At 42.0% G+C, this 71815-nt stretch overlaps 3 protein-coding genes and 1 pseudogene across 3 annotated transcripts; 2 read left to right on the top strand and 2 right to left on the bottom strand.

The window, feature by feature from the left end:
• The first annotated feature begins 15344 nt into the window (after positions 1-15344).
• LOC127220795 (zinc finger protein 58) lies at positions 15345-21123 on the top strand. Its single transcript, XM_051182693.1, has 3 exons — positions 15345-15468; positions 16264-16337; positions 19440-21123. Exons 1-3 carry the CDS (start codon positions 15345-15347, stop codon positions 20193-20195), a joined length of 954 nt encoding a protein of 317 aa, XP_051038650.1. The 3' UTR covers positions 20196-21123.
• A 17236-nt stretch (positions 21124-38359) lies between these two features.
• On the bottom strand, positions 38360-44859 carry LOC127220794 (uncharacterized). Its single transcript, XM_051182692.1, is given in 8 exon segments — positions 38360-38614; positions 39205-39262; positions 39589-40471; positions 40474-41536; positions 41538-41912; positions 41915-42716; positions 42718-43608; positions 44711-44859. Coding segments are annotated over 8 exon segments (4476 nt in total).
• Positions 44860-53392: 8533 nt separating this feature from the next.
• LOC127220702 (zinc finger protein 728-like) lies at positions 53393-55875 on the top strand. Its single transcript, XM_051182630.1, has 2 exons — positions 53393-53483; positions 54610-55875. Exons 1-2 carry the CDS (start codon positions 53450-53452, stop codon positions 55545-55547), a joined length of 972 nt encoding a protein of 323 aa, XP_051038587.1. The 5' UTR covers positions 53393-53449; the 3' UTR covers positions 55548-55875.
• An 11717-nt stretch (positions 55876-67592) lies between these two features.
• On the bottom strand, positions 67593-68415 carry LOC127220792 (eukaryotic initiation factor 4A-III-like; annotated as a pseudogene).
• Between the last annotated feature and the right edge of the window lie 3400 nt (positions 68416-71815).

Below are 71815 nucleotides of genomic sequence, written 5' to 3'. Positions count from 1 at the left end.
TTCAAAACATAACGTATAATTTAACAAAGATTACAGATAATTACCTATGATGGTGAAAGCAGAGATAAATAGGCATTCTTCAAACCTTTCAAAGACCTACAGAATATGGCGTTTAAAATAGTATAGGGTTTTTCTTAACAGTGAGGCATAACTGCTCCTGGCAATATAACCTGTGTCAGAAAGGAAGATGGACATCAGAGAAATGTGTTATGGAGTTTGCCTCTAATATGGCAAAACTAGCCATTTGGACAAGATACTGCTGTTGTCTGGACTGTTTGACTTTATGCTGTACATACTGGACATGCAGTACCCACAGGGAAGTGACTGCTGATACAAGATGGACATTGATACAGGCTTCCTGCTTCATGGAAGAGTTTGCCAGACAGTCTGCAGGACACAGAGAAAAGTGACTAACAAACTGCCAATACAGGTGGACAGTTTAAATTTTCCTGCTCTGCTGAAGAGTCTGCCAGACACACTATGGCCTATGGGCTGAAAATGGAAGATGACAGAAGAATTTTGGGTGGCTGATCAGGTAGCAAGATGTCTCAGTCTTTTCTAGAGTTTATATACTATCCTTCTGTGGTCTTTGATGGAGTTGAAGACACATAGTTATGGTTATAGTTTTCCTTAGGATTAAAGATAAGTTACATATAGGACTTCAGACTCACAAAGATAGGATATTGATGAAATATTTTCTTCAAATCTTGCTAAATGTTAGTGGACTAAATATTGTTAACTATAATTCTTATTTGAAAACTGTTGTGTGATATATTTTTGCTTTGTTAAGGTTAAAACTCTTATTTAGACAGAAAAGGGAAGATGATGGGAGATGTCATTCTGTAAATATGTTTCTCATACTGGTTAATGACAAAGCACTGTTGGCCAATAGGAAAGCAAGATAGGCGGGAGTAGGAGTAAAGGAGGATTTGAGGAAGTAGGAGGGAGGAGTCAGCATGTAGACACTGGAGAGAGGAGAACACTGGCTCCATTCTCCCATAAGATGAGACCATGTGGAAACACTTAGATTAATGGAAATGGGTGAATATTTAAGACAGAGCTAGCTGATAAGAAACTAGTAACTGGTCAACAGGATATATACAGAATATGAGTTAACTTAAAATGTAAGAGATAGTTAGTAATAAGCCTGAGCTATATGCTGAGCTTGTATAATTAATATACTGCCTCTGAGTTGGTTTTATTATGGGGGACAGGGCGTGGGACTGGCTGACAGGAGAGAAACATCTGCCTATATCTCTCCCATTCAGAGACTTTCAAGCCTCCATGAATCATGAGGTCCACTTATCACATTACACCAAGTCCTCTCTTACATCTGAAAATGTACCCAAATTTCTGACTTCACACTCAAAAGGAATTGGATGCAGATTTACTCTCTAGTAGTTTTCACTCTGTAGTGTGGAGTACAGAATTTTGTGGATTCTGCAAAACAGCTTCATACTAACTACAAGATTATTCTGTGTCATTTGGGAGTGTAATGAGGTGATTCTGGTAACAGAAGTCCATATAAGTGAATCCTATTCCACCACAGGCATCCATAGATCCAACAATTAATTCCAAAGGAAAAGAAACTAACATCCTATACACCAATCACACTCACAGGACTCTGGAAAGTAGGAACTTTAGGAACTTCTGTGAGCTTCCTATAATATGGGAGGGTCTAGGTGTCCTAATAAGTGTAGGTGGGGCGAGGTGTCCACTCTTTCTAGAAGTCCTGAGAAATCTGACTACAGCCAAGTGAACGATTATTCTGTGGCTATGTATGCAGGCGTAATAATGTGATGATTCTGGTCACAGTATCAAATAATACAGATTCCTGTTCCATAAACCTAACAATTGATTCCAAATGAAAAGAAACTAACATCCCATACAGCAATAGCCCTCAAGGCACTCTGTTGGAAACCTGCATTCTGCTGACCCCGCCCCCTAATGATGGGCAGGACAGGCATGGCCATGTCACTCATTACCAGGCTGCTTAGGGGACTAAGTTATGGATGGGCAAGTTTCCCTTTTCAAGCAAGAGCAGCACCCCCCCACCCCCCACTCTCTCCTGATTTCGGTTAGCCACCTGCTAACCCCCTTTCTCTTCTCTCCACCAATAAACACATGGGCGCTGAGTCTCATATTCGTGTTTCATTGCAGCAAAGGAACAGCACTCTCTGTTCCTGGAAACTAGGAACTTGCAGAACCTTTGTGAGATCAAACCAATACTACTAGGCCGGCCATAACATACAGCAGGCTCTAGATGTACACGTGTTCTACAAGTCCTAAGAAATGTGACTCCAACCATGACAGCAAGGGTCAGCTAGGGAGAGCATACTTCCCAGTCTAAGCAGGAAAGTGGGTTCTGTTCCCTCTGCAGACAGGAAAGTCACAGACCCTCTCTGCCCTTGCAACCCTGTTCTCTCCCACTTTCTCCAGTCCTTGACTTCTGACCCAGAGCTCCAGTCCCAGGAGCACAGGTGGACTCGGGCAGCAGGGCGTGCTAAGAGACTGGACACCCCCAGCACGTGGCTCTGCCATGGTGCCCTCTCCCCTGTCAAACCTGCACCCAGGTGCAGTGGTTGCAGTGGTCCAGCCTAGGTCAGCACAGCAGCACCTCCAGGTCAGGGTCTCCTGCCTCCCAACCAGCCCGAGTTGGCTCCCTCCACGCCGGACCCGCCACCTTGCACAGTCCCTCAGATCTGCAGGACAGCGCTGCACCCTGCACCAACCTCCATGGCAGAGATCCAAGCGCAGCGCTGAGCAAGACACGCGCCTAACTTTGGGGAGAAGCTAAGTTTGAAAGTGAAGGCAGAAGTTGTTCCGGTATCGAAAGCCCATCCCTGTGACGACATCGTACTCGGGACTACATTTCCCACAAGGCAGAGCGAAATGACTTCCGTAAATGTTGGGGAAGTGTTTTTTTTTTTTTTTTTTTTTTTTAAAGAAAACAGGCTTGACTACAGGGACAGGTTGAGAGCATGAGGGCAGTCCCGGGTGTTTCAATCCTGTGATCTCTTTACCCTTACCCGATGTTTGCCTGAGACCGGAGCCTATCACAGTCATGTTTAGTGCACTTCTAGGCATTTTCGCTGAAAAGTTCTGATGTTGAAGCTCAGCTCTACTTATTTTGGGATCTTAATCTACTGCATGGAAATTCAGATTCATGTGTTTTACTTAAAATAAGTAAGCCGGAAGCTAATGTAGGACTGAGCCTCATCTCTTCAAGATGCTTTCTGAAGACGCCCTTGGTGACCCTGCCTGTCATCCAGTGTCTTAGGTGCTAAAGACAGAAGAACCAGAAAACAAGGCTAACAATGACAATTTATAGATGCATTACATCTAAACACAATGTCGAGAATGGACAGTGGGCTAGCTCAGGGTAAAGCACTTGGTTATAATGAAGAAGGCTTTTGTTTAAAAAATAATCCTTGGTCACCTGTGCTGACAAACAGTGTGAGCCATGCATGGACCAGACTCCACAGGTGGAATGGGGTTTATATGAACCCTGGAATCCACACAGTGAAGGGCATGGGTCAGGTACACAGATGTTTAAAGTCATTGAACAGAGTGGAAACTACAGATCCCTGATGTTTGCTTGCAATGAAATTCCAGAATCCATCTCAGATCTTTCCGTCTGTCTGTAAATTCCTTTCCCACACGTTCACCTAGTAACCTGTGTAATAAATATAAATTCAGGGTCTGCTCTTCCACAAAGACCTCACACACTCCTCCCTGGCTTCTCACTACTCAGGCAAGGAGTCAGCACCAGGTGTTCTCTGAGCACAGGCTTCCCTCCTCTGCACCTCCCCCCCCCAGGAGGAGGGCACAGCTCCTGGGATTGCACTGGAGTGTTCACCAACTCCTGGCCCATCATGCACTGTAGGGTTTCCCTCTGTGTTAGGTTTCATCTTCCTTATTGAACTTCCCCCTCTCCTCTGACCCTGACACTGATTATATTTGACAGTATCTTGAACATCAGTGCTCTCTGCCTTGACCTTCCCTCATTTGTGCTAAGGAGAGCACAGGGATGATTCCTGCTTGCATACAAAGGAGTCAGGGATGTGTTGTTAAGACCATTGACTGAGCTCACTTAGTGAAGAAGCTACATTGGAACCCCCTCTTCTTACGTGTGTTTATTACATGAAGTTCATGCTGAAATAAAAGATATAAAGTCCTTCACAAAGAATAGTTCATGATTCCATGGTGGTTACTGGTTCACAAGGACTGTTTCTGACTGGAGTGTTCAGATTTCATACTCTGTTCTTTTATTGCAGGCTGTGTGCTTTACTCAGTGACTTAGAACAACTTTCTCTATTTATACAAACTAGAAGCAAAAACTAATGCATCCACCTGGACATTTGATTGACAAGTCTGTTGAGAATGAGGTCATGTCTGCTTTGTCCTCCACCTTAGTGCTGAGTGAAGGGCAGTGTCATCCACCTTAGGACTTCGTGATTCTGAGCATGGCTGGACTTTTAAAATGTGTTTGAGAGTGTGTGCACATCTGTGTTTGTGTCTGTAGCCTGGAAATATGACTGGGAAGCTGCTGATTTATATGAGAATTACTGATGATGGGAGACCTGTTCTGCAGTGTTTACTTCTTCCTATTGGGGTTGTCTGTGTCATTCAGGAGGAGGGGGAGCTACCATCATGCAGGTGCAAACTGAAGATTCAGGATCGTAGAGGGACCCCATTCAGCAGGATATTAGTGACCCAGGCATAGTCATTGAAAATTCTAGTGGAAGTGGTGTTCTCAGGTCTAATACATGTGAGTGGACCCTGTTGCCAACTCCATCACCTATAATAAAATTTTTGTGTAATATTCTTGTGCCCAGACTTTGAACCCCAAAAACTAAGAGAGCAGATCCAATGTAAAAGCAAAGGATCTTTTTAATTGAATACAAGCCTAGGCAGCTGGACAATAGCTACAGGAGAAGGCCCCAAGCCTCAATTGCAGGTGGCTTATAAAGGCAAGAACTACAAAGATAAGCAAGAACCATAGAGCTAAGCAAGATTAAGCATGGGTTATGGGGTTACAAGTTATTCATTTGTCTTAAGGAGAATGGGGAAATTCTATAGCCTTGTCTCCAGGGCCAGGTGTGTCCATAAAAGTTGTTCAACTTTTTCAGGTTGGTTGCCTGGAGTCAGGGCCATTTGTTTCCCCTTGCTGCCGGTGGGATAGTGTAAGCCATCTGCACAGACCAGTGGCTCAGGTGCTCACACAGTGCAGTTTCTGACCCTTGTTCTCTAGGATGGCTCTGGTTTGGCCTTTCAGTATCTACTTACATTTTTTTTAGAGTTTAAATTAGAAACAATCTTAGTTTACATACTCATCCCAGTTCCCTCTCCCTCTCATCCTTCCATATCCCTCATTGAACGCCCCCCCAACTCCATTCCATCTCCTTTCTGATCCTCAGAGAGGGTGAAGCTCTCCATCATCATCAAAGTCTGTCACATCTTTAGGGGTAGGGCCTAAGCCATCCACCATGTCTAGTCTGAGAGAGTATCTCTCTATGGGGAGCCTTTCAATATCTTGATCATTTAATTTCCTCCCATTGAAACATCACGCATTAGATGTGATGTTCAGCAACATCACTCTAAACTCTGTGCTTCCAGGCTGGCGGGATGGCTCAGTGTTTACCATTCTTGCAGAGGATGTAAGTTGGTTTTCCAACATGCATGTGGTAGCTCATGAGCACATATAGCAGCAGTTCTAGATGGTTAGAACAGAATCCCTCTCCTGATATCGCTCATGCACTAAATATTTGCACATACAACACTCAAACACACAGTCTCACACTGGTGAAAGAAAATATGTATGATTGTTTTGAAGTGGATGTAGTGGTGCCTGCCTTTAGCACCAGCACTTAAGAGAAAGAGGGAGTTGGGTTTCTCAGTTGGAGGCCAGTCTGGTCTAAAGTACAAATTCCAAGAAACCTTTTCAGGGAAAACAAAACAAAACAAAACAAAACCATTTTGTTCCAAATCTCAGGTTTGAACTTAAGAAGAGGAATTGATGTTTGGAGATAATACTGTTTTCTCACTAATTAAATATACAAACAAACAAAAAAGTTAAGCCCCTGCCAGTGCCCATTTACAAAGCTATATTCTTTCATCAGTGATAAACAGAATTTAAGGGACATAGACACCTTGCTAGTATAGTTCTCAAGCCCCTATATCCACCACACACAGAGCCATTGCCACTGTCCCAGATACATACAGGTTGATTTGTCACTGCACCCCAGTCCATTCCTTCTCTGAAGACATACTCAGCTGGGTCAGGAGGCCATAGAGCAAGTGGAGACTGCAGAAGACTGATCTCTGAACTACATTATATGAGAGGATAGGCAGGGCTGGCAGGCAGAGAGAATAGAAGGGGAAATTTGGGAAGAGGGGATCAAGGAATGAGAGAGTAAGGAGGAGGACTTCAGGAACCAGCCACCCAGCTATACAGCCAGCCACAGAGTAAAAAGAATTGTATATAGAAATAGAGAAAGGTAAAAGTCCAGAGGCATACGGTAGACAGGATAATATAAGAAAAGCTGTCTAGAAACAAGGCAAGCTAAGGCTGGGCATTTGTAAGAAAGAATTGCTTGGGAGGGAAGGGTTTATGTGACTTACACTCATGTCATAGACCCTCATTAAAATAAACCATCCAGGGCTCAAGCATTAAACTGGAGGCAGGAACTTAAGCAGAAACCATGGGAGATTGTGCTTTCAGACTTGTCCTGACCCCAGTGGCTACCTTGGTTTCCCTGTTACACAACCAAGGAATAGTTTCCAGGGACAGTGTAGCATGGAACATAAAAGACCCCGAGAGATTCAAGTTTCAAGCTCAATATCAGAGAAGTAAAGTAGCCAAGCCAGTAGATCTTACCTCTACCCAGCTGAAATGGCAATCCTTTCTCCACAAATCCTCAGAGGAAAAAGGCTCTGAGTTCCTGTCTCCTCCTCCTCTACTCAGCCATTATCACTCCTGTCTCTTAAGTCCCTAGTGCTGGGATTAAAGGAATGTGATCCCAAATGCTGAGATCACCTTTGTATGAGGTATTCAGTGTTGCCTTAACTAACAGAGATCCATCTACCTCTTAATTCTGAGTCCTGGGTTTAAAGGTATGTGCCACCACTTCCTAGCTCAATGGCTGCTGGAATTAAAAGTATGTATCACCACTACCAGACCTGTATAGGTTGAGGCTGGCTTTACTTTCTGAATCCTCAGGCAAGCTTTAATAAATGATAAATAATATATAATCACAGGACAAAAAAGCCAATATTGATTTGAGGCCTACCAAAGCAATCATTATTTATGGACTTGTCTACAGGCTAATCTGGTAAAGGTATCAACCTTTATCCTTGGTCAAGGTTCTTCTTACCCAGATTACCACAGCTGCTGTCAAGTCAACAAATACTTACCAGCATACTCTCAATTTGGCAATCCTGTGGTTAATTTTCAGTAGCCCACATGAGTTTTTATATGCTGGAGAAGGGAAGATATAATTGTTGGGAGAGAACCTTTGGCAAACCTGCATCTTGACTGAATAAAGCCATGAGACAGAGCCATGAAGTCAGCAGACTAATGACTCAATTGACTTTTCTACCTGAGGGAGTAAAACTAAATTCTCTGGGGACAGTGAAAAGGGGAAACACACACACACTCCCACACTCTTTAGGGTCTTTTTGCCATCTCTCTCTCACCTCCTGTACGTCTTTCCTTACCTCTATCCAGATGTATTCCTTCTATTCTTCTTTTCTTACAGTTTATATACCCCCAGCAAAACTTCTCTAGCAGTACAAAAACCACAATGTAGTTATTTCTCTTTTTTAAGTGAATGATTACAATGAATACAAGTAAAAAACCAAACCAAAACAACAACAAAAACAAACATGCTTTCCATATCCCTTACATGCTTAAACATTTTACCTATCGCAGGGGAAATTATCTCCAAGAACCCACATACATTCATATTCAAGCAAGTTGTTTAGATTAACAGAGTGTAAGCGAGCAAGGCATTTGTTTTTCAGCCAGTTCTTTTGCTGGCAGGCTGCATTTGTTGTTACAAAGAAAGGATCAATCACTTTACTATTTATTTAAGAAAGTAATCTTCTTTAAAAAAAAAAAAAAACTTCAAAGAATCACAAATGTAAACCTGTATATCTGAAGAACACTCAGCTCTACTTAAGTCCTCAGGGTGCAAACCCATTTGTCAGTCAATACATATATATATATATATATATATTGACTGACAAATATATATATATAAAGACCCCCACTATGCTTATTGCCTGTTTAAATTGCTCTTGCTAATTTGCCAAGGTCAAGTTATGAGAACAGTACAGGAGGGAACCAGGTGCTGCTCTCATCCAACGCCAACCAGATATCTGTGGTCTGCAGCTTGGACCAAAGCAAGGTCAGCAGGACAGTGTCCAGTATGCTGATATAGTCATAACTGAATTCTTTGTATTCTTTGTGCCCAACCCCAATAACCAACTGTCCTTGGTTAACTACAATCGCTACATTTAGATGAAACAATGAAATCCCTGTAACCATGCTTCTGCTTCTGTAAGCCTGCTTCTTGCCACCCCAACCCTATATAAACTGCCTGAGTTTTAACCTCGGCACGCTCAGTCCCCTGAAAGACTGAAGTGTCCACAGGTACCTGTGTGTAAACAATAAATAACCTCTTGCACTTGCATCCAGTGGTCTGGTCTCGTCTCTTGGGGGCAAGGACCTTCCCCCTGACAGGCTCCAAACTCTTGGGGTCTCTTGGGGGGGTCTTTCTATATATATGCTGTTGTCCTCTTTTTAAAATTGCTGCTGACTTTTTTGAATCAGCAACTCTGTGGTCACCAGCAGCTGTTAAGCCACAAGAGCAGCAGCCCGAGGCTGCCTCTTTCAAAGCCAGGAAGAGAAGTATCTAAATCTGTGTCCCTCTAATGAAGGCAAGGTTCCACTAGGGTGGAGGTAGCATACACCTTTAATCCCAGCACTCCGGAGGCAGAGACAGGCAGATCTCTGTGAGTATGCAGCCATCCTGTTTTACAGAGCCAGTTCCAGGACAAGCTCCAAAGCTACAGAGAAACTCTATTCCCCCCCCCCAATAAAAAACACTCTCCCAAAAAAAACCCTCAAGATTCAAAGGTTGAGGTGGAATTCTGCTCCTCAGGCTGAATAGCAAGCAGCTCACCTCCTTTCCTACTCATGTCTCTCCCCAAAACCCCTTCTTCTTCTTCTCATCCCTACTTAAAAACCCCCCTCCACCTGGCTCCCTACAACTTCCTGTCAGCCTCCTGACCACAGGTGAATTTTACTTAATCAAACATATCTTTGCATCATTTAAAAAAAAAAAAAAGGTTCCAGAGCATATTGAGAAGTTGTACACCTTAAATAATATTCTACAACAGTGTTGGGAGCCGGCCTTGAGTCACATCCTCTTGCAGAATTACTTACACCTTAAAACTCTAATTGAGCCTAATCTTGGTAAAATAGGAAACTGCTCAACAGGTAGTTTGTTTACTTCAGGAACTGAGATGAACCAGACGCCAGGAACTGAGATAAGCAGATCTTTATGGTCTGATGTTTATGGCTGGGACATTACCAGAGCCCCAGAGTCAGCACGGCTACCCCTCCCCGCTTGGCTTTAAAACCCCTCTTTGTGCCTAAAGTTAGACCTTGACAAGCATTGCTTGGTCTCATTCCTTCTTTCTCTCCCATTATTTTCAGGTTCTAGCCCACCTTGACCCACGAATAACTAGGCCCTGCTGGTCAGGGCACAACAGGAAGCTGAGGGCAGAAATGGGCACAAGGAATTAGTCGTCACTTTTGGTCACCAACTCATCCTAGCAAGAATGGTGCATTTGGCAGTAACGGTCATGCTACCATTGTTGTCGTTTTTTGACCTCAGTGAGTCCCTTACTCAACCATGTGCCTTTCTAAACTTTAAATTGTCCCCCAAGGTTTTCTACCTAAAAGCCATTAACAAAACAAAAACCCCAACTTTATTATTTAGAATTTTGTTTCGGCTATGATGCACATTGTAACCCATGAACACATCTCCCAACATTAAGATGAAAAGAACTGGAGTTGGAGAGAGATGACTCAATGGTTAAGAGCACCAGCTGGTCCTCCAAAGGACCGGAGTTCAATCCCAAGCACCCACACAACTGTCTGTAACTCCAGTTCCAGGGGACCCGACACCCTCACATAAACGTACATGCAGGCAAAACACCAATACAAAGAAGATAAATATAAATAAATTATTAAGAAAATCATTAGCCTTTATATATACTAACAACTGACAAGCTGAGAAAGTAACCAGGGAAAAAAGAAGTTCATTTACAAGAGCCTATTAGAAGCAAACCCTGGCAGATTTTTACCTCTCCCTCAGCTCCTCAATCCCAGTGCCCCAGCTTCCTGTCTAGCTCTGCAGCAGGCCATGTGCAGAAGTGCCCCATTCTCCAGGGAACTATACAGACCTTACCTTCCCAACCCACCTTCCAACATACTCACTGCCCACTCCCGGTCGTAAGCCGGCATTTTCCAGGGACCTTCAGGCCACTCCAGCCAGGGAAGCAGGTGGCCTAATAGCAGATCTCCATCTCCCCCCACCCCATTCCTTCCATCCCCCAGTCTCATCCCCAGAACCCTTGCTGCAGCCCGTCCCCCACCTCATTTCTAGTGGCTCACACAGAACGAAAGTTCTGGGAACCCCAAGCCCACTCTTGTTGGGTAATTTAAATACTTGTCCCTTACAGCTCTCTTCCTGCCACCCAGCTTCGGTGCAAACAAGGTTGAGTAAACAAGGTTGTTTTCAGAACTTTGCAGTGTGCAGTGCCCATATCATGACCCCAGGTGTGGGTGGTGCATGATGTAGCCCATTGCCTCCCTGGCTTGGTATTGTAAGGATGGAAAAATACAGCTTAACTCTCCAATGACCTCAGGAAGCTAGAAGTTTAAACCTTAAATTCCAGACCCTGCCCTCAGCCAGTAAATAGGGGAAAGGTCACATTCTTTGCTGTTTACCACAGGGCCTGTGAGTATGCAAGTATGCACAGGGCTACAGAAAACTGATTGGTCTATAAAGTGCTGGCTTAGAGGTTTTAAATGGATTGGTCTGCACCATGCTATGAGATGATTGGTTTACAGTGCACGGGATTTGTAGTAACCCTATAAAAGCTGCCTCAATTCTGTACTCAGGGTCCACTGTCCTCTACCCCTGCATGGCGTATGACTGTGGACCCCAGTGCACTTGGAATATAAAAGACCCCATGCTTTTACATCAAGACCGCTTCTCATGTGTGATTTGGGAGGGCACCTTTCCTGAGTCGGGGCGTGAGGGTCCACGCTTTGAGGGTCTTTCAGTATATAAGCCCATTACTCTCTGTAATAAACGGCAATGCTTCTTCACGTCTCATGGTGGTCTGTTAAGTGTTTCAATCCCGACACCCTCCGCCAAGCTCAGTACTCCGGCTGTGTTGGCACAGCACACTCTGATCAGGGAAGCAGGCTAACTGCAGATCTTCAGTCTCCCTCCAAGTCTAACTTCCCAGTTTTACCCCCAGCTCTTCAGCAAACATTTTGCCCCAGCCTGTTCTCACCCTCTGCCCCCATACCCAGGGGCCTAAGTAAGCAAATCCTGTAGAACACCCTGCTTTCCTCCCTCTTCTGAAGCCTCTCCTCCACCTCCAGCCCTTCCCCGTGACTAAGTCTCAGGTCCTAATAACCAGAAACACATTTTACCTTGAACCCCCAGTGTCCCTACCTATCAGGATCCAAGGTGATCTTCCTACAGGCAATGCACAGCCTCCACACTCCCTTAAGAGCCAGACAGGAGACAGAAACCAGGAAGCAAAACCCCCACTCAACTAGGACAAGACCAGATAGAATTAATCTCCCCAATACCAGATGCCTAGAAGCCACTTCAAAAATACATCAGTAACACATGTCTCCATTATAGCTGCAGCCCTCCCATAACAGGTCCTGGATATTCCAGTAGAGACGAAGTAGAAATGAATGATCTTAAAATAACCTTTACACATATGATAAGGTCTTTAAAGAAGAAGCAAATCCCTTAAAGAAAGAAGAGACAAAAGCCTGGGGGCTTCAAATACCAGGCTGGCTGGCAGGCTGTTCCTCTGCCAGCAGGGCCCCCCTGCCGAGGGACCAGCCCTATAAGTTCAAGGATGAAGACATGTTTACCCTAAAGTTGTGAACCTACCGCATTCATCCTGTTGACCAATTCAACCTGGGAGAGGAAGATTCCTCAAAAATATCCCAAAGCCCTACCCGGGGAGACAGGGGCCAGGCTGCTAAGTTCCCTCAGCTCAGCGGTCCCCCTGTGTGTCTTGCTGTGGTTGTGTTTCCCCAGTCCTAATGAAACCTTTCTGTTCCCGTGGATTCTCTCTGCTCTGGTGGAGATTTTCCCTTATGCTACATGTTGCCCTTAAGGTGTTTTCCTTTTAATTCTTTATCTGGCAGAAAAATAACAACAAACCGAAACAGAGCAACACCCCCCCCCCCCCAGACTGTAACCCTTCAACAGCTCTCCAGACTCTAGCCCCCACAGGAGTTTGTTTGGTCCTGTTGTGTTGCTGTTTTTAGTGTTGTGCACTAAAACTAAGGGCCTGCTGATTTCATGGAACTTCCCCCATCACTCAGCTACCTCCTGTTCCTTTTTGTTCTTTTCATTTCAACACAAGGCTTTCTTTCTCTCTCTCTCTCTCTCTCTCTCTCTCTCTCTCTCTCTCTCTTTCTTTCTTTCTAGACGCAGGGTTTTTCTGTGCAGCCCGGGTGGTCCTGGAACTCGTGATGTAGACCAGGCAGGCCTTGAACTCACAGAGATCCACCAGTCTGCTGGAATTAATGGTGTGCACTCCACCACCTCCGAGAATATCCAGGGCTTTCTTAAATTGCCCAGGCCAGAACTCACTCTGTAGATTAGGAACTTCCTGGAGCTGTGATCCCTGGGCCTCTGCCCCCAGGCCTCTGCTCATAGTACATTTCAAAGGCTTAGCAGTGATTTCCCATGTGAGTTCCTTGTAATCATCTCAAGGTAAAAAGTCTAATGTTTTATTCTGTAGTAAGTTTGTATAATATGCCGACCTGTGTGTAAAATCACAGGAAAGTGACGAAAAATACCTAATAAATGTAATAAGCATTACTGCCAGGTAATCCAAACAGGTTTGAAAACTGAGGATGTTAAGGGTAGCCTGACTCCCTGTCCATCTCCCTCCAGCGGCAGAGGTTGCACATTTCAATCCTTTCCGCACCTTCCCTTGCCTCCAGCGATTCCAGGAGTCCGTTACAAGGCCTTATGGGAAATGTAGTCTTTGCCATTATGACGTCACAAGCAAGGCTCCACGCGGCGCCTTCTGAGTTTCTCCTGCGCATATTCCGCCTCCCACGCCGTTCTCCCTCTGCAGTGTGGACTCAAGATTTTTACGTCGCTGCAGTGGTTCGGATCTCTGAGTGAAGGTTGGTTCAGGATGTAGGGCAGCCCGCCAGGCCCGAGGGATTGTGCAGGGTGAGCCGGCAGGTCCGTGTTGCGAGGAGTGCACACGGGGCACTTGGGAAGCAGTAGGAAGCTCACTTCGGAGGTGCCGTTCGAACCTAGGTTGGACCACTGAGTCAGGGCTTAGGTCGGAGCTCGGGAGAGGGCGATGGGGACGGTGCTGGGTCCGAGGCTGGTCGGTTCCATCCAGCATCTGGCTCCCGGGCAGAGCGAGCCGGCTGTCAGCAGGCACCCGAGGCTGTGCTGGAAGCTCACTTCCCAGCTTTTCTGGGGAAGCGCGCTGGCTGGCACCAGCTGATTCCCTGTTAATGGCTGTGGACAGGTTTCTCAGCGTCTCCAGAGAAAAAAAGTGGAGTTTCGGGTCCCTACTGCACTTTGCAGCCGCGTAGTACTCTTGTTGATCAAGTTTATAAACTCTTATCTCATATTCCAGAACAACGAGGGAGCGAAAAGGATGGGGGGGGGCAGGAACAGTGTGGGGGAGTTGGTCATGTATTGGAGGAGAGCAGTTAGATTTGTCTGGGCGTCTCTCACAAACATCTCTAGAGGCATGTAGAGAGGAGGTGCGGTAGTTCTCATAAAGTTCACTCCTTCCATCCTGTTCTGGGCCTGTGTCTGGTCCCGGCTTCCCTTGGAGTGAATTGCCCCAGGATCTTAGGGATTTCAAACAATTTCTGAAGCTTAATGCAATTGAAGTAGACCTATGGTGGAAATTTATGTCTTTAAGAGTCTATGTTAAAAGAATCATTAAGAACACAAATTACTTCGTGACACAACTCAAGAATTGTGCAAAAGAACCACAAACCCCACACACATCCAGTGACAAAAATGATAGAAATCAGAGTATAAGGAGGTGAAATAGAACCCCACACAACAATAACGACAACCAATGAAACTCAGAGCTGGTTCTTCGGGAAGACGACAAGAGCCCGTTGGCTCTACTGACCAAAGGGAAAGAAAGGATGATCTAATTAAGAAGACCAGGGATAAACAGGGCAACACTATAGCGGACACCAAAGAAACTCAGTCTTACAAGGGAACACTGAGAACCTGTCCTCCATTCCATTGGGAAATGTAAAAGAAATGCTCACGTGTCTAGATTCCTCCATATCATGTACACTAGACTAAGAGGGCTCAGCAGCCCGACGGTACAGACAGGGGACAGAAGCAGTAATTCAAAGTCTTCTCTCTCATACACAAAAACCAACAACCCCTTTCCCAAAGAAAGAAAACAGTCCCAGGTGGATTTACAGAATTGTACCGTGCTTTTAAAAGACAATCTATAGCCAGTACTTCTTAAAACATTGCAAAGTAAGAGAGAGAAACAGAAAGGGGAGTACTTTCAGTGTCACTACCAGACTCTGTGCATACCAGGAGATTCAGACCTCAGACCACAGCATCTGCACAAGAGACTGCATTTTTCATTTCACATTGTCCTGTGTGCTAACTGCTGAGAAGTAATGGCTCACACAGTGTGACTCCCCTAAGAGAAATGTGTACAAAGTATGGTACATAATGCAGGCATATGATTTGCATTCCATACTAGATGTATTCATTTTACGTTTAGTACTCTTAATTGTATAATAACCAGATGCACTTATAGGATGTTTTGCCATTCTCTTTAGATGGGCACTGAGATCATGTGACTACATCCAAAAATAAATTAGTGGCATCGTTTACCCATGTCACAGGCATTGCTAGCTCTGCTTTTACCTGAGGCCAATTTTAGAGTGGTGTTCACAAGCACACAATGCCTATTGGTATTTGTATCACTGTTAATGGCTTTAATTAGTTTAATCAGTGGTATTCATTCATTGATCTTTATTTCAGAACATGCTGTCATTCAGGGACGTGGCCGTTGATTTCTCCACAGAGGAGCATGAATACCTGGGCCCTGCTCAGTGGAATCTGTATAGGGATGTGATGCTGGAGAATTACAGCAACCTCGTGTTCTTGGGTGAGGATCACGTCTTTTGTGAACTTTTAGTTCACTGTCAGCATGTACCTTTCTTTTATAGACCATCTCATGTGAGCTTGCACTTTCTAACGATGTTCATAGAATCCCGCTTGTTTGTGTCTTTTGAGACAGGGCTTCTCTGGCTCTCCTGGAACTCACTCTGTAGACGAGCTAACCTTGAACTCAGAGATGTGCCTCTTTGCCTCCCAAGTGCTCTGGTTAAAGGTGTGAGCCACTATGCTCAGCTCATAGGTCCCCCTTTCAAGAATTGTTGATATAACTAAGACAAATTTGATCTTGTGCTTTTCATCTATTTGTTTCAGTGTGTGTATCCTTCACTGTAGTTATGATGTCAGAAATTAAATGGAACGAGTCATGGAGCATACATGGAAAAGATGTTTTATTCTTTTTCTAATTTTATAGTTTTCCTGGTATGTGACAGAAGTGAAGATTTGTGATTACAAATTTCTCCTAACGAATGCCTATCGATTTGAAAAGCTAATTTTCTACAGTCATCTATTTATTATTTATTGTTTTTAAGATAAAAGTTTGAGATTATTTTTTATGCATGTTGTTCTCTATCTGCACATACACCTGTAGGTCAGAAGAGGGCATCAGATCTCGTTTTAGATGGCTGGGAATTAAACTCAGGACCTCTGGAAGAGCAGGCTGTTTTTAACCAGGGAACCAACTCCCTAGCCATCTCTACAGTCATTGATTGTGCCATTATTCCCCCTTATCCACACAATAGTGACATAAAAAAATGCTAATTCTCTTCTTTGCCCCTTCACACAGGCCTTTCTTCCTCCAAACCATTACTGGTCCGTTTTCTGGAGAAAACCCCAGAGCTTTGGAATGGGAAGAGACAAGTGGCCTCTGTGCACCAAGGTAGGAATGAGGGGTCAGAGGGCAGAGTGGGGATCGGTTCCAATAGAGGGGTCAGAGGGAAATTTTTGAGATTATATAATTTCCCTACTTTCCTTTCATCCTTTTAAACCCTCTCGTATACTCCTCTGTGTTCTCTTTCAAATTTGTGTCCTTCTTATTAAGTAATTGTTGTTGCATGCATATATGTCTATATGCTTATATTTCTAAATAAGCTGCTCAGTCTGTATGTTACTTGTATATATGATTTCAGGACTGAACACTTGGTATTGGATAACCAGTTGGTGTGTTCTTTCCTGAGGAAGACTATTTCTTTTTCTCTCCACATTTCTTGGTTGCCTGTAGTTCTTTGTATAGGGTTGAGGCCTTGTGGCATGTCCATTTGTCATCCCTGTTAGCTCTTGTTTAGCAGTCAAATTGGTGAGACTTGGAATGTAACTTCTGACATTACTAGGAGACACTATCTCACAGTATACTCCCTGATGCTCTGACTCCTAATTCACCCCCAGTTCCACAGTGTTCCAGAGCTTTCCGTGCAGGGGTTGTTTTGGAGATGCATTCACTGTGACTAGGCTCCACAACTCCACATGTTCATTTGTGGTTTTCTGTTTGGTGCAAAAAGAAATGTCCTTGATGAGGGAAAGGTGAGGACTACACTTACCTATGGGTATAAGGACAAACATCTAGAATGTACTATTAGAGATTATGCTGGTTTAGAAGAGTGGTCATTGGAAGGCTTCTCCAAGATCCATGATTTCACTAACCCTGCATAGTTTCCAATGCCAGCCATGATTCTCTCTTGTTGAGTGAGTCCTAAATTGGGGATCTGTTGGTTACCGTAAAAGTGTGCTTGTCAGTACTGTACCCTGTAAGGAGTAAGGTTTTTCCTCCTGCCGCTGGTCTTGTCCCGCCACCTCGCAAGCCCCAAATAATGCACAGAGACTCTGTATTTGATACAGTGCTGTTGGCCAGGTACTAGTTTCTTATGGGCTAGCTTTGTCTTAAGTATTAACCCATTTTTGTTGATCTGTGTATTTTCATGTGGTATCCTCACCGGGGAGTGGGGCAGGTGTCTTGTCTCCCCAGCCTCTCCATGTTGACTCCTCCTTACTCCTTCCTTTTTCCTCCTCATCTCCTAGTCCCGCCTATCTAGCTTTCCTATTGGCCAACAGTGCTTTATTCATTAACCAGTATGAGAAACATATTTGCAGAATGACATCTCCCATCAGTACCCTTAGGGTTGCTCTGCCGTGCTGGTCATTGGTGAGTTCATAAGCATCAGCACTGGGTGGGACTTTTGATTGCTTCCTTTCTCTGGAAGCTCGTGTGGCACCTTCTGTTACCATGGAAACCAGCCCTCAGGGAAGAAGCATTCGGGTCATTTCTAGATCTCTGGTTCCTGTGTCTTAAGGGCACAGTGTCTTCAGCATTAAGAAGTTACCTTCCACCTCTAATGAGCAACTAAAGGCATTAACAATAGTTTATGTTTTGGGAGTCTCTTGGACAATACTGACTGATAACTCAAAAGAGGGTGTCTCATGCCTGGCATTCAGGGTCTTTGCTGACAGCATTTCAGCCCAGAAGAGAAAACTTCATTTAAATTTTACCTACATATTTATACTCAGATTTCATGCACTAAAATACATATGTTTTTAGGTAGATAGTAAACAGTATGAGCCCTTATTAGTTTTTTAAAAACTTACTGTTATTTTACCTTCTCTCTCTTTCCACTGTAGTTAATCTCCCTCCCCTTCTCTGGTTAGAATCCCCACCCTTTTTTTCCTGTCATGTTTCTTTGTTGTTGTTGTTGTTTTGTTCTTTTGGAGACAAGGTTTCTCTGTGTCTTTCTGGCTGGCCTGAATCTTGCTTTGTAGACCAGGCTGGCCCTGAACTTACAGAGATCCACCTGGCTCTGCCTCCTGAGTGCTGGGATTAAAGGAGTGTGCCACCACTGCCTGGCTCTGTCAGAGTTCTTCATGTTAACTACATTGTCTTATCAAAGTGCTGTCTGAATCCTTGTTTTATCTTCATGTGTATCCCACATAGTGTCAATGATTTAACAAGCCTGCCCTTTGTGGGTAGATAATCATGGGTGAAAGCTGTTCAAGTCTAGAATGTTTCTTACAGTAGTTAAGAATTTTGTGAGTTTGAGGCTCTTTGTTCCTCATCCTGCAGTTCCATTTTCTCTATTATGATTTTGCTGTCTAAGCTGCCTGAAATCATGTATGAATGTTCTCTGTGCATTTTTGTAGATGGAATACCTAAAATTAGACATTTTATTACTATTTTTAACATCTTTGAAAAATAAATATTGAAATATGTTTCTGTGATCACAGAATTGTGTATTTCCCCTTACATGTGTAAACATGTCTTGTATATTTTCATGTCTTGTATATTTTCTCTGTTCATTGTTTTACTCAGTGGTTATTTCTCTTAGAAATGAATAGTTGTTTAAAATGTGTGAATTTACAGTTTGTTGTTAGCAAAATTGTCATTTGTAGCAGAACTTGAATTCTTTCCCTAATATTATCTTTCTGATATTTATGCTCATGTCATTAAAATATTATATGGAGTCTACTAAGTTACATTGATGAAATATATTATTTAATGGTGTTATGAACAGTCCTCTTGTTATACAGCCTGTTTTCTACCTTCCACAACTAAAACTTCATACTTAAGATAAAACTTCATCTTTTACCATGTCCATCCTGTTTGGCATCATCATCATTAACTTCCTGTTTTCCTAGTTTGACTACTTTGCAATTTTCATGTGTGTACACTCTATATGGTTTCCCTGTTTGTTTAATGGATTTCTTTCTGTTAGTATAATGCCTGAAAAATTTCCATTACCATCCATGTTACAACTTCTGAAGCTATGTAAATTTGAATTATGTTCCATTATTTCTATACCCTATTTTGTTGTCTTATTCTTTCAATTGAAATTTAAACAATTTTTACCTATTGTATTTTCTAAGTATAGGTGCAGTGGATATAGGTGTTGTCCATATTATAGTTTCTTATCATGAAAATGAGTTAAAGTCTGTATATTAAAGATAAGCATTATAAAAATGGCAAATTTTTCTAAGCTTTTCTCCATTTCCTTTTACTCACCAGGAAAGAAACCCTATACCTGTAAGGAATGTGGTAAAACCTTTGCTAGGAACTCACTTCTTACTCAACATCTGAGAATTCACACTGGAGAAAAACCCTACAAGTGTGATATATGTGGCAAGGCCTTTTCTATACCTTCCACACTTATTAACCACCAGAAAATTCATAGTGGAGAGAAACCCTATGAGTGTAAAGTATGTGGCAAAAAGTTTTTGAGCCCTGCAGATTACACAAAACACCAAAGAGTTCATACTGGAGAGAAACCTTACAAGTGTGAAAAATGTCAGAAACCCTTCAGTACTCTTTCAGACCTTAGTAAACACAGAGTTGTTCATACTGGAGAGAAGCGTTATACCTGTGACAAATGCAACAAAGCCTATAGTAGGAATCACCACCTTCGTCGACACAAGATAGCTCACAGTGGACAGAAATCCTACACATGCGAAGAATGTGGCAAAATGTTTTGCTATTCTTCAGGCCTTAAAAGACATCAAAGAATTCATTCTAAAGAGAGACCCTACAAGTGTGAGGAATGTGGCAAAGCCTTTCCCAGTCCTTCAGATGTCACTCAACATGCAAGGACTCATAAGAGAATGAAGCAATACACCTGTGAAGAGTGTGGTGAGTGCTTTACTGTTCAAACAACATTTTCTAACCTCCGTAAAATTCGTCTGGAGGGGAAACCATCTGAATGTGAAAGATGTCGAAAGAGCTTTACAGATCCTTTATAACTAAAAACACACAAAAGTGTTCAGATAGCTAGCTAGAAGATGTGAAGGATGTTGCAAATGTTTTATATGTCATTCAGTTGTTGCTCAACCTTACTCAATTCACACCTGAGAGAAACCTTACACATGTGCAGAAAAGGACCAGCGTTTTGCTATTCCTTGTATCTATGTAAGCACTGGAAAATCCATTCTGATGAGGAAGTCTACAAAAGCAATCGATGTGGCAAGTTCTTTACCTATTCTTCACACCGTAAGAATCCCCAGAGACTTCCTACCTCATACATGCTCCATGTACAAACACTGTGTCAAAGTCTTGAATAATACTTCAGGTCTTTATCAACACCAAAGAATTGACATAGGCAAGAAACACTGCAGCTGTGGATGTCCTTGTTAGCTTCAAGGGTCGCTTCATACAGTCTTTGGTTGACTGAGGACTCTCAGCATGGTATTTGACTTGATTGTATTTGCCTATAGGCATATCTTTGGGGGTGTTTAGCCTTCAATGGCTGAGCCATCTCTCCATCCTAGGGGGTGTTTTCTGTCAAAGGGTAAGGAGTGCCAACCAGGGCAAATGTTTCAAGGCTATATAAGAGTTCTGGGTGCACATAAATGTGATCAAGCAAGCAAGTAGTGTTCCTCTGTGATAGTGGTTTTCAACATTCCTAATACTGCGACCCTTTAAAACAGTTCCTCATGTTTAATACAGTTCCATAAAATTATTATGTTGTTACTTCATAACTGTAATTTTCCTACTGTTATGAATTGGAATATAACCATCTGATATGCAGGTGGCCTCAGGCGACCACTGTGGAAGGATTGTTTGACCTTCCAGGTTGAGAGCACCTGTTGTATGGTTTCTGCTCTAGCTCCCGTTCTGATTTACCTGGTGGATGACCTATAACTTCTAAGCTGAAACAAGCCACTCCCCCTAAGCTATGTGTTGTCATGGCATTTGCGGTGGGAGGAGAGATCTAAGGAAGAGATGAAGGTGGAAGGCTTTGCACTCTTCCTTCTGTTGCTGTCACCGGACTCTGCATGGGAGATCATGTCACACAGCCTTTAGGTTTGTTCAGCCTTCATGACACACTAGAACATTCTCATGGGAGAAAAAGCTCTTTTACGACAAAGAATATGACAATTTTTTAAAAAATTGTGCTTAAACACCTAATAACTGATACTAGAAAGGAACTTTATGAAGGCAAAGTTATTGGATAGCTATTGAACAGTGATTCTGATCTGCAAATTCAGGTGATAAGAGAAATTGTTCTTCATATATCATGATAATTTATTTTGTTGGAAAACATATATATATATACATAATACATACATATATATGTTACACTCCTCCAACAAGATAGTCCATCAACTGAGAACCATGCCAGTCCGTGAGCCTGTGGGTCCATTCTTATTCAGGCCACCACAGTGGTAGACGTAGCCTTTGACCATGAGCCAGATTAAACTCTCCTTAAATTCACTCATGTACTTTTATCACAGCAGTTGGAAAAGTTACTAATAAAAGTGTTTGTTCAACATTTGATATGTATACATCATAGTGTTTTCTTCCTACCTCCCCTTTATTTCCCTTCTGCCCCCTTATTACTCTATTCTCTTTCTAAACTGTTTTCTGTTGGGAAATTTAAGTACTTGACCCTTACAGCTGTCTTCCTCTCCACTCAGCTGTAGAATTCCCGTGCTCTCAAGGTTGATCAAACAAGGTTGTTCTCATAACTTTCCAGTGTGCAGTACCCATGCCTTGACCCCAGGTGTGGGTGGTCCCTGACTTTCTCCTATGCTTAGCCCATCCCCTGGCTTGGGTATATAAGTCCATTACTCTCTGTAATAAACACTGGTGGTAGCAGCAGCTTCCTCTTCACTTCTTGTGGTGGTCTAAGTGTTTCAATCCCCACACTCTCTGCCAAGCTCGGTACTCTGGCTGTGCGGCACGGCAAGTGGAGGTCCCACCGAGATTTGGAAAGTGAGGAATTGTGGACAGGGTCATTCTGTAGCCGGCAGGAGTACATTGGGGTAAACAAGATACATACAACAATATGGGAATTGCTTCAAGTAAGAATGAAACAAAGGAACAAATAAAGATTTTAAAACAACAATAGAACAGAAATTAAAAATAATACTACAGACACCATAGAGAAAGTTAGTCCTTGGTTTCTGACAGGGGGAGGACTTAATGTTCCTGATTGGGAACAAGTGAAATCAGACCTACAGAAGAAGCTACATAAAGAGGGTTTTGACAGCATTCCGATAGCCACCTTCTCTTTGTGGAGGTTAGTCAAAGATGCCTTACTAACAGGCAAAGTTAAAGTGAAAAAACAACTAGAGACAACTAAAGAGGCTTTTAGAGAGGTCCAAGAGGAAGAAACTAGATGAAAAGTAACAATTAGTCAGACCCCCAGTAAAGAAAATGAAACAAAATGGTTAATATCTTCTGAGTCTAAGTGGGAGGAGGAGACTTTAATAAAGGAAATTGAAGAACTCTGCCATAAACTGCTGTATTGTCTAAAAGAAACTCAAAGGGGACATAGTCATGAGGGTCTTTCTTCAGATAAGGGAGACGAAATAGCAACAACTATTAAAAGAAATGCTGCTGGATTAATCCAATTTATAGATTTTATGCTTTGACTTCAAAATTTAAGTCTAAGGACTGGTTATTGGGGGAAAGGATTCCTATTCTTGTTTCCACAGAAAATAAAAAGCTGTGGATTTCTAACAGACTGGCATAGACCCCCTGAAATAGTGTCCCAGGTGATCCAACATTCAAAACAGCTGGGACAAGGCAGCCTTGCAGACCACTACAGCCAGGATTTCTGCATCTTCTTAGGATCCCCCTGACAGCGCCCCCTACCAGAAGGAAGGAGTTTGGAAAGAACGATGCCCAAATTCCCAAATATTGTTTACAGAGAAAAGTGACTGAAAATGGGGTTTTAAAAACAAACTTGGTAAAATTTCATGTCCCATGTGGGGGAATGGGTACAGCACTGGATGGGGTCTATTGCGTATTCTCTACTGGTATCGTCCTGGGTATCAGTGTCTGGGTCTGGATTCTGCAATAAGTACAATAGACAGGCAAGTGTCACCTGACAGGCACTCAGGCCTTGGCAGTGTAACCTGAATCAGCCTAAGTGTGGCTGCAGATGTTGGAGAAGCGATAACCAATGACGGGTAACTCCTAGCAGGATCAATGCTGCCTAACTGGGATCGCTTCATTTAAAAAATAAAAAGGGAGGAACTGTTGGGAAATTTAAGTACTTGTCCCTTACAGCTCTCTTCCTCCCCACCCAGCTGTAGAACTCCCGTGCTCTCAAGGTTGATCAAACAAAGTTGTTCTCATAACTTTCTGGTGTGCAGTACCCGTGCCTTGACCCCAGGTGTGGGTGATGCATGATTTCCTCCTATGCTTAGCCCATCCCCTGGCTTGGGTATATAAGCCCGTTACTCTCTGTAATGAACAGTGGCAGCAGCTGCTTCTTCACTTCTTGTGGTGGTCTGTTAAGTGTTTCAATCTCTACACCCTCCACCAAGCTCAGTACTCTGGCTGTGTGGGCATGGCAGTTTTCTGTTTATATACACACACAGCCATGCACGCACAGTCACAAGTGTAGTAGCAATAAAACTAGGTATAATAAATGGAATGCCACTTTTCTTTTTTTCTGCAGAAAAAAGAAAAAAAAAATGTGCCATGTGTAGTTTGAATGTGTTCATGTCATGATAATATTTGGATTTCAATGTTAATATTTTTTTATCCAGTTTGAATTTATTTTTGTGTAAGATAAGCAGTGTATCTAATATCATATCTAAGTTTGTCAGCAGTGTTTGTTGAAACGGTTGTCAATTTTGATACATATTTTTGAAATTTTCGTCAAATATTTTGTGCCCTTTACCTCACTCAGTGTTTTCTGTCTGAGTAGTACTTTACATTCCATTGTATTATTATTGTTTTATATGAGTGCCTTGTAGCCCTAATCACCATGGCTTTGTAGGATACTTAGAGGTTAAGTAGAGTGATACATTTGACTGTTCTTAATAAATTGCTTAGGTGTGGTAATTTTTGTTCCCATATAAGTTGTGTGTTTTTCTAGTTCTTTGTCATTGAATGTGTAGATCTCTTTTATTTTAGGTGTTTTTACAAAATGGGCTCTGCAAATCCCAGAACATGTAATGTCTTTCTGTCTTATAATATCTTATAATCCTCTGAGTGGTGCTTTTTAATATTTTCAAGTTTTGCTAATAGAAGCCCTTCCTTTGTTTGGTTGGAGTCATTCCCAGACAGGTTTCCTTAAAACAGCAACAACAACAAAACAAGAACTACTTTTGAAGACTGTTGACTGTGTACTGCTTCCTTGCTTACTTCCCAATGGCTTGTTCACCCTTCTTTCTTACAGCACCCAGGACCTGCAGAGCAGTTGTGGCACCGCCTACAATGAGCTAGACCTCCAGTGTCAATCATCAGTCAAGAAAATGCATCACAGGCTGGGCCACAGGCCAGTCTGCAGGGGGGAGGGAGGCGGGCATTTTCTCGGGTGAGGTTCCCTTTTTGAAAATGACTCTAGCTCATGTCAAGATGACATAAAACTAGCCAGCACCTTCATATTTAGGACATTTTGGTAGAGTATACAAGGTCTTTTAGCATATATTCATGTTATCTATGAACTGGAATACCTGAATTTCTTCCTTTCTAATTTTCCCCTTTGCTTATCTATTTTCTTCTTTAGTTAAGAATTTGAGTGTAGTATTGAAAAAGTAGCAATATTAGGAACTCTTGTCTCCTGACAGTTTTCATTTTTTTTTTCCATTTACTGAAAGTCACCTATAGTTTTGTCATTTGTAACGTTTTGAAGTTTGTCAAATGACTTTTCTACACAAGATGATTTTGTGATTTGTCTATTTTGTGCAGTATTACATATTGATTTGCATATATTAAGCTGGCCTTCCATATTGGGGATGAAGCCAGACATAAGATCAAAGTTTGACTATAGTTATTTTCTTTTAAAAAAACTATATTAAGACTATTTGTGTGTTATGTGTGTGTGCACATGTGCATGCATGCACGTGCATGCTTTTGTTTTAGGATTACAGTGGCTCCTTAGAATAACTTTGTAGTATGTATCTTCTGTTTTGTGGAAGGGTTTGAAAAGTGTTGATACTAAACTTTCCTTGAAAGTTTTAATTACTGCTTCAATCTCCTTATGGTTATGGGTCTGTTTAGGGTATTTCTATTTCTGGTTTTATTTTCAGTTGGTCATAAATATTTATAAATCTATTCTAAACATTTCTGATGTTTTTGGAATATAGGTTTCAGAGTATCTCATGATCATCTCTTTGTCCTGGTTTGATTGGTGAGTGGATGGATACAACCATGTGAAATTTAGTGAAGAACCACCCTGGTTAATTCTGTATGTTGTTCTTTAGTCTGTAACTCATGCATTCTGCCCTGGTTTTTATCATTTTTATTGCTCATTATTTCTTGTTGTCATCTGCATTTCTGTTTAACTTCTTTTCCACCTTGGAATTGCATCTTAAGTTTTTGGTTTTTGGTTTTTTGTTTGTTTGTTTGTTTTTTTAAATTTGAGATCCTTTTGCTATTTCACTTAAGAATGTCTCAATATAGCCATTCCACTTAGAACTGACTTTCTAGTCCTTCGGTGACACTCTTCATTCAGTGGGTCATTTAATCACCAATTATTTGTGCATTTTCTTAGGTTAGTCTTCTTATTTCTTTGTAGTTTCAGTATAGTGTGTTCCGACAGGATGCACAAGATTCTTTCTTTTTTTTTTTTTCAATTTATTGTGGCATGAAATGTGGTCCATTTTAGAGAAGATGTCTTGTGCCAGTGAGCAGAATGTGTATTCCTTCTCTGTTGTATGTGATGCGCTTTAGTTACCTTTTATACTCAGTTAGTACCTTGGTTGGTGCTTTGACCATTGTGTGTTTGGATGACTTATGTAGATGTGAAAATGCAATATTGAAATGTCCTGTTTGAACTGTTTGATCTTCTGTGTCTTGTAATGTTATCTAGATGGAATAGAAAACCCGATGATTTTGTGAGAAACATTTGCATTAGTTATGTAGTTATGTCCATTTTTGTGTATGTGTAGTGGCTCTCTTCATTGCTTCTCATTAGTTTTTGTTTGTGGCCTCCTCTATCAGTTAGGATGGCTCATTCAGGTGTCTGTAGCTGATTTGATGGTCTGGTCCAACAGATCATTCCTCACTGATGAGAGAGAGGACCAGGAGATCAGAAGATAAAGAGGAATAAATATAGACAAGATTGGGTTGGCTAAAGAAACTCCATTTCATGCTAGGCAGGTTAGATGTTTGTCTCTGGAAGTTAAGTTCCCAGTAACAGCCACAACAAATGCAGGGCCGTGACTGTCTGTGTGTTGGGTTATGACCGACTGCCCTTTGGCTTCTGTAACTTGCTAGTGCCGACATTCAAGGACGGTTTCGAGGCCACTGACTACCCTGCCTTGGCAGAGCAGAGCAGTGCTGTGGCTGCCTGTGCAGATACTCAAGGTTCTTCTTGTGGTTTTTGCCTGTAAAAACCCTTCCTTCCCTCCCCTTCAGATGGCAGTCTCATATTTGTCTCAGAGTGTTGTGCTGCTAGCAGCTTCTGTAAGTTAACTAATTGTATAATCTAGATCAAGTCTATGATCCTTTCCCAGGGGACACAAACTCCTTAACAAAGATAAGAAAGTGTGGAGTCGGGAGGCCTTGCACCAAGCTATACTTATTCCAAGCAAGCTTTTTATTTTTAATTTTTTTTTTTTGAGACAGGGTTTCTCTGTGGTTTTGGAGCCAGTCCTGGATAACTCTTGTAGACCAGGCTGGTCTCTAATTCACAGAGATCCACCTGCCTCTGCCTCCTGAGTGCTGGGATTAAAGGCATGTGCCACCAACGCCTGGTCCAAGCAAGCTTATTAAGAACCATGGCATTTTATATAGTCTTGCCAGGGGCTTGAATGATAAAGCCAGCAGAAACTTATACAGTGGGGCAAAATCAGCAAGAATGTAAGCATGCAATGTTGCACAAAGGGAACACAGTTATCACAAGAATATTACAGATGGTACACACGGCAGTCTTAGCACTGATAACCATATGCTGGTGGGAAGGGTTGGATTCTCAGGATCTGAACCCACAGCTCCCCTGAGGTCATGGCCCCAAGCTTTTCCGAGCATATTTCTGGTCTTGGAGAAGGAGCCCTGTTCTCTCTACACCAAGTCCTCGGGGAAAAGTTTCCCATGCTCTGGCTCTGGGCCACTACTGGCTCTAAGCTTGTGCCTAGCTTTGAGAAGGCCAGGGCCTTTTCTATACGTCAGGGTCTCACAGAAAACCTGGGTTGATCAGACCAGTTTGCAACAGTCTGATAAGTCACCATTTAGCTCTAATATTTTAATGTATCTCTTTCCTAGCTGCATTTCTTTTGAATTCCGTGCATTCATCTGTCACTCAGAGTCAGTTCAGTCCACATGCATTCAGGGGTATATCTGAGCAGGGTTGACTTTTGAGTATGATTTTATTTTTCCTCCTGGGTGGCTTCTTTCTGTATTGGTTCCTTTCTCTCAATATTGGCAATGTTGGGTTGTACTGGAGAAAGAGATGCCTGGAGAGGTTACTAAAAACTATTCCACTGCGGATATGGATATGGATATGGATATATATATATATATATATATATATATATATATATATATATATATATGGCCCCTAAGAAATTTGAAAAACATGCAATTATCTTTGCATTTCTTAGCCATCATACTACCCAGAGAAAAGATTTTTTTTTTCTGTCATTACACAGTGTGTATTTTATTTCTTTGAATGCCTGGTCATTTTCTTTTCTTTCTTTTATTTATTATTTTGTCTTATTTTACACATCAATCCCAGTTCCCTCTCCTTCCCTCCCTCCCATGTCCCCTGACCCCCCACCCCACTGCACAGGGAGCGTGATGTCTTCCAGGAGGGATCATCAAAATCTGTCAAGTCATTTGGAGTAGGGTCTAGGCTCTCCTTCCTGCCTCTAGGGGAATTTCCCCTCCATGGGGAATTTACTCCCAAAGTCCTTTTGTGCACCAGGGATACATCCTGGTTCCACTCTCAGAGGTCCCTTAGACTGCCCAGGCCTTCTGAGACCCACATTCAGGGGGTCTGAGTGGGTACAATGCTGGTTTCCCAGCTATCATTCTGGGGGCGGGGGAGTCTATAAGCTCCCTGTTGTTCAGGTCAGCTGTCTCTGTGGGTTTCTATTGCCTGGTCTTGACCCCTTTTGTTATTACTCCTCTCTCTCTGCAACTGGATTCCAGGAGTTCGGCTCAGTGTTTATCTATGGGTATCTATTTCTATTTCCCTCAGCTACTAGACGAGGTCTCTATGATTGCATATAAGTTAGTTATCAATCTTATTATCAGGGAAGGACATATAAGGTAGCCTTTCCACTGTTGCTCAGATTGTTAGTTGGAGTCACTCTTGTAGGTCTCTGGACATATCTCTAGAGTCAGTTTTCTCTTCAAACCTATAATGGCTCTCTCTAGTATGGTATCTCTCTTTTTTCTCTCTCTCTCTCATCTATTCATCCCCTGACTCAGTCTTCCTGGTCCCACATGTTCTCCTCTCCTCTCCCCTTCTCTTTCTCCTGACTCCTCTCTCCACTCACTGCCCCCCCACTCTCAATATGCTCAGGAGATCATGTTCCTTTCCCCTTCTGTGAGGGACCTTGTGTCTCTTAGGTTCCTCCTTGTATCCTAGTTTCTCTGGTGGTGTGAATTATAGGCTGGTGATCCTTTGCTCTATGTCTAAAATCCATATATGAGTGAGTACACACCATGTTCCTCCTTTTGTGACTGGGTTACCTCACTCAGGATGGTTTCTTCAAGTTTTAAGCTATGAGAAAAGATTAAAAAAAATTTTTTTTTTAATTCTAATTCACTCATTTTTTAAACCTCAAGTCTGATTATATTGTTGTTTTAAAATTTTTGTGCTGTATAAGAATATAAATTAAAATATGTTTTGGTAATTCAAGACATTTTTTAAAATTTTGTTAATGTTGCTGTTAAACTGATAAAGCTACAATTTTCCATCAATATCAGAAATCTGAGAAGGATAAATTAGAAGTATAATGCAAATGGCCTCTGTGTCACTCATTAAATATTTTAAAGGACATATTCAATTTGACTCCAAAGATTTTGAAGACCATCTACTAAGTATACCTGATTTTAAACAAACTTTATTTGTATATACTTCTCCATATGAGAACATGTATAGAAGACTAAAGCTGTTCTGTAAATGAATCATACTTGTGCTGAGCTTGACTACAGACATACTTTTGAGCACATGGAAGAATTGAATCATTTATAATGTGAGTGACCATTAACTTGTATGGCTTAATTATCTTTCACAATTTACAAAAAGTAGCTTTTAGAAGATTAGGATTTTACAGTTTTACCCCTGTTAAGTTTGAGCTTAAAAAAAAAAAAATTGAATTGAAGATCCCTTAGCATTAAAGTCAAACTTTAACCTAAAAATATATAGTTGTAAAGACAAAGATGCTAACCATATAGCTTTAAGTCAGTTTCTGCTAGCCTGAATAGACTTTAGGAATTTATACCTCATTTATCAAACATATGGTGTTTTTTTTTTTTAATTTCATTTTTTAGAAGCCTTAGTATTAACAAAAATTAAGTGGTTAAGCACACGGTTAACAAAGACATAAATGCTTAGAGATACATCTCTCAGTTTCTTTGTGAGCTTGAGTATACTTTTATAACCTTAGGAAATTAATGTTACATAAAAATCCATCTAATCTACAATACCTTGGAGAGCTGCTGTTGCCTGCTTAGTTTACAAAGAAGATACAATAATACGTAAAGGGCATAGTAGGATTAAAAAAATTTTATAGGTGCTGCCTTAGTTGGTTCATAATAAGTGGTCATCTAAATCCAGGTGGAGGTTACATGCTTGTGTTCTTTAATCATCATAAAGATGGCTGCTAGCCCCCTGACTGTGTATGTCCTGATGAGGTCACCAGCCAAGGAGGAAAGCCACGCAGTTACTATTTAAACACATCTATATGTGTTATATAATAGACCTGTTTTTCTAAGCGAGAGTTGAATCACATGTGTAATATACTGTAATAAATTAAATTAAATATTTATATATGTAACCATCACCCTATTACATACAACCTTTAAGCTAAATTTTTGTTATTTTTAACCATACCCAATGACTTTATTAATTCTGAGAATTAAGAATTTATAGAGAACTGAGAGATATATTTATGCTTCATGTGCTAATTTATACATGAGACTAGTCAAAATATTCAATGAAAGTTCATTGATAATAGCAACTTCAGACAGTTGAGCTGTATAACCCAGGAATGGGTAGGAGTATTTTCTGTGGAGTTGTGGAATTTGTATATAGAATATAGACTCCTTTTCCTTTTATAAAAAGTAGTAGAACTAATCTCTATTAAGAAAAATTTCTTAACTTTTCCTAGGACTGAGTTCCAAATGGTTAAGAACAAAACTCCATCAGCACCACTTTAGCCAGAGTTGGGATAAAAATTTCTTCAGTTTAACCAAGCAGCTTATTTTTATTACATAAACACAGTAAAACTGAGGGATGATATTTCCATTTGAAAATTACCACAGCAAAGCTTTAGACGTGGCTACACTGACACAACGTTGTAATGAGCATCTCTTTGGTGAGGCACCTGTGTCCTTTACCCTAAGAATGGGTTCTTGTTCACAGAGAAAGAGAGTTCAGGGTGAGGGCAGAAAGAGGAGGGATTTGTCATAAGCACAAGCACAGGTTTTATTGACAGAGGATGCAAATGTCTTTCGACCACTTTCATAAGAATAGGATTTATTCACTGAGACAAAGCTTAGAATGAGGGCCTGATCAATGGTTAGGATTTGGGGTGGAGTGAGATTCAGGTGAGGTCAGATCCATAGACTAGCAGAAGATCCATAGACTAGCAGAAGATCACCAGGTTGTTAGACACCATCCATTCCAGCTTCCTAGTGAACAGACATCAGCCATTTCCTTCTGAAGAAAACCATCCTGCATGCTCAACATTTCTGGTTCCTCTCATGCTTTCTGTAGGCTGTGCACTGTGTGTCATTCCCTTTGTCCTTTCCCCAGGGCCTCTGTGGGAGTCGGGTCAGTGTAAGTTCCCACAGTGACTAAACTTACTGCTAAATTTCCTAATCCTACATTTGTTAAAATTCTTGTGATTGATTCCATATTGTCTACAAGTTCTTCATTTATTGGGGTGCCCCTTGGTGGCTGAAACCTATGTTGCCTGGTACACTGTCACTTGCATCTCTCTGTACATGCTCAGGAAGCCAGCCCTCAGCTTGGAGTTGCTGGATCAGATCTGCATGTTCATTGTGTTTATCATTCGTGATTGCTCATATTGGGTGAGAAGTGCCCTCTCCATCACCATGGCTCTCTACTGTGAGAATGGACATTCAGTGCAGGGGTCTTATCATATAAACATGGAACAAAATGCATGTTTTATTTCAAAATTGTATTATTTTTAGTTATTTAGTGTGTATGGTTGTTCTTCTAGTGTTCATGTCTAGAGTTACAGACAGTTGGGAGCAGCCCTGTGGCTGCTGGGAATCAAGCCCAGATCCTTTGGAAGAGCAGTCAGTGCTGTTTACTTCTGAGTCATCTCTCCATCCTCAACATACGCTTCTGTAGACACACCTGCTTTCCATTGTATGGATCTTAAATGTATAATTTCTATGGTAGTTTCTAGTGTCTTCTGCCATTCAGTTTCCTTAATCAGAGTCCTGTGCTAATCACTACATCAGACTTACTTCAGGGATATTGCTTTTCCTGTATCAGAAGTGCTTGTAGCTCTCTCTCACCTCTCTCTCTCCCTCCCTCCATGCTCTCTCTCTCTCTAGGTCACCTTTTCATTTATATATAGAAGCACATATACCTATAGGTATTCATGTTTTATTGGCATTTTTAATTAGCATAATGTATAGCATTCATTTTTTTCTTTATTTCAGGAAATGCTCTCCTTCAGGGGTGTGGCCACTGATTTCTCTGCAGAGGAGTGGGAATCCCTGGCCCCTGCTCAGTGGAGTCTGTACAGGGATGTGATGTTGGAGAATTACAGCAACCTTGTGTTCCTAGGTGAGTTGCTCTTTGATTTTTAATTGTTGTTGCCTTTTAAACCTGACTCTCCTAATCAGGAACTGCAACTCTTCTGCTACCAGCAGCTGTTAGGCCACAGGAGCAGCAGCCTGGGAGAATTCTGTTCCCTCAGGCACTGGGCTCTTTCAAAACTAGGAAGGGAACGTATCTAAATCTTTGTTCCTCTAAAGAACTCAGGATTCAAAGGTTGAAGTAGATTTCTGTTCCTCAGAGAGGCTGAATAGCACGTACCATGCCTCTTTTCCTAGCTCATGTCTCTCAAAAAGACCCCCTTCTGCACCTCAGCCCTACTTATAAACCCTTGTCCACCTGGCTCCCCACAACTTCCTGTCAGCTAGTTGCCAACTCAGCCTCCTGACCACAGGTGAACTTTATTTAATCAAACACATCTTTGCATCATTAAACAAGTGTTCCAGAGCATAAACAAAACTAGCACACCTTAAAATAATATTCTGCAACATGGGCAAGGAAGACCTCCAAGGTGAACTCTTAATTAACTGTCAGCATCATGCTGACAGCATGTGCAAGTTTTAAGGAAAATTAAGGAGAGTATTCATAAACCTTAGAAAGATGTTATTTCTTCCCCTGTTTATAATTTCTTCCCTTCTTTTTAGAAGTATCCTTTATATTGGTGGTAATGGTATAAAGTAAGTGGTATGAGTGGGAAACATACAAATTAAAGAATAATAAATAATTTCCTTGTAGTTGAGGAACATGAACGTCAGGACATGCAAATCCTAAATTCCTCCTAACCGCTCTGATGTGTACATCAGGAAACACACGGAGAACTAATCCTCTAAATCCTTGATTGTATCTTCTCATTCCTTATACATACAGTCCTAGAGAGGACTTGTAATCTCCAGGAGAACACATTAATAATGCTGTTCTCTTTTTCCATAATCAGGTCTTGCTTCCTGTAAACCATACCTGGTCACATTTCTGGAGCAAAGTCAAGGGCCTTCAGATATGAAGAGACCAGCAGCTGCTGACATGCAAACAGGTGTGTAGGAATGGGGAGGGGGACAATGACAGAGTGGACCTGAGATGCAGGAGGAAGCCTGGCTTTGTCATGAACACTGACTCACAGTGTTCTGATGGAGATCAGTTTTAAGGGTCTCCTTGTCTGTCTTTTGCTGTGCGAGGAGGATTATGATGTGTGGATTCTCTTATGCTTTGTCCTTTTTTCCATTAGGTCAGCTATGTTCACAGTGAATGTCTAAATTCTGTAATTTCTAGGTGACCATGATTTCTTTTTTATAAATTGAACAATGGATATTTATTTCAATGGATATTTATTCATTAAAAGAGCATAGATCTTCCAGTTTTCAATTTGGAAAACATATTATTTAATATTGTATGGACAGTCTTATTTTAATGCAGCTTAAATTTCTTACCTTCCAAAACCTGAAGTCTGTATTTAGGAGATATATATATATATATATTATATATACATATATATATAATATATATATATATGATATGTATATATATATATATATGTATGTATGTATATATATGTATGTACATATATACACATACATATATATACACACATACACACACACACATATATATATATATACATATATATATATATATATATAAAACTTTGGCTATGTTTTTACTTTCTGTTCATCTAGTTAAAAAATCTCTATATTTCTTTAACCAGCTTATGATACCATAATCATCTTGTGTCTTAATTGTTGATGTTGTGCCTTCCTTACATGTTTGACTTCGACTAATAGTCCTTTGATTCTATGTTCTTTTTATGTTGTCATGGTTTTGACTGTCACTGCAAGTTACTTAATTTCTTCCTATCATGGATTTTTAAATTAGAGTACACTAAATAGAGCTTTATATATTTGAATATAGCTTATTATTTATATTGAAAATTCAGGTATGTATAATTTTTTTAAAAAATAGATATAAATATAGAGAATTTTTCTCGTTTTCATTCACTTAGGAAATATGTCAGTTTCCCAGAAAATTAGAAATCAATATACTTCACTACACACCAATACCACTCTTGGGCATATACCCAAAAGATGCACACTCACACCACAAACACATTATGGCTCAACTGTATTTATAGCAGCATTATTTGTAATAGTAGAACCTGGAAACAACCTAGATTCCCCACAACAGAAGAATGGATGGAAAAAAATGTGGTACATTTACACAATGGAGTACTTCTCAGTGGTTAAAAAAAAAAAAAAAAAATGACATTATAAAATTTGTAGGCAAATAGATGGAACTAGAAGAAACCATCCTGAGTGAGGTAAACCAGACCCAGAAAGTCAAACACAGTATGTACTCATTCATAAGTGGATAACAGACATAAAGCAAAAGATAACCATCCTATGGTCCGTGACCCCAGAGAAACATGGATTCCCCTGAGAAAGGGAAAGAGACAAGATCTCCTGAGAAAATTGGGAGCTTAGTGTTGGTGGCGGGGGGGGGGGGAGGCGTAAGGGGATGGGGAGCAGAGGAGAACATGAGGGAACTGGATGGTGAAGATGGGGTAAGGACAGAGAGGGAGAGCAAGGGAAGGGATATCTTGACTGAGGGAGTCACCATGGGACTAGTGAGAAACCTGGCACTAAGGAAATTCCTGGGAATCCACAATGATGACTCCAACAAAGACCCAAAACATTAACAGAGAGGGTACCTGAACTGGCCTTCCCTGTAATCAGATTGGTGACTACCGGAATTCTCATCATAGAACCTTCATTCAGCAACTGATGGAGGCAGATGCAGAGATCCACAGCTGAGCCCTGGGCAGAGCTCCCAGAGTCCAGCTGAAGAGAAGGAGAAGCTATAATATGAGCGAAAATGTTAAGACCATTTTCTGGATACCCAGGGAACCAGCTGACCTGAGCCAGTGGGACCTCAGTGGCAGCTGGGGAACCTTCATGGGACTGAATTGTGCCCACTGAATATGGATGACAGTTGTGTGGCATGGGCAGATAGTGAGGCAATTGGCAGTGGGAGAATGATTTAGCCCTAGTGTTTGAACTGGTTTTTTTTGGAGTCCATTCTCTTTTGAGGGATGCTGTTTGTATTCAAGCAGAAATTATCTCTGTGTTCTGCTTAGCACAAATGAAGGAAGGTCACAGAAGATACCATTGATGTTCAAGATATCAGAGGAGATGGGGGAAGTTCAATGAGAAACATGAAACGTAACGCAGAGGGAAACCCTACAGTGCATGATGGACCAGGAGTCAGTGCACACCCAGTGTGATCCCAGGAGCTGTGCCCTCCTCCTGGGGGAGGTGCAGAGGAGGAAAGCCTGTGCTCAGAGAACACCTGGTGCTGACTCCTTGCCTGAGTAGTGAGAAGCCAGGGAGGTCGTTGTGGAAGAGCAGACCCTGAATTTATATTTATTACACAGGTTAATAGGTGAACGTGTGGGAAAGGAATTTACAGATAGACGGAAAGATCTGAGATAGATTCTGGAATTTCATTGCAAGTAATCGTCAGGGATCTGCAGTTTCCACTTTGTTCAATGACTTTAAACATCTGTGTACCTGACCAATGCTCTTCACTGTGTGGATTCCAGGGTTCATATTGAAAGACCCCAGCAGACCCCAAGAGTTTGGAGCCTGTCAGGGGGGAAGGCCCTTGCCCCCAAGAGACGAGACCAGTCCACTGGATGCAAGTGCAAGAGGTTATTTATTGTTTACACACAGGTACCTATGGATGCCTCAGTCTTTCGAGAGACTGAGAGAGCGTGCCTGGTTAAAGCATATGCAGTTTATATAAGGTTGGGGTGGCAAGAAGCAGGCTTACAGAAGCAGAAGCATGGTTACAGGGATTTCATTGTTTCATCTAAATGTAGCCATTGTAGTTAACCAAGGACAGTTGGTTATTCGGGTTGGGCACAAAGAATACAAAGAATTCAGTTATGACTATCTCAGCATCCCGGATACCGTCCTGCTGACCTTGCTTTGGTCAAAGCTGCAGACCACAGATATCTGGTTGGCATTGGATGAGAGCAGTACCTGGTTCCCTCCTGTACTTTTCTCATAACTTGACCTTGGCAATTAATGAGAGCAGCTCAAGCAGGCAATAAGCATAGTGGGGGACTTTCATTCCCCCCTTTTTCTATTAAATGAATAAAACCTTTTATTCACTGTTGTTCAGTTTCTAATTGTTTTAGTCTCTGATATTGTTGGGTCAAAACTAAGGCTTGAATTACTGACAAGCGTTCCTTCATGAACTGTATTAGTCTGTTCAGAATGCAGGGACCATAGGTGAGAATCAAAAGGAATATAATTAGTGGTCCTGTGATGGTGGGTATCAGAGTTGTAAACCAAGGGGAGCGATTAAAAAGTTTTTCAAACCATCCTTGTTGGGCCTCAAATTCTTTTTGTCTCTTTTCCAACCGATCCCGTAGTTTGTCTAGGGTCTCAGTCACAACTCTTGTTTTGTCCACATAAAAACAACATTCCTCTTTGAGGGCAGCACATATGCCCCCTTCCTTTAAAAATAGGAGGTCAAGTCCCCTCCGGTTCTGAAGAACTACCTCAGATAAGGAGACTAGGGAGTCTTTGAGATTTCTAATGGATTTTCCTAATGCCTGCAGGTCTGCAGTCATAGCAGTATGAAGAGACTCATATTGGCTGACTTGACTCAAGGCTGCTGCTCCTGTGCCTATTCCTGCTGTTATTCCAGCCCCTAGAAGAAGGGCCAGGGTTATATTGACAGGCTCTCTCCTGTACCTATGTTTGTTCTCAAAGAATTCATAAACAGTTTCAGAAGTATGATAGATTATACGAGGGTATAATTCGATCAGAACACAATAATCAGAAGCCTTATTCAGGATTTATGCTGAAATGCAAGGAGTCAGTCCAGTGCTACATGCCCTGTAGGTTCCATTGGGAGCTGAAAGAAAATAATTGCCAGGGGTAATTGGCAGTGTCTGATTACATAGCTCCTGGTGGGTCTTGGGTATTGTGCCTAGGCAGAGCCCCTGCCCTGTGACTTCAGGGAGAGTCAAACTAAGACCTGGTGAGTCTAAGCATTGCTGAGGGGGACTGGTATGGTTTTAAAAGTTTTCATTAATAGCTATACCTTCATAATGGGGGGGGGGCTCAGAAGGAGATAGAGCCAACAGTCTTTGGCCTGGTCAGGGCGTGTAGCGTTGAGGGCCGTGTAAGCCCCTTTAATTAATTTTAATAGTCTATACCCCCCCCCCGTACCTGGGATTGGGAATAAGTGGGTGTTGTTAGGGGGAATTGGCTGTGGCCTGGAGGGAAGTTTTTGGTCTGTAAGCACGGAGTTTGGCCCTATGGTTTGTGGGTCAGGATCTCTAATTTCCAGGCGAATTTTAAAGACAACTCCTTTGTCCAGGCCTGGCAGATACCACCTTAGCCCCCAAGTCTTGCCCTGTATCCAAACTGCATAGTCCTTTTTCCCATGGATGGTGAAGTCAATTCTTAAAGGGAGACAACGGGCTGACTCACAGACCCAACCCCCCCCCCCATTGATGGGAGGGTGGCAGCTTTTCCTGCCCAAGGGGGGCGAGTGTAATTTCGGCGCACTATAATTAGATCCCAGGATGAGCTGGGCTTCCAATAGGCACTCCTGGTGGTCTCACATCCCCAATTTTTGCAAAAGTATTCCTGATGTCCCCCACATCCTGACCCCCTAGATTGACTCAGCTGAGGACATAGAAGTCTGATTGGGCTAGAAAACATTGGGTCTGGGGGGTTGCTACAGCCTATCCATCTGTCTTCTGTTCTAGGCATGTCCTTTTTAAGGGAGTCTGCACCATAAGTGGGGATGTCCCAAGTGTCCAGTCCAGCAGCTAGTTGGCAAAAATCAGGGGTGAGACTAGGCCACCAGGTGCCAGGTAGATTAAGGCCAGAGGTTGACCAGATGACCTCACCAGTTTGGGAAATCACTTGCCAGGTCAAGAGCGAGGGGGGGGGGCATGGGGAGATCCCGCTTCAGAAGCATTCAAACCTATGTACAAAAGCATGCTTGCTAATGTTTGGAACGTAAAAGTCTTTTCTTTAAGGGGTTTTGAGAGCGTTGAACTTTCCATGTTGTTTCAGATGGGGCCTGGTCCTGTGTCCGATGTTCTGGTTGTGTGGCCTTCACGTGGGATGCGTGAATCCAGGCAGCAATCCCGTCCACTTTCAGGGTGGTGGGAGTTGTCAGGAGCACAGTGTAGGGGCCCTTCCAGCGGGGCTCTAAGTTTTTAGTCTGATGCCTCCAAACCCAGACAGAATCGTCAATCTAGAAAGAGTGGGGCTGACAAGGGGTTCCTCCTGGTATGCGGCTGCCAGAGGTTTCCAGACCTCTTCTTGGACTATCTGTAAGGCTCATAGATGCACCTGCATGGAAGGGGTGTTTGCAAAATCAGAAATGTCAGCATCAAAGAATGATACAGCTGGCGGTGGCATGAGGGCCTGGAGTGTTTCTGGCCCGATAGAGGGCCAGAGGTAGGAGTTGTATTCAGTCCTTAGAGCCAGTTCCAGGCGTTAATTTGGATAAAGCCTCCTTAATGGTTCTATTCATTCTTTCTACCAGTCCTGAACTCTGGGGTCTATAAGCACAATGTAATTTTCAATTTATCCCCAGCAACCTGGCCACCAGCTGACTTACCTGGGAGATGAAGGCAGGCCCATTGTCTGATCCTATTACCTGTGGCATCCCATATCTGGGAAAGATTTCTTCCAATAGTTTCTTGGTGACCATTTTTGCAGTCTCATGTTTGGTAGGAAACGCTTCCACCCATCCTGAAAAGGTTTCTATAAAAACCAGTAAACATTTATAACCATACATTCAAGGTTTGACCTCAGTAAAGTCTATTTCCCAATGGACACCAGGCCTATGGCCACGAAGCCAGGTCCCAGGATCCAGTTTGGTGTTTCCTTGGTTGATCTGGGCACAGGCCAGACAGTTAGCAGTTACTTGTTCCAGTAATAAATTCCGATTGGGAAGGTAAGTTCCAATTTCTTGTCTATCTAGCAAAGTTTTCATCTTTTTGGCGCTCAGATGAGTCAGTTTATGGAGGTGGTTTATTAACATTTTTGCCATTTTTTATAGGCAGTATAGTCTTTCCTTGGTAGACCCAGCATTGCCGATTGGGGTCATAATCAGCACCTAGTTTCTGAACAATGTCCAAATCTGTTTCATCATAGTCCCAATCTGGAGTCTTAGCTGTCTCCTTTTCAGTCAATATGCTTATAGTCAATAGTTGGGGGCCTAAGGCTGCTTGTTTGGCTGCTTCATCAGCCAGGCGATTTCCTTTTGCCTCCAGGCTTTCCCCCTTTTGATGTCCAGGGCAATGCATTATGCTCAATTTCTTAGGAAAGAACAGGGCCTTTCATAATGCCAAGATTTCATTTTTATTTTTGATTTCTTTGCCTTCAGATGTTAAAAGGCCCCTTCTCCGATAAATTTCTCCCTGGACATGGGCAGTGGCAAAGGCATACCGGCTATCAGTGTACACATTAAGCTTCTTACCTGCTGCCATCTGGAGAGCCTGAGTCAGAGCAATGAGTTCAGCTCGCTGAGCAGAGGTGCCTCCGGGGAGTGCAGTGGCCCTTATGAACTCTGAGGCATTTGTCACTGCAGCCCCTGCCCGTCTCACACCATTTAGCAAGTAGCTGCTACCGTCCGTGAACCAGGTGTAGTCCGCATCTTTCAAGGTCTGATCAGTCAGATCAGGCCGCGTTCCATGTATCTCTGCAAGGATCTGCTGATAGTCATGGGACGCTGGTCCCTCTGGCAGCGGTAACAAGGTGGCTGGGTTCAGGGTTACTATTGGCCCAAACTGAACCCTGTCTACATCCAGGAGCAGGGATTGATAGTGAGTTAGACGGGCGTTAGATAGCCATCTATCTGGTGGCTGACGGATGAGGGACTCAACTGCATGTGGTGCCAGTATGGTCATTGGCTGTCCCAGAGTCAATTTGGTGGCGTCCTTGATTAGGACTGCAATCGCTGCCACCATTCGGAGACATGGAGGCCATCCTGATGCAACTGGGTCTAATTTCTTGGACAAGTAGGCAATGGTCCATCTCCAGGGTCCTAACTTTTGGGTTAAGACTCCTTTTGCATAGCCCTGTTTTTCATCAACAAAGAGTTCAAAGGCTTGGTGACATCTGGCAAGCCCAGGGCTGGTGAGGACAGCAGGGCCTGCTTGATAGCATCAAAAGCCTGCTGTTGTTCCTCAGTCCATTTAAAAGGTATATCTTGCTTGGTTAGTGGGTAAAGGGGGACCGCTATTTCTGCGAACCCCAGAATCCAGAGACTACAGAAGCCCGCAGTCCCCAAAAATTCCCTAAGTTGACATTGGTTTTTGGGGATGGGTATGCGAGATATAGTTTCTTTGCGGGCAGGTGTCAACCATCTTTGCCCATCCATTAGCTTGTATCCCAAATAGGTGACTTCCTGTCTACATATTTGAGCCTTTTTGGCAGAGGCTCAATACCCCAGGTTCCCCAGTGTTCGTAATAGGGCCCCAGTACCTGTTTTGCAGTCCTGTTCAGTGGTGGCTGCAAGGAGGAAGTTATCCACGTATTGCAGCAGGATCAGAGATGGATGCCTGATCCGGAATTCTGCCAGGTGTTGGTGAAGGGCCTCGTCAAAGAGAGTGGGGCTATTCTTGAACCCTTGGGGTAGGCGTGTCCAGGTCAATTGCCCTGAAATGCCCAGTTCTGGATCTTTCCATTCAAAAGCAAATAAAGGCTGTTTCTGAGGGCTCAGCCTCAGGCAGAAGAAAGCATCCTTCAGGTCCAGAACAGTGTACCAGGGATGAGTAGGAGGCAGGGTGCTTAGTAGGTTATAGGGATTTGGCACTGTGGGGTGAATGTCCTCCACTCGCTTATTGACTTCCCTAAGATCTTGGACTGGCCTGTAATCCCCGGTTCCTGGCTTCTTTACAGGCAGAAGTGGAGTATTCCATGGGGATCGGCAGGGGATCAAGATCCCTTGGTCTAATAGTCTCTTAATGTGAGGCTTGATTCCTTGATATGCCTCATTTGACATGGGATACTGTTTAATTGAGACAGGGGTGGCTGTTGCCTTCAGGAGAATTATTAGGGGTGACTGTTGTATGGCCAGCACCATGCCCCCTGTTTCTGCCCAGGCCAGGGGGTGTTGTTTTAACCACAAGTCCATTCCTTCCTTCCTGCTGTTTAGGATGCTTTTCAAAAAGTCTATATTCATTTTCCAATTGTAAAGTCAATATTTGAAGTGGAGCCCCTTGTGGGCCAGAGACTTTAGCTCCTGATCCTTAAAAATGGATCTGGGCTTTTAATTTAGTCAGTAGATCTTGACCCAGTAATGGATATGGACAGTTCAGTACATGCAAAAAGGAATGTGAGACTTTACCTGATGCGAGATGAACTTTTCTCTCCGTGGTCCATCGATATTGTTTTCCTCCGGTGGCTCCTTGTACCCAAGCTGTTTTGGTACTCAATGGCCCGTTTGTTTCGGTGAGAACTGAATGTTGGGCTCCAGTGTCCACCAGGAAGATGATTGGCTGCCCCCCGACTCTTAAGGTTAGCCTGGGCTTGGGGGCGGGGGCTCCTGGCCCCGACTGCCCTATTCTTCATCTAGGGCTAGAAGCTGAGTTGGTCTTCGGGGTCTGTCCCCATGCCTCTGAGTTTTAGGTCTCTTAGGGCAATCTTTGACCCAATGGCCTTTTTCTTTGCAGTGGGCACACTGGTCTTGATCTACCCTGGGCCTCCTTCCTTCTCCCTTCCTTTCCTGACTTCCTGCACTATGATTATTCTGAGCTACAGTGGCCAGGATTTTTCTTAATTCTTTCCGGTTCCTACGATCCCTCTCTCTCTCTCTCTCCTCTAGCTCCTTTTTTAACTTGTCCTCTCTTTCCTCCTGCAACTTTCTAAGTCTTTCTTCTTTCTCCTCAGGTGTTTCTCTCTTATTAAAGATCTTTTCTGCTTCCTTTACGAGATCCTGCAGGCTATAATCTTGTAAATGATCTAGTCTCTGCAACTTAGTCCTAATATCTGGAGCTGACTGCCAAATGAAAGCCATAGAAACATTGCCCCTTTGCTCGTGACTATCAGGATCAAAGGGTGTATACATACGGTAGGCTTCCTTTAGCCTCTCCAAAAATGCAGTCAGAGTTTCCTCTGGTCCCTAGGTTATCTGTCTTACCTGAGCCAAATTCGTGGGACAGCGTCCAGTGCCGCGGAGGCCCGCTATGAGTAACTGGCGATAAAGACGCAGGTGTCCCCTACCTGCAGCAGTATTGAAGTCCCAATCAGGACGATTTAGGGGAAAAGCTTCCTCAATTTCATTAGGCAACTGAGTGGGCCTCCCATCATCTCCTAAGACGTTCTTCTGAGCTTCCAGGAAGACAATGTTCTTCTGAGGTTAGAAGGACCTGCAAAAGCTGTTGGCAGTCATCCCAAGTGGGTTGATGGGTTATTAGGATGGATTCAATTAGGTTAGAGAGAGCTACAGGGTCTTTGGAGAAGGAGGGGTTGTTAGATTTCCAATTATAGAGGTCGGATGCCGAGAAAGGCCAGTATTGAAATTGGCCTCCTGGTCCAGCAGTCTGGCGCAAGGGAAAGGCTCGGGAGGTTCCTTCTGTGGCTGTCTCCCTTCGACCACGGTATCTGCCAGCTACCGGGGAGTCTGCAGTAGTCTCTTCTTGTTCGTTGTCCAGGGCAGGAGTGGTACTGGTACTGTCTGGTTTGTCCGGACCCCTTTGCTGGGCATTGCCGCCACCTACAGTGCCCTGGGTAGGGGGCTGATGGGGGGGGGTTCCGTCTTCTGAAAGTAAATCTATAAGATCAGACTCATCAGCAGGAAGAATAGGTTTGGAGTGAGGGGTTTTCTCTTTCTTGAGGACAGGATATAATTGAGATTTGGCAGGTGCCTGAGAGGGAATGAGTGGTACAGAAGAAGGCAAAGGGGGAGCAGTGGGCCCCTGTAAAGGTGGGGCCACATCAGTCTTGGGGAGAGATTTAGAAGGGGATTTGGGGGTGACAAAGGGAGCCACGCAAGAGGGTGGGTCAGAGGCCAAATTTTCCCAGGTGACAATATAGGCCACCTGGTCAGGACGTCCGTGGGGCCCGGCGTCGAAGACTCGTTCCTTCACCTGCAAGATAATACCAAGGTCGAAAGTCCCATCAAGGGGCCAGCCGATGTTAAATGTCGGCCACTCAGAAGCACACAGGTTTTCCATCTCTTTTTCTTTACGTCCATTGACTGGTTGTGCGCTCGGCCCTGGACTTCGCTCTAGTGATCTAGGGTCAGACTCAAAGGGGTAGTTACAGAGTGTCCCATGTCTTTTTCAAAATAAAGAAGCAAATAAATAGACAAGGCAAACAGAACACACAGACAGCCGGCACAGAGCCAAAACCAGATACTGAGTTGGAGGCACAGAGGGTCTTAAGCCCCCTGGCCCTTCCAAAACCACGAATCCCTGGGACTCGTTGTGGGCTCCGAAAAATTGGGCGCCCGAGATCCCTGGAACGTCTCCCAGGGTGGCAGGTAGAAGTCCCAAGCCTGTCAGCTCCTTCTCAAGCCACCTACAGACTCGACTAGCTGATTACCGACCGCTGTGCAACAAGTAAAAGATGTATGAACAAGACAACAAAGAACAGAAATTAAGTACTGGCCAGCTTACTTCCCGGTGGGTGTCAGTGTCAGTCTCCGGGGGAAGGGTCTCCAATCTCAGTGGAACCTCCAATGAAAGACCCCAGCAGACCCCAAGAGTTTGGAGCCTGTCAGGGGGAAGGCCCTTGCCCCCAAGAGACTAGACCAGACCACTGGATGTAAGTGCAAGAGGTTATTTATTGTTTACACACAGGTACCTATGGACGCCTCAGTCTTTCGAGAGACTGAGAGAGCGAGCCTGGTTAAAGCATATGCAGTTTATATAAGGTAGGTGTGGCAAGAAGCAGGCTTACAGAAGCAGAAGCATGGTTACAGGGATTTCATTGTTTCATCTAAATGTAGCAGTTGTAGTTAACCAAGGACAGTTGGTTATTCGGGTTGGGCACAAAGAATACAAAGAATTCATTTATGACTATCTCAGCATCCCGGATACTGTCCTGCTGACCTTGCTTTAGTCCAAGCTGCAGACCACAGATATCTGGTTGGCGTTGGATGAGAGCAGCACCTGGTTCCCTCCTGTACTTTTCTCATAACTTGACCTTGGCAATTAATGAGAGCAGCTCAAGCAGGCAATAAGCATAGTGGGGGTCTTTCAATATAAACCCCATTCCAGCTGTGGAGTCTGGTCCGTGCATGGTTCACACTGTGTGTCAGCACAAGAGAACAAGGATTATTTTTTATTAATGGATACAGAATAGAAGCCGTCTTCATTATAGCCAAGTGCTTTACCCTGAGCTAGCCCACTGTGCATCCTCAACATTGTGTTTAAATGTAACACATCTATAAATTGTGTTAGCCTTGTCTTCTGGTTCTTCAGTCTTTAGCGCCTGAGGCACTGGATGACAGGCAGGGTCACCAAGGGCGGCTTCAAAAAGCATCTTGAAAAGATGATGCTCAGTCCTACATTAGCTTCCTGCTTTCTTATTTTAAATAAAACAGCTGAATCTGAGTTTCCATGCGGTAGTTAAGATCTCATAATAAGTAGACCTGAGCTTTAACATCAGAACCTTTCAGCGGAAATGCGGTAAACATGACTGTGAAAGGCTCGGCTAACATCGGGTGCTGAGATCGCAGGACTGAAACAGCCCGAATCCCCTGCTGTCCCTGTGATCAAGTCTGTTTCTTTCCAACTTCACCTGTACAGAGTGGGGCAGCGATCTAAGCACTGTACAAATCTCCTTCTGTGGGGTCCCGGAAGTCCTTCGCGCTGCCTTGTGGGAAATGTAGTCTCGCATACGATGACGTCACAAGAATGGTCTTTGGACACCGGTTTTTCGCTTTCAATCTTCAAACTTAGCTTCTCCCCAGCGCGTGTCCTGCTCAGTGCTGCCCTTGGATCTCTGATATGGAGGTTGGTGCAGGGTGCAGCGCTGTCCTGCAGATCTGAGGGACTGTGCGAGGTGGCGGGTCTGGCGTGGAGGGAGCTGACTCGGGCTGGTTGGGAGGCAGGAGACACTGACCTGGAGTTGCTGCTGTGCTGACCTAGGCTGGACCACTGCACCTGGGTGCAGGTTTGACAGGAGTGTGGGCGTCATGCCAGAGCTGGAGGTGTCCAGTCTCTTAGCACGCTCTGCTGCCCGAGTCTACCTGTGCTTCTGGTGACTTAGGAGCTGAAGGGAGCTCACTTTTCTGCTTGCCTGGGGTAGCATGCTCTCCCTAGCTGACCCTAGCTAGCATAGCTGTAGTCAGATTTCTCAGGACTTCTATAAAGAGTGGACACCTAGCCCACCGACACTTCATAGGACACTCAGACCCTCCCATATTATAGGAAGCTCACAGAAGTTTCAAAATTCCTAGTTTCCAGGGACAGTCCTGTGAGGGTGATTGCTGTGTAAGATGTTTCTTTCCTTTTGGAATTAATTGTTAGATCTATGGATGCCTGCGGTAGAATAGGAATCACTTATATAGAGTTCTGCTACCAGAATCACCACATTGCACTCCCATGTGACACAAAATAATTTTGTAGTTAGTATGACGCTGTATTTGCAGAATCCACACGATTACAAGCTTCATGCTGCAGAGTGAAAACTACTAGAGAGTAATATTGCATCGATTCCTTTTGAGAGTGTGATGTCAGAAATTTGGGCTCCTTTTCTGTTGTGACAGAGGACTTGGTGTGGCGTGATAAGTGGACCTCATGATTGACAGGAGGAGGCTTGAACATCTCCGAAAGGGAGAGGTGTAGGCAGATGTTTCTCTCCTGTCAGCCAGTTCCCCAGAACGACTCAGAGGCTGTACATTAATTGTATATGCTTGACTCATAACTCAGGCTTCTTACTGACTAACGCTTACATTTTTGGTTAACCCACATTCTGTATTTACCCTTGGCCACATAGCGATATCTTTATCAACATGGACTGTTAATCTCCTGCTCCCTTTGTGTCTGCTGGCAGACTCCTCAGATTCTGCCCTTCTACTCCAGATCATCCTTAGTTTGGTTGTCTTACCTGTATGTCCTGCGTGGCTACTGGCCAATCAGTATTTTATACCAATTCGAGTGGCAAAATTTTATGGAGTGCATACGAGCAGCAGAGGGGAGAAATGGTCCATGTGATCTGGTAGCCTGTGTACACTGTCCTCTCATCACATGCTTTCCTTTTATCTCTTCACTTTATTGATAGTGTGTACACTCCCTTAAACATACTGTGCCACTGAATGTGGCATCCAGGTCCACTGATGCTCCCTAGGTAGTTATGGAAACCTTTGCCTAAGGTTTTGTGCTGAGTTGAGAGACCTAAAAAGATAAATTTGGAAGGTCGTGTCTCACTCAGGGCTGATTATTTTCATATAGAAGTTTATGTGACAACTGAAGCTCTAGTCTTAAAGGAAAGGGGTATAGTTTAGTCTGGAGCCATTTGAGTGACCATGCCCTAGGACCAAAGATTATGTTATGTTAAATAACATGCTCCAACTTGGAAACAGTCATGGTGTTCCATAGTTTTGCAGAACAAACTCAGTATCAAGGCAAGTTTAAGAAATATTGGTGCCTACACTAGAGAAGCAGGTACTGCAAGGTGGGGGAGCTATCCTCTATGCCTATGATCTATATGATGACATACTTAAGTTTTGGATTGATGGAAGCTAGTGTTCGGCTAAGTCAGTGGATTCTAAAGTTTTTTTTTTTTTTTAATCTTTTGTCACAAGCTGTTTGGTCCACTACAGAGTGATGCAAGGACTGACTGTTTCTGAAGGGTAAATCAGCTCGAGGCAAGGTAATTACTCTCTGGACCTGCAAAGTTCCACTCTCCACAGTTCTGAACTTTTCCATGGTCATCAGTCTCTGTAGACACAGACAGACTCCCAGAGATTTTTCACTCACAGCTGGACACAGCTTCTTATGAGTAATTTTCCTACACAGCCCCTCCCCCTATCTCATGTGCTCTTGAATATATTACCCACGTGTGTCAAACCAAGTGTTTATCAGCTGGAGACTGACTCATGACATTGAAGTCTACTCTTAACAAACACGGGCTTCAAACCACCTTGTCCCATCTACTGGAATTTTCAGCGAGTCTCCAACCATAGGTAAAATAATAGACACTTTCTAGTTAGTGCTGCTGATCTGTAGGGAAAAGAGTCACATTATGTGAAGTGGGAAAAGCACACTGACTTCTGTGTCAAAACACCTTCCTTACAATGCAGGAATCGTATAACAGCATGCTCCCACACACCCACAGGCCCCAGATATTCATATACTTTTTGAATTAAGTCTCTTCTGTGGCTTATCCTGTAGTCTCTGTATTTCCGGGAAGAGTCAGGAAACCTGGAGTTCAAAGTCATCCTCTGCTTCATAGCAAATTCAAGGTGAGCCTAGGTTGTATGAGACCCTGTGTTTTAAAAGATTTAAAAGATTTTTGAAAACATAGTTTATTGGTTCTGGTTTCTTTCACTTCTCAGCACCAGTGACCCGACAGGGATCCATCTAACTGATATCTTGTAAAATTTCAAAATTTATACATGTGCTTAGAGAAATTCTGTTGCCTTGTTTGAAGTTTAATTTCCCATTTTCTCACTAGCATCCTTTTGTCAATGGCATCATGTGTTGATGACTGGATAGAAGCTTGTTGTATTTACTGTCCTGGTTTCTGCAGTTGTTCCAGGATGTGTAAAAACACCTGAAGATTTAGAGGTAGGAGGCTCAGATGGCAAAAGACATGCAGTGTTTGTCTTTATGCATCTGGGTTGCCTCACGCAATATGATCTTTTCTTGGTCCATCTATTGACCTGAGACTCTTATTTTCCTTACAGCTGCAGAGTATTCCATAGTGTATATGTACCACATTTTCATTATCCATTGGTCAGTTGAAGGATGTTTGTGGTGTTTCCGTTTCCTAGCTCTTATGAATAAAACAGCAGTGAACATGGATAAACAACTATCTGCTGATTGGATGTCAGGATCTTTTGAACTATTATAAAAAGTGGTATAACTGGGGCATATAAAAGATTTATTTTTAGTTTTGAGAACTCTATTTACTGATTTCCTGAGTTTACCATCCCACCAATAGTGGATGATTGTTCGCTTTTCCTCACACCCTCTCCAGCATTGTATTTTAGTTGTTATGGTGATCTTTGTCATTCCAACTAGGGTAAGATAAAGTCTCAGATTGTTCAGACTCATATTTCCCTAATTGCTCGGCACATGGACAGTTTTTGAGATGTTCCTCTGATATTTTCACCTTCTTTTGAGAACTCTCTGTGCAAGTCCCAAGCCTATTTTGAGAATGGGTCCTTATTTAGTTCTTGCTTTTTGGACTCCTTGTTTTTTGAGTTCTTTGCATATTCTGGAGTTTATTCCTCTGTCAGGTATACAGCTGTCAAAAGTTCACTTCTATTTTGTGGCTTCCTGTTTATCTGATTATTTACTTCTTTACTTGTACCTAACTATTTAGTTGTCTGGAATCCCACTAATCAATTTTAACCTTAGCTATAGAGCAAATTGAGTCCTGTCCTCAAAGCCCTCTCCTACACCTGTTTCATGTGTGTGTTGACTGTGTGTGCTCAGGTTTCATGTTTAGGTCTTTGATGAGTTTGGCGATAGTTTTTATGTAGGGTGATCTATTAGAATCCAGTTTCAGTCTCTGCAAGTGCACATCCCTTTTGCCAGGAACATTTGTTGAAAATGTTTTCTTTGGCCCATATTTTTGGCTGAAGTTATCTTTGTGCATGTCTGGCTTTCCTTTGGGGTTTTTGTTGTGTCTTTACACAGGTTTGTTATTAGAGCAATATTGTCTTCATAGATGGAGTTTGTGGGAATTTCTTCTGATTGTGTATGTTTTGAATAGTTGGAGGAGTGACTCTTCATCTTTGAAAGTCTGGGAGAGAGAATTCAGTTGTGAATATCTGCTGTGGATTTTTTTTTTTTAAGCTGGAAGAGAGACCTTTTATCACAATTCCACCTCTCCATTTGTTTTGAGTCTTTTTAGGTTAGCTTCATCTTCTTTACCTTTGGTCATTCATATATAAAAGCTGCATATGATTGAAAATGAAAACACAAGATTAAGTCTCTCTGACTTGTCTGAATCATTCCTAAAAGAAAAGTTCATTCCTCTAATTGTGCAAGAAAATATGAGAAGCAGTACAAGCAAATGATTTTTTAAATAACTTATTTTTAATTTTATGTGCAGTGGTGTTTTACCTAAATGTAGGTCTGTATGAAGATGCCAGATTCCCTGGAACTGGAGTTATAGACAGTTTTGAGCTGCCATGTAGGTGCTGGGAATTGGATCCTGGTTCTTTGGAAGAACTGCCAGTGCTCTTAACCTCTCAGTCATCTCTCCAGCCCCACAAGCAAATGATTTAATGATACAACTAAACATCTGAGAAAAACAAGAACAAACCTAATCCAAACTCAGTCCATGGAAAGACATAATAAAAATCAAAACAGAACTTAAGGAACTAATAACAAACAAAAGAATTTCACAGAATCAACAAATTCATAGCTAAAGATGACTGAGTGACACATGGCCCAACTAACCCAAAGAAAGAAGACCCTAATGACCAGTATCAGAAAATGTGACATTTGGTTTATGTTTTAACCACTAAAGCTTGCCTATATATCACAGTACAGAGCTAAGCCACTAGCAAGCAGGTGGTGGTAGTACCCACCTTTAATCTTAGCCCTCAGGAGTCATCAGGCAGGTGGATCTCAGTTAGTTCAAGGCCACCCCAGGGCTACATGAGTTTGATCCAGTCTAAAAGAGAAACAGAGCCAAGAGGTGGGGACTCCACTTTTAATTCCAGGATTCCAGAGTCAGAGTCACAGGCCTTTAATCCCAGTATTTGGGAGTCACACGCCTTTAATCCCAGCATAGGGAGGAGAAACAGGAGTGATATGGCTGGGTGGAGAGAGGAATATAAGGTAGGAGGAGACAGACCCTCAATACAGTCTGGGGAGCAGTCTGAAGCAGTCTGAGGTCATTCCGAGCAGTCAATCAGGTAGAAGTAAGAATTTTTTTAGTGGCTAGTCGCTCTGCATCTCTGATCCTTCAGCTTTCAACCCCTGATAGCCTACTTCGAGTTTTTATTATTAACAATTAGAACCCTTCCTACAGGAAATGAACAGGGAGACATTGATGGGAGATGTCATTCTGACATTACAATGGATAACAAAGAAATTCAGACTGTCTTGAAAACCTATCTGTAAAAGAAATCTCTTAAATGTGTTTTGTGCAGACAACAGAAAGGTGGGTTTTTTGTTTTTTGATCCATTCATCTGGCGTATGTCTTTTGCCTGGGGAATGGAGGGCATTAGTTGTTCTGCTATGTGAGTGTTAGTTGTCATTGTGCTGTTGATTTTTGGTGGTGCTGTTAGTGTTCTCAGTGGCCCTGTGTTTCAGTAATTTTGGCTTCTTACTTCTTCCCACACCTCTTTGCTCTGCACATCCTCCTCTTTAGCCTAAGACATTGCTTCCTGTATTTTCTTTATTTGGTTTGTATGTTATACATTTTTAATACTTCTTATATTTTCTTTGTCCTTCACCTACGACAGATAGTTTTGCTGTGTGTAGTAGCCCAGGTGGCTGTCACAGTCTTTTAAAACTTGCAATGCACTTCTCCAGGCCCTTCTGGGTTCCAAATTCTTTTGCTAAGAAATCAGCTCTGATGTCTATGCATATGTCTTTTCACTTGCAGCTCTCAGTATGCCGTGAAAAGGTTCTTTGTGCTCTTGTCTTGTATGTTCTGTGTGCTTCTTCTCGTTGGAGGAGAATTTCTTTCATGATCTTGTTGAAGATCTTGTCTGTGCCTGGGGATTCTTCCCATCTGTGCCCATTTTTTTTTGTAGGATGATCTTCTCATAGTGATTATCATCTCCTATGATCCCCTTTGTGTGTTCTTTTCTATTTTCATATTCTTAACTTATTTCATGTAGATGAGCTACTCCGTCTCTAGGTCTTGACACCTTGTTCTGTGTGATTCATTCAGTTGTAAGCTTTTGTGGTTGGGTTGCTGACTTTTCAATTCCATCCTCATTTCAGCTAAAGCCCTCATCAGTCTTTCTCTTTATTGAATTCCAGTTCCAAATCCTGTATTGTCCTTGTCATTTCCATCATTGTTATGTTTTGTTGTTGTTGTAGGGCATCAACAAGCCATTTATTCTTCTTAACTTCATTGTCTTTAATGGTAGAGAGAGTGTTTTTTTTTCAACGAGGGAGGAGTTTATACAGCACAGGCAGTGTTGAAATCCCAAGGCTGGCCACATGTGCCTTGTATCCCTACCCACCCCTTCCATAAACTAAGATTGCACACATGTGTCACCATACTGGCTTTCTTCTCCCCCCCCCCTCTCTCTCTCTCTCTCTCTGTCTCCCCTTCTCTCTATCTAAGTCACCTTTACATATATATCTAGAAGCACACATACCTATAGGTATTCATGTTTTTATTGGCAGTTTTAGTGGGCATAATGTATAGCATTCTTTCTTTTTTTCTTTATTTCAGGAAATGCTCTCCTTCAGGGATGTGGCCATTGATTTCTCTGCAGAGGAGCTTGCATCCCTGAGCCTGGATCAGTGGAATCTGTACAGGGATGTGATGTTGGAGAATTTCAGCAACCTTGTGTTCCTAGGTGAGTTGTTCTTTGATTTTTAATTGTTGTTGCCTTTTAAACCATGACTGTCCTCATCAGGAACTTCGACTCCTCTGCTACCAGCAGCTGTTAGGCCACAGGAGCAGCAGCCTGGGAGAATTCTGTTCCCTCAGGCACTGGACTCCTTGAAAGCTAGGAAGAGAACTTATCTAAATCTCTGTCCTTCGAAAGAACTCAAGATTCAAAGGTTGAGATGGGATTCTGCTCCTCAGAGGCTGAATAGCCAGTACCTCACCTCCTTTCCTTGCTCCTGTTTCGCCCAAAACCCCCTTCTTCTCCTCAGCCCTACTTATAAACCCTTCTCCATCTGGCTCCCTACAACTTCCTGTCAGCTAGTTGCTGACTCAGCCTCCTGACCAGAGGTGAATTTTATTTAATCAAACACATCTTTGCATCATTAAACAAATGTTCCAGAGGTAAACAAAGTAACACACCTTAAAGTAATATTCTACATCTTGGGTGAGGAAGTGTAAAGAGTAAGGTTTTTTCCTGTGGGCCTAGACCCACTGCGGTGCCAGCCCCAAATAATACACAGAGAGGCTGTATTTGATGTAATGCTGTTGGCCAGTTACTTGTTTCTTATCTGCTAGCTCTGTCTTAATTATTAACCCATTTCTATTAATCTAAGTATTTTTTCCACGTGGTCTCATCTTACAGGAGAGGTCGACTGGTGTTCTCTTCTCCAGTCTCTACATGCTGACTCCTCCTTACTACTTCCTCGAATCCTCCTTGTCTCCTAGTCCCTCCTTTCTTGCTTTCCTATTGGCCAACAGTGCTTTATTCATTAACCAGTATGAGAAATGTATTTACAGAATGACATCTCCCATCAAGGAAGACTTCCATGGTGAACTTTTATTTAATGGTCAGCATCATGCTATCTTTGTGCAGTATCTCATGGGAGCTTGTGCTTCAAACAATGTGATTCTTGGGGCTAATTTTCAGGAAAATTAAGGAGAGTATTCACACACCTTAGAACGATTTTTCTTCTTGTGTTCATAATCTCCCCTTTTCTTTTAGAAGTATCCTTTATATTAGAGGTAATATTATACAGTAAGTGGGTGAGAATGGAAGTATACTATTTAAAAAGAATATCAGACTCTTGAGTTTTAACATTTTCCTTGTAACCGAGGAACATGAAAGTTAGGACATGCAAATCCTAAATTCTTCTAAGCATTCTGCTATGTTCCTCAGTAAACACATGAAGAATTAATTCTCTACAATCCTTGATTACATCTTCTCATTTCTTATAGATCCAGTCCTAGAGAGGGCATGTGATCTCCAGAAGAACACACTAATAATGCTGTTCTCTTTTCCCACAAACAGGTCTTGTTTCCTCTAAGCCATACCTGGTCACGTTTCTGGAGCAAAGTCAAGGGCCTACAGATATGAAGAGACCAGCAGCAGTTGCCATGCAAACAGGTGTGTAGGAATGGAGGGCGTGGTGATATCTTTTTTTTTTTTTTTTTTTAATAAATAAAGCCTGTCTGCATGTCAGAGAATGGAGTCTGCCATTAGCTAACTATATATGTCTGGAGGTCTGTATACATAGACAGGAAGTGATGTAGCTGGGCACAACCAGGATATAATAGCAGGGAGAAACAAGAAAGGTGTGGCTGTGGCTTGCTCCTTCTCTCTGATCTCTCAGCATTTCCCTCTATATCTGACTCTGGGTTTTTATTATCTAGACCAATTAAGAACTCAGTTAACAGGAGGGGAGAAAGAAGACAGAGTGGGAGGCCAGGGATCCAGCAGGAAGCCAGGCTTTGTCATGAACATTGACTCACAGTGTTCTTATGAAAATCAGTTTTTAAGGGTCTCCTTGTCTTTCTTTTGCTGTGCAGAAGGATGTTATGATGTGTGGATTCTCTTTTGCTTAGTCTTACTTCCATTAGGTCAGCTATGTTCACAGTGAATGCCTAAATTCTGTAATTTCTAGGTGACCATGATTTCTTTTTAATAAGTCAATGGGTATTAATTCATAAATGATGCATAGATCCTCCTATTTTCAATCCATAAATATTATTTAATATTGATATGGATAGTTTTCTAGTTATGCAGTCTAACTTTCATATTTTTCCAAAACTAAAAATCTGTGCTTAGAAGTGTGTGTGTGTGTGTGTGTGTGTGTGTGTGTGTGTATGTATTATATGGTATATCTTGTGTCCTCCAACTTTGACTACTTTAATACTTTGTGTTCATCTAGTCACAAAATTTCTATATTTCTTTAAGCACCTCAATATAATATCATAATAATCTTGTTTTCTTAATTGATGTTATGCCTTCCTTATATGTTTGACTTTGACTAATACTCCTTTGTTTCTATGTTCTATATAGTCATCATCTTCATCTTTCACTGCAAGTTACATAAATTCCATCTATTATGGTTTTTTAAATTATGCTCCACTGAATTCAACTTTAGAAATTTGAATGTAACTCATTATTTATATTTTAAAATGCAGGTATGAATAAATGTTTCTGTTAAAAATAAATATAAATACAGAGAATTTTGCTCACTTTTCATTCATTTCTTAACTTTACTCACCAGGAAAAAAACACTCTACAGGAAAAGAATGTGGCATTACCCTTCCTTGGAACTCACAACCCATTAACCACCAGAAACTTAATTTAAGCATTAAGCCCTATAAGTGTGAAGAATGTGGTAAGGCCTTCCGTTTTCCATCATTTCTTTGTGTACACAAGAGAAGTCATACAGGAGAGAAACCCTTCAAGTGTGAAGTATGTGGCAAGTCCTTCTATGTTCTATCACCACTTTCTGTACACAAGAGAATCCATACAGGAGAGAAACCCTTCAAGTGTGAAGAATGTGGCAAAGCCTTTCATTCTCCGTCATTACTTTATAAACACAAAAGAATTCATACAGGAGTGAAACCCTATAAGTGTGAAGAATGTGGCAAGGCCTTCTATGTTCCTTCACGACTTTCTGAACACAAGAGACTTCATACAGGAGAGAAACCCTACACATGTGAAGTATGTAGCAAGGTCTTTCATGCTGCATCATTACTTAAAGTACATGAGCGAATTCATACAGGAGATAGACCCTACAAGTGTGAACTATGTGACAAGGCCTTCTATATCCCATCACGACTATCTATACACATGAGGATTCATACAGGAGAGAAACCTTACAAGTGTGAAGTATGTGACAAGGCCTTCAATCGTCTATCAGGACTTTCTGTACACAAGAAAATCCATACAGGAGAGAAACCCTACAAGTGTGAAGTATGTGGCAAGGCCTTCTATGTTCCATCACGACTATCTGTACACATGAGGATTCATACAGGAGAGAAACCTTACAAGTGTGAAGTATGTGGCCAGGCCTTCATTCGACCATCAGGACTTTCTGTACACAAGAATATCCATACAGGAGAGAAACCCTACAAGTGTGAAGTATGTGGCAAGGCCTTCAACTGTCCATCAGGACTTTCTATACACAAGAAAATTCACATAGGAGAGAAACCCTGAAAGTGTGAAGTATGTGGTAAGGCCTCCAATCATCCACCAGGACTATCTGTACTCAAGAGCATTCATACAGGAGAGGAACCCTACAAGTGTAAAGTGTGTGGCAAAGTCTTCCATTTTTCCATACTACTTTCAATACTTTCATGCAGGAGAGAAACCCTAGAAATGTGAAATATGTTGAAAGGTCTTTAAAACTTCCCAGATTCTTTCAGCTCACTAGATAATCCATTGTGGAAAGAAACCCCACAAGTGTGAGCAGTGTGGAAAAGCCTTCTATATGAAGTCACACCTATCTCAGCACAGATGAACTCACACTGGGGAGAAACATTACAAATGTGAAGACTGGATAACTGTACAAGTGTACCAGAAACCTTAAGGAATATCAAAAATTTCATTCTGGAGAGAAACCATTAAGTATGAAGAATGAGGCAAAGAGTTTAGAACTTACACAACATGTTCTGTACACCAGACTACTCACATGGAGAGAAACATTACCAGTGTGGATAATTGCAAGGCCTATCTCCAGTCTTCTGGTCTTAAATAACATCAAAGAATTTATTTGAGAGAGAAAGCCTGTGGAGAATGTGTCAAGGTCTTTGGCACTTACTAAGAACCTTTAAAAACAACAGATAATTCTTACTGGAGAGAAATGTCATAGTGTCAAAAAAAAATTAAAAACCTTTCAATAAATTTCTAGTGTTTTTCAACCCAAGGTAGTTCAAACTTCTGTAAAATAATACAAATATTAAAATGTTCATAAAATGTTTTGTGCTTCTTCAGACCCTAAAAGATATAAAAAATATTCTGAATAGAAGCCCTACAAATAGGGAGAATGTGGTAAAGCTGTTGGAATCATTCAGATCTTACCCAGCATAGAAGAAGCCATAGTACAAGGAAGTCATACACATGTGAAGGGTGTAGTGAGGTACTTTACCATTCTATCAACATTTCCTGACCTTAGAATTATCCCAGAGGGAAACAACATAACTGTGAATGGTGTCACAATGCTTTTAACAAACCCTCATACCTCCAATCAGTCATCCTCAACCTTCCTAATGCTGATACCATTTCATACTGTTCCTCATGTTGTGGTGACCCCAACCATAAAATTATTATTTTTTGTTATTTTATAACCTAATAGTTTGCTACTTATAAATCATGATGTATCCAATGGTCTTAGGTATCCCCTGTGAAAAAGCCATTGCCCCACAAAGGGTCATTATCCACATGTTGGAAACTGCTGCCTTAAACAAGCAAGAACCATAGAAACATGCAGAACATTGAGATTTTTCTCTCTCTTTCATCCCTTCTTGAGCATCAAGAAAATCACAAGTCTCTGCAAATGTAGAGCATGGCCAGGTGTTTAGCTATTACTCATGCCTGTATCTGCATCATAGGATTCATACTGCTAAGGTGCATGACAAAGGCTAAGGTTATGGCAAGGATTTTACCTGACTTTTACATGGGTAGTATCCTCTGAGACTTCATTCTTGGGAGGTTCTCTGTACACTCAAATAATGCAGAGAAGCCTTTAGTAATATCTCTGTCCCTCATCAACACAAAACTGTACACATAAATTAATGAGAAAACCCTTCAATAATATTCTAGTCTTCACCAACACCAAAGAACATTTATTGAGAAGAAATAATTCAATTGCTGATGTCCCTTGTTGATTGTGCTCTCAAGTTCACACAGTCTAGCACTATGTGTGAATCTCAGTTGTGTAGATTCCTTGATCTGATTGGCCCATAGTCATGTCTGTGGGTGATCTCATTTATGTTAATTGATGTAGTGGAATCTAGACTACAGGATGATGGCAGTGCCCCATGCATGTGCCACCTTTGTGCAGGATTCTAATCTTTCTTAATAAGTAATCAGAGGCAGCTATCAGGATGAAACCTGAGGGATCAGAGAAGCAGTCAGCCAGTCACTAGAGTTCTTACCTCTACCAGTTCTCAGGCCAAAGGGATGATCCTGTCCTCAGACTGACTGCCTTTTCAGATACATCCTTAGACTACTTAAGACTGACTCTGCTCAGACTGCACTGAGCTCTTGTCTCTTCTCATCTGATATTCCCCTGCCCAGCCATATTATTCCTGTCTCTACCTCCCTAGTGCTGGGATTAAAATCTTGCAATCCCAAATTCTGGCATCACCATTGTGTGAGCTTTGTTTCTCTTTTAGACTGGATTTTCTGTAGCTCAGGGTGGCCTTGAACTAACAGGCATCCATCTGTTTCTGTCTCCTGAGTGCTGGGATTAAAGTTGTGTGCCACCACTGCTTGACCTCTGTGGGTAAATAGTGTGGCTAGCTCTTTGCTCTGATACTCAGGAAAGTGTTATTTGTTAGATCCTAAACAAAATTTCACCATATTTACCCTTTTTATCTAAAATAAAAAAGATTACCTCTAATATAAGAATAACTATACAATAAAGGCAATAAATATATCAATACTAATAGTCCATTGTCATTTGAATAATTCAATTTAAAAAATCCATTATTTACCCATATTTACCATTATGAGTCCAAAGTCTTGCACCTAATTCACTTTCTATCCTAATATGAATTATTATCCAAAACTATCTTTTGATCTCTCTCAACCTTATACACTTAAAATCTTTTTAATGAGTTTCTTTACTGTGTCTGGTATGCAAGGAAAACTTTATATCTAGTCTTCAACTCCTTCAGAGACCCAAGAAGGAAATTATCTTAACTGAGTAAGCATGAAGTGCAAGCATGTAATGTCCTAAAATATGTGAGAGATTACAGAATAGCTAGCTACCTGAATAGTCACCCAAGGTCTCTCTTCAATGTTGGGGCACCCATCTTTGGCCCACAAGTCTAGAATATTCTACAGACTTTTCCGTAAAGCAGTTTCTTGAAGGCCTTGTCTTGGCAAGGTTTGGTAGTCACTCTCTTTTGTGTCCTGCTTGACCAACTAGGACAATATACTGTCAACAGTCACGGCAATGGCACTTTCTTGCCCAGTGGCCATTTTTACCATAAAGAAAGTTAAGTCCACGTGGAGTTTATTCAGTGTCCAGCATCATCTCTTTAGTACATTGGTGCTGCTTGGATCAGACATGTCACATTGTCATAAAAAAGAACCTATGTCATTAAAGCATCATAAATGCCATATTCTGTATATCTCTGAAGTATTTGAAGATTACTTGTCTTTCTAAAATAGATCTGTTTGGCCTTGAATACTTACTCAATGTGACCACAAGGTTGGTTGCATTAGGTAACTAATTACTAACCTACATTTCCTTATTTATATAGTTAATAATACCTCTCAAGGACTAGAATTTGTATTACATTATTAAATGAGTTGTATAGGTACAATACCTTGAACAAGATTAGAAGCATATGTACAGTACGTTTTAACTAATTTATCTCAAATGCATCAATATATGAAATTTGTATACAGTATACAAATGTCCAATCCAATATAAAACATTCAAAACTAGTAGTTGCCTTTTAATAGTAGATTCAATTATCTACATTTTTAGTTGATCATATCTATATCCTCTCTTTTTTCTTTTTTTAATTTGTTTTATATAACAAAGTCCAATTAAATGAAAATAAACATTTGTACACAATATTTGGGAATTTGGGCGTTGTTCTTTCCAAACTACTTCCTGCTGGTAAGGGGCGCTGTCTTGGGGGATTCGAAGAAGATTCGGAAACCCTGGCTGTAGTCTGTAAGGCTGCTTTGTCCAGCTGTTTTGAATGTAGGATCACCTTGTACTCTGTTTCAGGCGGTCTGGCTTGATCAAACCACATTAGTCTGGAAGGAATCCACATCTTTTCATTTTCTGTGGAAACAAAAATAGAAATCCTTTTCCCCAGTAACTTGTCCTTCAACTTAAATTTTGGAGTCAAAGCATTTGTTTTTTAAATTTAATTTATTATTTTACATGTCGATCCCAGTTCCCTCTCCCTCTCTTCCTCTCTCCTTCCCTCCTTTCCTTCTTCCCTCCCTCCCTCCTTCCCTCCCTTTTACCCTCTCTGCCCTCTCACATGCACTCTAACCACCCTGCCTCCCATCCCCCCACCCCAATTCCATATGTAGGGGAATGCCATCCAGTTGGGGTCATGTAGATCTGACAGGTCATGTGAAGTAGGGACTAGGGCTTCTCTCCTGTCTCTAGATTAAGGCAGTTATCCCTCCATGGGGGATATGTTCACAAAGTCCTTTTGTGCACCAGGGATACATCCTGGCTCCACTGTCTGAGGTCTCTCAGACTGCTCAGTCCTTCTGGCTGAGACCCATATTCAGGGGGGCCTGAGTCAGTCCCATGCTGGCTTCCCAGCTATCAGTCTAGTGGCCATTAGCTCCTCCTTGTTCAGGTAAGCTGTCTGTATGTGTTTCTGCTGCCTGGTCTTGTCCTCTTCATCTGCTTCTGGGTTCTAGTTCGACTCAGTGTTTATGTATGGGTGTTTGATCCTGTTTTCTTTCTTTTTTTTTAATTTTATTTAATTTTATATAACATAGTCCAATTAAATGAAAACAAACATTTATACACAATATTTGGGAATTTGGGCGTTGTTCTTTCCAAACTACTTCCTGCTGGTAAGGGGCGCTGTCTTGGGGGATTCGAAGAAGATTCAGATATCCTGGCTGTAGTCTGTAAGGCTGTTTTGTCCAGCTGTTTTGAATGTAGGATCAGCTTGTACTCTGTTTCAGACTGTCTGGCCTGATCAAACCAAATTAGTCTGGAAGGAATCCACATCTTTTCATTTTCTGTGGAAACAAAAGTAGAAATCCTTTTTCCCCAGTAACTTGTCCTTCATCCTAAATTTTGGAGTCAAAGCATTTTTTTTAGTTTAATATATTATTTTACATGTTGATCCCAGTTCCCTCTCCCTCCTTCCCTCCCTCCCCTCCAGCCCTCCCTCCCTCCTTCCCTCCCTTTTACCCTCTCTGCCCTCTCACATGCACTCTAACCACCCTCCCCTCCCATCCCCCCACCCCAATTCCATATGTAGGGGAATGCCATCCAGTTGGGGTCATGTAGATCTGACAGGTCATGTGAAGTAGGGACTAGGGCTTCTCTCCTGTCTCTAGATTAAGGCAGTTATCCCTCCATGGGGGATATGTTCGCAAAGTCCTTTTGTGCACCAGGGATACATCCTGGCTCCACTGTCTGAGGTCTCTTAGACTGCTCAGTCCTTCTGGCTGAGACCCATAATCAGGGGGTGCTGAATCAGTCCCATGCTGGCTTCCCAGCTATCAGTCTAGTGGGCCTTAGCTCCTCCTTGTTCAGGTAAGCTGTCTTTATGTGCTTCTGCCGCATGGTCTTGTCCTCTTCATCTGCTTCTGGGTTCTAGTTCGACTCAGTGTTTATGTATGGGTGTTTGCTCCTATTTTCAACAGGCATTAGTTGAGGGCTCCATGGAGAAGTTAGTTGTTGATCTCACTCTCCGGGAAGGGCATTTATGATAGCCTTTCCACGGAAGCTGAGATTGTTAGTTGGGAGCAATCTTGTAGTTCTCTAGACCTTTCTTTGTGTTCATTTTTCTCTTCAAACCAATATTGGCTCCCTCTTTTATGTTCTCTCTCTCTGTCTCTGTCTCTATCTCTCTCTTTCCTGTCTTCTATTCCTAACCAGGCTCAATCTTCCTGGTTGCACATGTTTTCCTTTCCTCCCCCTTATTTTCTCCTACTTCTCTCTCCATTTGCTGCCCCCCCCCACTTCAACTGAGCTCTGGGGGACTTTATGTGAATCTCTTAGAATACACCTTGTATCCTAGTTCCTCTGGTGGTGTGAATTATAGGCTGGTGATCCTTTGATCCAGGTCTAAAATCCATATATGAGTGAGTATATACTGTGTTCCTCTTTTTGTGACTGGGTTACCTCATTCAGGATGGTTTCTTCAAGTGCCATCCACTTGCCTGCGAATTTCAAGATATCATTATTTTTTTCTGCAGAGTAGTATTCCATTGTGTAGATGTGCCACATCTTCATTAACCATTCTTCAATTGAGGGGCATCTAGGTTTCTTCCAGGTTCTTGCTATTACAAATAGTGCTGCTATGAACATAGTTGAACAGATGTCTTTGTTGCATATCCATGACTGACACCTTTGGGTATATGCCTAAGAGGGGGATTGCTGGGTCCTGTGGTAAACTAATTCCCATTTTCCTGAGGAACCGCCATATTGATCTCCAAAATGGCTGTATGAGTTTGCACTCCCACCAGCAGTGGAGGAGTGTTCCCCTTTCTCCACATCCTCTCCAACATAAGTCATCACTGGTGTTTCTAATTTTAGCCATTCTGGCAGGGGTAAGATGGTATCTCAAAGTTGTTTTGATTTGCATTTCCCTGATAGCTAAGGATATGAAGCATTTTCTTAGTGTCTTTCAGCCTTTTTGATTTCCTCTATTGAGAATTCTTTCTTCAGTTCTGTACCCCATTTTTTAATAGGGTTAGTTGGTGTTTTGTTGACTAGTTTCTTGAGTTCTTTGTATATTTTGGAGATCAGCCCTTTGTCGGTTATAGGATTGGTGAAAATCTTTTCCCAGTCTGTGGGCTGCCGTTTGGTCTTGTCCACTGTGTCCTTTGCCTTACAGAAGCTTCTAAGTTTGAAGAGATCCCATTTATTAATTGTTTCTCTCAGTGTCTGTGCTCCTGGAGTTATGTTCAAGAAGTGGTCTCCTATACCAATTTGTTCAAGGGTACCTCCTACTCTCTCTTCTAAGAGGTTCAATGTGGCTGGATTGATGTTGAGGTCTTTGATCCATTTGGACTTGAGTTTTGTGCATGGCGACAGACATGGGTCTATCTGCAGTCTTCTACACACCCTCATCCAATGGTGCCAGCACCATTTGATGAAGATGCTGCCCTCGTCCCATTGTATAATTTTAGGTGTTCATATGTGCATGGGTTAATATCAGGATTTTCAATTCGATTCCATTTGTCTACGTGTCTATTTTCATGCCAAAACCAGGCTGTTTTCAGAACTATAGCTCTGTAGTAGAGCTTAAAGTCAGGAATGGTGATGCCTCCTGAAGTTCTTTTATTGTATAGGGTTGTTTTGGCTATCCTGGACCTTTTGTTTTTCCATATAAAGTTGATTATTATCCTTTCAAGGTCGGTGAAGAATTGTGGTGGGATTTTAATGGGGATTGCATTGAATCTGTAGATTGCTTTTGGCAAGATTGCCATTTTTACTATGTTTATCCTACCTATCCAAGAGCATGGGAGATCTTTCCATTTTCTGGTATCTTCTTTAATTTCTTTCTTTAGAGTCCCAAAGTTCTTATTATATAGGTCTTTTACTTGTTTGGTAAGTGTTACACCAAGATACTTTATGTTGCTTGTGGCTATTGTAAAGGGTGATGTTTCTCTGATTTCTTTCTCTGTCTCTTTGTCGTCTGAAAAAAGTAGGGCTACTGATTTTTTTGAGTTTATCTTGTATCCTGCTAGTTTGCTGAAGGTGTTTATCAGCTGTAGGAGTTCCCTGGTAGAGTTTATTGGGTCATTCATGTAAACTATTATATCATCTGCAAATAGAAACAGTTTGACTTCTTCCTTTCCAATTTGGATGCCCTTGATCTCCTTTTGTTGTCTTATAGCATTAGCTAGAACTTCTAGTACGATATTGAAGAGATATGGAGAGAGAGGGCAGCCTTGTCTTGTTCCTGATTTTAGAGGAATTGGCTTAAGTTTCTCTCCATTCAGTTTGATGTTGGCACTTGTTTTGCTATATATTGCTCTTATTATGTTTAGGTATGTTCCTGTTATCCCTGACCTCTCTAATACCTTTATCATGAAAGGGGGTTGAATTTTGTTGAAGGCTTTTTCCGCATCTAGGGAGATAATCATATGGTTTTTCTTTTTCTGTTTGTTTATATGGTGGATCATGTTGATAGATTTTCATATGTTAAACCATCCCTGCATTCCAGGTATGAAGCCTACTTGGTCATGGTGGATGATATCTCTGATGTATTCTTGAATTCAGTTTGCCAGTATTTTATTGAGTATTTTTGCATCGATGTTCATCAGGGATATTGGTCTGTAGTTTTCTTTCTTAGTTGTGTCTTTGTGAGGTTTGGGTACCAAAGTTATTGTGGCCTCATAAAAAGAGTTTGGCAATGAACCTTCTGTTTCTATCTTGTGGAATAGTTTGAGGAGTAGTGGTATTAGTTCTTCCTTGAATGTCTGGTAGAATTCATCTGGCCCTGGACTTTTTTTTTTGGTTGGAAGGCTTTCGATGACTGCTTCTATTTCATTTCGAGTTATAGGTCTATTTAAGTTGTTTGTCTGTTCTTGATTTAAGTTTGGTAAGTGATAGTTATCCAAAAACTTGTCCATTTCCTTTGAATTTTCAATTTTTGTGGAATACAGATTTTCAAACTATGACCTGAAAATTATCTGGATTTCCTCTGTGTCTGTTGTTATGTTCCCCGTTTCGTTTCTAATTTTGTTAATTTGCATGTTCTGTCTCTGCTTTTTCGTTAATTTGGATAAAGGTTTGTCTATCTTGTTGATTTTCTCAAAAAACAAACTCTTCGTTGCATTGATTTTTTTTTATTGTTTTCCTGGTTTTTATTTTGTTGATTTCAGCCCTCAGGTTGATTATTTCCTGGCGTCTACTCCTGCGGGGTGAATTCACTTCTCTCTGTTCTAAGGTTTTCAGTTGGGCTGTTAATTCTTTTATGTGATTATCCTCTGTTTTCTTCATATGGGCACTTAGTGCAATGAACTTCCCTCGTAGCACCGCTTTCAAGGTGTCCCATAAGTTCGGGGTATGTTGTATCCTCATTCTCGTTGAATATTAGAAAGTCCTTAATTTCTTTCTTTATTTCTTCTTTGACCCAGGAGTGGTGCAATTGCACATTGTTCAGTTTCCATGAGTTTTCAGGTTTTCTGCTATTTGTGTTGTTGTTGAATTCCAATTTTAAAGCATGGTGGTCCGATAAGATACAGGGGACTATTCCTATTCTCTTGTATCTGTTGAGGTTTGTTATGTCTCCTAGTATGTGGTCGATTTTAGAGAAGGTTCCATGTGGAGCAGAGAAGAAGGTATATTCTTTTGTCTTTGGATGGAATGTTCTATAGATGTCTGTTAGCCCCAGTTGAGACATAACTTCTGTTAATTCTTTTGTTTCTTTGTTGAGTTTCTGATTTGTGGTCCTGTCTAGTGTTGAGAGTGGTGTATTGAAGTCTCCCACTATAAGTGTGTGAGGTTTTATATGAGCTTTGAGTTTTAGAAGTGTTTCTTTTACGAATGTGGGTGACTTTGTATTAGGGGCATAGATGTTCAGAACTGAGACTTTGTGTTGATGGATTTCTCCTGCGATGAATATGAAATTACTGTCTTCATCTCTTTTGACTAATTTTGGTTTGAAGTCTAACTTGTTAGATATTAGGATAGCTACGCCTGCTTGCTTCTTATTTCCATTTGATTGGAAAATCTTTTCCCAACCCTTTACGCTGAGGTAATATCTATCTTTGAAGCTTAGATGTGTTTCTTGTATGCAGCAGAAGGATGGATTCTGTCTTCGTTTCCATTCTGTTAGCCTGTGTCTTTTTATAGGTGAGTTAAGACCATTAATGTTGAGGGAGAGTAAGGACCATTGATTGTTGATGCTTGTTTGATTTAGGTTTGTTGTTGGCAGTGGTATTGTGAATATATTAGTTCTGCTTCACCCTTGGTTTCTGGTGTAGTTGGATTATCTGTTGCCTACATTTTTGCGGGCATAGTTACCTTCCTTGGGTTGGAGTTTTCCTTCCAATACTTTCTGTATTTTCTTAGGAGAGGTGTATCTTAGTATTAATATTAACCAACATTTCAGTGATAAAAATGATAAAACTGATAATGTTTATAATTGAAATTATATAAATCCCATCTAAATTAGCTATGCATTCATTTAATTGATCCATTTTCAAACTCTCCAGTATATTATTGTACAAAGACCCAATTTCCCCCACTGTAATAGTGTTACCCATTTTTTTAATATGGGAAAAACTAGCCCTTGTAATTAATTCCTATCTTTAGGAAATCCCAATTTTCTCACTAAATCTGCCAACAATGATGGTGAAATGTGAGGTGTAGCATGTCTGAGTGGAGAACACAGGCCAACAAACTGGCCTAGGACAGCTGCAGCTGCTAGCATGGACCTGTGAGCTGAGATTGGCAGCCTGTGGAGAGGAGGGTCTAGGGCAAGTCCACAACCCATGAGGGAGAGGTTGGCCATCTGAAAAATGCACATGGGATTGTATGGAAGAAGCATGTGTGGCAGGAGCAGCCTGAAGTCAGAGCCAGCTGGTCTAGGGTGGGTAAGTCCTGTGGTATTTGGAGCCCAGGTGCTTCTGGAGTTTGGGTGTCAGCAGAAGACTGTTGTAGAGAGGGAGGCTGCAACAGGAAAATCCCCAAGTTGCTCAGAGGCTGGGGGAAAAAGAGAGAAACCCTAGCCAGTGTTGTGTGCAGCTCCTGGATGTTCCAGTTGCTGCAACATCACATGCAAGAGGATTTTTCATGGATTTGTGCCCTAAAGATAGGCACCAATTTTTGCAAGAGTTCCAATTGGACTTAATAAAAACACCAAAGTCAGCTATCAGGATAAATCCTGAAAGACCAGAGACACAAAGGAGCAAGCCACAGCCAACTCTTACCTTGCTAACTCTTCACCTGGAAAGTGGCTGAGCTTCTGTCTCCTCCAGTCTTATATCCCTCTTTCTGCCCAGCCATATCACTTTCTGTCTCTCTGTACAGACTTCCAGACTTCGTGGTTAACTAATGGCTAGCTCCATCCTCTGAGCTTCAGGCAAGCTTTGTTAGAGTGCAAAATATCACCCCAGTGTTACTTTGCCTCCCTAAAAGACCAGGTTGGTTTACTAAAGAGCTAAATTATCACATAGCAAGGGAGGAGAAAGGACAGGCAGAGCTGGCAGGCAGAGAGAACAAGTGAAGGATCTATTAGTAAGAGAAGGATACGGAGGAGGACATCAAGGACCACACATTCACCCACACAAGAAGCCATGAGGAAGAAGGAAAGAGATGTATACAGAAAGAGAGGTAAAAGTCTGGAGGCAGAAGAGAAATGGGATAATTTAAGAAAAGCTTGTCAGGAACAAGCCAAGCTTCTGTGTATTACTTTGGGAGTTGGTGTAGCATGTTCCCCAAAATAGTAAAGATTAAAAAACAGCTCCATTTTGTCATTCCAGCATGGGACACTTAGGGCTGAAAATGCTGAATTAATGAAGAGAAAGGAAAAAAAAGACACAACTCCTCCTTTAAGAGGTGTTGTCTGTTTAGTACACAGCACTCAATAGAAATGGCAGGGTTACCCACTACTAGGGAATATTTAACTTACCAGTACTGGCTTCTGACAGTTAGGAATGTTGAATGCAAATACTGGTCACACACCTCTAACTGGGCCATGAGATTTAGGCCTGGCTCTCACAAACTGAGATGAGAAATGGGGAGAGCCAGCCTATAGAGCTTCTCAGAGGGCCCAGCTGTATCTTAGCATTTCCAAGTTTATTCACATGGAAAAAAAAAAAGACTAGAGATATGCAGTTAAAGAGGGCTAGATGGAAAACCCTCCGAACAGGATCCAGTGGGTTTCAGTGTGAGTAAGCTTAAGAAAAGAAATCCAATGGGCTTAGACAGCCATAGAAAGAAATAAATGTTTAAAAAATAATAACATCTTAACAGATATGTGCAAAATAATAAGAAAGAATAAGCCACACAGAGATGGCAACTACATAGAGAGTATGGATTCTGTGTGTTGTGTTGATTTTTGAGTTTTTTGAATGCTGATGAGCAAAACACAGCTGCTGACAGATATGATTTTGAAAGAGGGAAACATGGACATGCTACAGATCTCTGTTGTTGGGCAGGTCATAGTTAGTGATGATGACCATCTGAGGGACATATGACACTGTGCCAAGAAGTCTATGGAAATGGCCACCAGCTGGCACCTGACTGAATCTCCTTCAAGACGGTCTGGTTCTTTCTGTGGCCTGTCCATGCATGGACAGCACAGTGACACGGGCTTCTCTCATCTTCTCTGTCAACAGTCAGCCTTCCTCTTGATGTCAAAGATGACAGGTCATCCTGTCATAGAGATCACACAGTGTCAAACTTCTGTTCCTCCCTTTCCATTGCCGTAAGAAAGGTTTGATGCCTTACAGACTCAGTTCATCACACTTCACCAATCATGTATGGGCTCAGTCATGGACTTGCTGGTCATCTCAGGACCTCCTGAGGCAATGTGGCACTGATGGGTACTGCCTGTGTGGCTGGTGACAGGTTCCTGTATACATCATCCATTTGCTCCTTGAAATCTTTGTTCAACATCTCATCTGCCTCTTCTGAAACCAACATCTGAGTAGCCCATGTGCTTAAACTCCTATAGGGAATCACATGAAAGAACCATATCCCTGTGTGCCTGCCACAACGTACTACCCATAGTCCAGCTGCTGGATGTCTTCCCAGAATTGCTGCCCACAATGTAGGCATGGCAATGCACATTCATGTAGTCCCACAGAACAGACAGACACTTTTGAATCTCTACAGCTAACTCTTCTGTTGGAACTAAGATCAAAGCTTGTGTTTGTAAAGCTTGAATATCTAAGCACTGGAGGACTGAAATACTGAAGGTATTTAAATACTGAGGGCCTTGCCTGTGCCAGGATGGGACTGTGCAGTGACATTTCTCTCTTTAATTATCTCCTTGATAGTATAGTGCTGGATTGCTGAAGGTTTCTCAAAACCATAGGCACAGATGTGCACAGATGATTCTGCCTCATTCCCATGGTGTGGAAAGTGGGGCACACCCACCTCCTGATTGGTCTCAAAGTCCACGTTGGTCCTGGTCTTTGAGCAGCTGCTTCTCTGTATGGAGACGAACACCACCATTGTGGCTGAGGAAGTCATGATACTGATTTGACACATGTGGTGTCAATTTATCAAGGTTTTGTTTGTGTGTACGGGAGCATGTCCTCCTTTTCCTATGGAATGTGTATCCTTTCCCTACTCTCCTACCTCTCTCTCATTGCACAGTGCCTTTTGGTTTTGGATGGGGCTGAAGAAACATTGAAAAAGTTTCAAGGAGCAGATCTATAAGAAGTGCAACGGTAAAGAGTCTACTTCAGTAGATTTTTGTATCACGAAAGAGTATATAACTTTTTACATGGCTACTGGCAGGTGTTAACCATTTGTTTTTGTATATGAATTTAAATAGTGAGAAAACAATATTACTTCAAACACCATTTTCCACCTAAAGGTAAGACCTGAGATTTAAATGTTCTTTTTACCACAGCTTCTGTGTGTATCCCTGCCTTTCCTGGAACTCAGTAATAGACTAGCATGACTTCCATTTCAGTGATTCAGCTCTATTGGTTTCCTGAGCACTGGAATGAAAGGTGTGTGCTACCATGCCAAGTTTGAATTTTTTTAATTATATATACTTTCTATCATTTTACCAGTTGTGTGTATATGTATGTATGTGTGTGGGTATCAGTGTGTCTTTGTGTCCATCTTCTATACATGAGCTTGAAGATGTCAAATAGGGAAGTCAGATCCCCTAGAATTGCTGCTACTTGTGCTTGAGAGCCACCATATGCACACTGGAAAATGAACTCATGTCCCCTGCAAGAACAGTAAATTCTCTTAGTTACTGAACCACCTTTTTAGCCTACAAGAGTACATTTTAAAGTGATTGGACCACACATCACCTATAATGCAACATGCTAAAATGGGAGGAAATTGAAAAAGGTATTAAAATATTGTTATAGGCAATAAAGTTAAAATTGTCAACTTGGGCTAAGCAAACATATTTGGCCTAAGAATCCAGCTGTGGTATACTTTTCCACAACTATGCCTGAGTCTCTAACATCCTACTTGTAGGGTGTTCTGTGTTGCATGGGCAGGCTGAAGGATAGGTAACTCCAATATGAAATTTTAGGCCTGTGTGGCAGCAGGAAGGTCCAGCATCTGAGGATTAATCCTTGAACAGCCATTGGAAGTCATATTTAATGATTGTTACACAAAGTGGTATATTGAGTACCCAAGTTCCTCTTACTAAAGTCCTTGAGATATCTGTCTCCTGAAGGAAAGCAACAGACCCCTCCTACTGAGGTCTGTATTGTGATCCCATCCCTGCTACTTGGGTTTTTATTGTATACCACTGGCAGCACCCAACAATCCAAGAGCTTCAGGAGCTTCAGGAGTGCCACAGGCATCCTGTGACCAAAGTCACGCAAAGGCAGTAAAGTTCTTTCAGAAAGACAACTCTATGAACCACAGAAAACAATCACTGTTTTCCACAATAATTTCTTCAAGGTTAAAGTAGGTCTAGAAAAAAACTATTTCATTCTATTGTTTACCCTAGATACTGAAAAGCAACTATTAATTATAATGTTAACCCTAGATAAGGTGACTCTGTTAATGAGTGGGCTGTCTCTTAGTCTGTGCATGTCCAGTTTGTATTTGCATAATAGAAGCTCTTCAATTAAACAGGCACATTCCACTAGGAAGAAATGGAGACAACAGAACAGTTGTGAGTGAATGCTGCACATCTAAGATCACCACTTCTCATCTAAACCAGCAGCTTCCCAGTCGTGTTTCCATGTAACAGACACAAACACATGTGTACACATATACAAACACACACGTGTATACTCACATGCACAAACACACATGTACACACACATGTTCACTCAGTCATATGCACACACAGGTGCACACATTCACATGTACAAACACACATGTGCACACACTCCCAAACACATATTAGAATCCTAGCCGAGTTCAGCAATGCTAAGTTTTAAGGTGTCTGACAATGCGCTTCACTCAGTGCTAAGGTGGAGGTCAGAGCAAGCATGACCTCATTCTCAACAGACTCAATCAATCAAATGTCCAGGTGGTCGGGGTGGTGGTGGTGGGGTGCATGCCATTAATCCCAGCAATAGAGAGGCACAGGCAGGTGGAGCTCTATGAATTCCAGGCCATGTTGTGACTTTCAGGACAGGCCCCAAAACTACAGAGAAACCCTGTCTTTAAAAACAAACGTACAACAACAACAATAACAAAACCCCCAAACAATGAAAACAAAAAGTCCAGGTGGATGCATTGCTTGTTGACTTCAGGTTCTCTAAGTTGAGGATGCTCTTCTGAGTCACTGGATAAACACACTTCTTGTAATTAAGAAATTAATCTGAATTTTCCCACAGTCTCTGCTAAAAAGCAGCTTCACTGTCAATCAATGTCCATCATAGAAACATGAAGTCTTCCTAATGATGGGGTTTGTATCATTGTTTAACACATGAACTGCACAGAAACCTTCTAAACAAGAAATAGGCATTCTCAGTCCTCCATGGGTCAAATGTAGCTTCTTCTCTATGAGCTCACTCAATGGTGCTAAGAACACATTCCTGACTCCTTTTTTATGCGAGCAGGATTCATCTCTGTGTTCTGCTTAGCACAAATGAGGGAAGGTCACTGAAGATACTATTGATGTCAATTACGAACAGTGTCAGGATCAGAGAAGAGGGGGAAGTTCAATCAGGAATATGAAACGTAATGCAGAGGGAAATCCTACAGTGCATGACCGACCAGTATGTACACTCCAGTGTGATCCCAGGAGCTGTGCCCTCCTCCTGGGGGAGGTGCAGAGGAAGAAAGCCTGTGCTCAGAGAGCACCTGGTGCTAACTCCTTGCCTGAGTAGTGAGAAGCCAGGGAGGGGTGTGTGAGGTCTTTGTGGAAGAGCAGACCCTGAATTTATATTTATTACACAGGTTAATAGGTGAACGTGTGGGAAAGGAATATACAGATAGACAGAATGATCTGAGATGGATTCAGGAATTTCATTGCAAGCAAACGTCAGGGATCTGCAGTTTCCATTTTGTTCAATGACTTTAAACATCTCTGTACCTGACCCATGCCCTTCACTATGTGGATTCCAGGGTTCATATAAACCCCATTCCACCTGTGGAGTCTGTTCCATGCATGGCTCTCACTGTGTCAGCACAGGTGACCAAGGATTATTGATTTTTTTTCTGGGTACTAAACCAAAGCCGCCTTTATTATAGCTAAGTGCTTTATCCTGAGCTAGTTCACTGTCCATGTTCTACATTTTGTTTAGGTATAAGGCATCTATAAATTGTCATTCTGTCATTCTGGTTCTGTCTTTGGCACCTACGACACTGGATGACAGGCAGGGTCACCAAGGGCGGCTTCAAAAAGCATCTTGAAAAGATGATGCTCAGTCCTACATTAGCTTCCTGATTCCTTGTTTTAAGTAAAACAGATGAATCT

The sequence above is a fragment of the Phodopus roborovskii genome, unplaced genomic scaffold (genome assembly GCF_943737965.1).
Source record: "Phodopus roborovskii unplaced genomic scaffold, PHOROB, whole genome shotgun sequence".
NCBI lineage: Eukaryota > Metazoa > Chordata > Mammalia > Rodentia > Cricetidae > Phodopus > Phodopus roborovskii.
The sequence above is the reverse complement of the archived record's forward strand: the minus strand, read 5'-3'. Positions and strand labels throughout refer to the sequence as shown.

Bases quoted from the DNA above. Each gene is read 5' to 3' on its own strand.
- LOC127220795 (XM_051182693.1), top strand. From the start codon at position 15,345: ATGCTGTCATTCAGGGACGTGGCCGTTGATTTCTCCACAGAGGAGCAT. The intron at 15,469-16,263 runs GTGAGGATCACG...CCCTTCACACAG, and splicing joins CAGCAACCTCGTGTTCTTGG to GCCTTTCTTCCTCCAAACCA. The intron at 16,338-19,439 runs GTGGCCTCTGTG...AATTTTTCTAAG, and splicing joins TTTGGAATGGGAAGAGACAA to CTTTTCTCCATTTCCTTTTA.
- LOC127220702 (XM_051182630.1), top strand. From the start codon at position 53,450: ATGAAGAGACCAGCAGCAGTTGCCATGCAAACAG. The intron at 53,484-54,609 runs GTGTGTAGGAAT...TTTACTCACCAG, and splicing joins AGCAGTTGCCATGCAAACAG to GAAAAAAACACTCTACAGGA.